At 67.7% G+C, this 66,541-nt stretch overlaps 3 protein-coding genes across 5 annotated transcripts in view; all 3 read left to right on the top strand.

The window, feature by feature from the left end:
* The window catches only part of LOC123357304 (red-sensitive opsin), a 9,262-nt gene extending 1,803 nt beyond the window's left edge, over window positions 1-7,459 (top strand). Inside the window, exons 2-6 of the mRNA XM_045000585.1 lie at window positions 1-243; window positions 1,694-1,862; window positions 3,495-3,660; window positions 4,978-5,217; window positions 6,813-7,459. The exon at window positions 1-243 is cut by the window's left edge and continues 54 nt beyond it. Of these exons, the coding sequence (XP_044856520.1) occupies window positions 1-243; window positions 1,694-1,862; window positions 3,495-3,660; window positions 4,978-5,217; window positions 6,813-6,929 (935 nt within the window). The 3' untranslated portion in view covers window positions 6,930-7,459. The remainder of the gene's footprint in view (window positions 244-1,693; window positions 1,863-3,494; window positions 3,661-4,977; window positions 5,218-6,812) is intronic.
* A 14,766-nt stretch (window positions 7,460-22,225) lies between these two features.
* LOC123357311 (transketolase-like protein 2) lies at window positions 22,226-37,452 on the top strand. 2 transcript variants are annotated; one of them, XR_006575529.1, is made up of 15 exons: window positions 22,226-22,383; window positions 23,527-23,644; window positions 25,190-25,303; window positions 25,463-25,560; window positions 26,986-27,177; window positions 27,255-27,382; window positions 27,962-28,155; window positions 28,236-28,400; window positions 28,478-28,634; window positions 28,736-28,866; window positions 30,653-30,736; window positions 35,666-35,762; window positions 35,832-35,951; window positions 36,579-36,835; window positions 36,875-37,452. XR_006575529.1 is itself a non-coding variant. In XM_045000598.1 (14 exons), exons 1-14 carry the CDS (start codon window positions 22,274-22,276, stop codon window positions 36,749-36,751), a joined length of 1,881 nt encoding a protein of 626 aa, XP_044856533.1. In that variant the 5' UTR covers window positions 22,226-22,273; the 3' UTR covers window positions 36,752-37,451. The 2 variants fall into 2 exon arrangements, 1 of the variants encoding a protein (XP_044856533.1); XM_045000598.1 differs by having other exon boundaries at window positions 36,579-37,451.
* A 2,618-nt stretch (window positions 37,453-40,070) lies between these two features.
* LOC123357312 (protein bicaudal D homolog 2-like) lies at window positions 40,071-58,964 on the top strand. Of its 2 annotated transcripts, XM_045000601.1 has the most exons (9): window positions 40,071-40,168; window positions 42,135-42,377; window positions 46,062-46,274; window positions 51,941-52,093; window positions 52,876-53,286; window positions 55,466-56,116; window positions 57,784-57,935; window positions 58,011-58,182; window positions 58,610-58,964. In XM_045000601.1, exons 2-9 carry the CDS (start codon window positions 42,186-42,188, stop codon window positions 58,613-58,615), a joined length of 1,950 nt encoding a protein of 649 aa, XP_044856536.1. In that variant the 5' UTR covers window positions 40,071-40,168; window positions 42,135-42,185; the 3' UTR covers window positions 58,616-58,964. The 2 variants fall into 2 exon arrangements, with proteins under 2 accessions (XP_044856536.1, XP_044856537.1); XM_045000602.1 differs by lacking the exon at window positions 40,071-40,168 and having other exon boundaries at window positions 42,019-42,377; window positions 52,876-53,256.
* The last annotated feature ends 7,577 nt before the right edge of the window (window positions 58,965-66,541 follow it).

Here is a 66,541-nt window from a genome sequence, read left to right as displayed (position 1 = left end):
TGTCGCTCTGGATGGTCTTCGTGGTCTTCGCCTCCGTCTTCACCAACGGGCTGGTGCTGGTGGCCACCTGGAAGTTCAAGAAGCTGCGGCACCCGCTGAACTGGATCCTGGTGAACCTGGCGATCGCCGACCTGGGCGAGACCGTCATCGCCAGCACCATCAGCGTCATCAACCAGATCTTCGGCTACTTCATCCTGGGCCACCCGCTCTGCGTGCTCGAGGGCTACACCGTGTCCGTCTGCGGTGAGCCCCGCCCGGCTGGGGGACCACGGCCCCGCCCCAGGGAGCCACGGCCCCGCCCGGCTGGGGGACCACGGCCCCGCCCCAGGGAGCCACGGCCCCGCCCCAGGGAGCCACGGCCCCGCCTGCCCACTGGGCGCCACGGCCCCGCCCGGGGGACAAGAGCCCTGCCCCAGGGAGCCACGGCCCCGCCCCACCCACTGGGAGCCACGGCCCCGCCCGAGGGACAAGAGCCCTGCCCCAGGGAGCCACGGCCCCGCCCACCCACTGGGAGCCACGGCCCCGCCCCAGGGAGCCACGGCCCCGCCCGCCCACTGGGCGCCACGGCCCCGCCCGGGGGACAAGAGCCCTGCCCCAGGGAGCCACGGCCCCGCCCCAGGGAGCCACGGCCCCGCCGCAAGGAGTCACGGCCCCGCCCGCCCACTGGGCGCCACGGCCCCGCCCGAGGGACAAGAGCCCTGCCCCAGCGAGCCACGGCCCCACCCTCCTACTGGAAGCCATGGCCCCGTGCCAGGGAGCCACGGCCCTGCCCACCCAGCGGGAGCCACTGCCCCGCCGCAAGGAGTCACGGCCCCGCCCGCCCATTGGGAGCCCAGGGGACAACAGCCCTGCGCAAGGGAGCCACAGCCCCGCCCACCCACCCACCGGGAGCCAAGGCCCTGCCTGCCTGCCTGGAGGACCACAGCCCCACCCACCTGCCAGGAGCCACGGCCCCGCCCCAGAGAGCCATGGCCCTGCCCACCCACCCACCCACCAGGAGCCACCGCCCCGCCCCCAGGGACCCTCGGCCCCGCCCTGCCCTGCCCACAGGAGCCACCGGCAGGGAGCCAGGGCCCCGCCCTGCCCTGCCCGCAGGAGCCGCCCCCAGGGACCCTCGGCCCCGCCCTGCCCTGCCCACAGGAGCCACCGGCAGGGAGCCAGGGCCCCGCCCTGCCCTGCCCGCAGGAGCCGCCCCCAGGGACCCTCGGCCCCACCCAGCCCAGCCCACAGGAGCCACCGGCAGGGAGCCAGGGCCCCGCCCTGCCCTGCCCGCAGGAGCCGCCCCCAGGGACCCTCGGCCCCGCCCTGCCCTGCCCACAGGAGCCACCGGCAGGGAGCCAGGGCCCCGCCTGCCCGCAGGGAGCCATAGTCCCACCCCGCCTGGTGGAACTGCCCACAGAGAGCCCAGCCCCACCCATCCACAGAGAGCCATGGCTCTGCTCATCCATGGGTGCCACAGCCCCACCCGTGCCTGGAGAACCACGGCCCCGCCCATGGAGGCTGGAGGGGGGAATATTGAACCACCCTGATGAATTCAAGCCCTGACTCCACCCAGAGCCCAGAGCCCACTGCCCCTGTCCTCCGGCCGCCCTCACCGGCCATGGCTCCAGAGACACGACTCCTCCCTTTGGCCCCCGGGCCCCCGTGGAGGGCCCAGGCCCAGGCCCCCCAGTGACTCCAGTGCCCCCTGCAGGTATCACGGCCCTGTGGTCGCTGGCTATCATCTCCTGGGAGCGCTGGTTCGTGGTCTGCAAACCCTTTGGCAACATCAAGTTTGACGGGAAGCTGGCCATGGGCGGCATCATCTTCTCCTGGGTCTGGTCCGCCGCCTGGACTGCACCCCCCATCTTCGGCTGGAGCAGGTGGGCGCGGGCAGAATCGCAGCCGCGGGGGTGGTTGAGGGGCAAAAAAAGGGGGGAGAGGGAGGGAGTTATGGGAATAGATAGATAGAGAGATAGAGGGGGTGGGTGGGGTAGATAGATAGATAGAGAGATAGAGGGGGTGGGTGGATAGATAGAGGGGGCGGGTGGGGGTCGATAGATAGATAGATAGATAGAGGGGGTGGATGGGGGTAGATAGATAGAGGGGGTGGATGGATAGATAGATAGAGGGGGCGGGTGGGGTAGATAGATAGATAGAGAGATAGAGGGGGTGGATGGGGGTAGATAGATAGAGGGGGTGGATGGATAGATAGATAGAGGGGGCGGGTGGGGTAGATAGATAGATAGATAGATAGAGGGGGTGGATGGGGGTAGATAGATAGAGGGGGTGGGTGGATAGATAGAGGGGGTGGATGGGGGTAGATAGATAGAGGGGGTGGATGGATAGATAGATAGAGGGAGCGGGTGGGGTAGATAGATAGATAGATAGAGGGGGTGGATGGGGGTAGATAGATAGAGGGGGTGGATGGATAGATAGATAGAGGGGGCGGGTGGGGTAGATAGATAGATAGATAGAGGGGGTGGATGGGGGTAGATAGATAGAGGGGGTGGATGGATAGATAGATAGAGGGGGCGGGTGGGGTAGATAGATAGATAGATAGAGGGGGTGGATGGGGGTAGATAGATAGAGGGGGTGGATGGATAGATAGATAGAGGGGGCGGGTGGGGTAGATAGATAGATAGATAGATAGAGGGGGTGGATGGGGGTAGATAGATAGAGGGGGTGGATGGATAGATAGATAGAGGGGGCGGGTGGGGGTGGATAGATAGAGGGGGTGGATGGATAGATAGATAGAGGGGGCGGGTGGGGTAGATAGATAGATAGATAGATAGAGGGGGTGGATGGGGGTAGATAGATAGAGGGGGTGGATGGATAGATAGATAGAGGGGGCGGGTGGGGGTGGATGGATAGAGGGGCTGGATGGGGGTAGATAGATGGATGGGAGGAGGGAGGGGTGTCTAGGTAGGGAGGGGGTGAACGGAGGGGGACGGGGGGATGGGTGCGAGGGGGGAAGGAAGGAGACTGAGTGGAGGGAGGGAGCGTGGAGGGCAGGGGCGGCTCTAGACCCCAGCGCGCCAAGCAGGCGCGTGGGGCGGCCCTTTCCCGGGGGGGCGGCATTTGGCTCCGGTGGACCTGCCGCAGGCATGACTGCGGCGGGTCCCCTCTTCCCGCGGCTCCGGTTGAGCTCCCACAGGCATGCCTGCGGCAGGTCCACCGGAGCCGCGGGACCACGGCACCCGCCACAGTCATGCCTGCGGCAGGTCCGCTTGTCCCGGGCTCCGGTCGACCTGCCGCAGGAGCTCAACCGGAGCCGCGGGACCGGGGAAGGGCGGCGCGGCGCACCGCGCTGCTTGGGGCAGCCTGATTTCTAGAGCCGCCCCTGGTGGAGGGTCTATAGGGAGGAGTTGTGGGGGGGCGGTGTCTCCGAATTGGGGCTGGGGGGGCTGGGGGGGAGGGGTGTGGGTGTCTAGGTAGGGGGAAGAGTGACTGTAAGTTGGGTTGGGGGGAGGGAACCTGTGCCCCCTCCCCTGACTGCCCCCACCCCTCTCCAGGTACTGGCCCCATGGCTTGAAGACCTCCTGTGGCCCAGATGTGTTCAGTGGCAGCTCAGACCCCGGGGTCCAGTCCTACATGATTGTACTGATGATCACCTGCTGCTTCATCCCACTCAGTGTCATCATCCTCTGCTACCTGCAAGTGTGGATGGCCATCCGCACGGTGAGCCCCCCAGACCCTCCACAGGGGACCCCAACCTCGGCCAAGGGCCTTTCCACGGGCCTAGGAGCCCAGCGTGCCCCTGCTTGGCCAAGAGCCTCCCGTGGCTTCCCTGGGCTGACGTGCCCCAGACAACCCAGCTTGTCAACAGCTCATAGACTCAGAGAATCTCAGGGTTGGGAGGGACCTCAGGAGGTATCTAGGCCACCCCCTGCTCAAAGCAGGACCCACCCCCAACTAATCATCCCAGCCAGGGCTTTGTCAAGCCTGACCTTAAACACCTCTAAGGAAGGAGATTCCACCCCCTCCCATCCCAGTGCTTCACCACCCTCCTAGTGAAATAGTGTTTCCTAATATCCAACCTAGACCTCCCCCTCTGCAACTTGAGCCCATTGCTCCTTGTTCTGTCCTCTGCCACCACTGAGACCAGCCGAGCTCCTTCCTCTCTGGAACCCCCTTTCAGGTAGTTGAAAGCAGCTATCAAATCCCCCCTCATTCTTCCCTTCTGCAGACTAAACAATCCCAGTTCCCTCAGCCTCTCCTCGTAAGTCATGTGCTCCAGCCCCCTGATCATTTTCGTTGCCCTCCGCTGGACTCTCTCCAATTTATCCACATCCTTCTTGTAGTGTGGGGCCCAAAACTGGACACAGTCTCCAGATGAGGCCTCACCAATGCCGAATAGAGGGGAATGATCACGTCCCTCGATCTGCTGGCAATGCCCCTACTTATACAGCCCAAAATGCCGTTAGCCTTCTTGGCAACAAGGGCCACTGCTGACTCCTATCCAGCTTCTCGTCCACCGTAACCCCTAGGTCCTTTTCTGCAGAACTGCTGCCGAGCCAGTTGGTCCCCAGCCTGTAACAGTGCATGGGATTCTTCCGTCCTAAGTGCAGGACTCTGCACTTGTCCTTGTTGAACCTCATCAGGTTTTTTTAGGTCCAATCCTGTAATTTGTCCAGGTCCATCTGGACCCTATCCCCACCCTCCGGCGTATCTACCTCTCCCCTCAGCTTGGTGTCAGTTTAGAGCATTCCACTCACCTAGCCAACCTACCTCAGCCCATGAGGCCCAGTACCGGGCCCAGCTTCCCGTGCTTGGTGGTTGGCTGGCCAAGAACCTTCTCATGAGCCTCGTTGACCTACCCAGCCCCAGGGGTCGGTGGGGAGTTTAACTTGCCCATGTTTGGTGGCTGACGGGCCAAGAGCCTGCCCACTGGTCTGGCTGAGCGACTGCAGCCCGAAGAAGCCCAGCTTGCCATGGTTGGTTGGCAGCTGGCAACCCCCAGGCCATGCTCCAAGCCTGCCCTCCTCTGCCCCGCAGGTGGCAGCCCAGCAGAAGGAATCAGAGTCCACCCAAAAGGCGGAGAAGGAAGTGTCACGCATGGTAGTGGTCATGATCATTGCCTACATCTTCTGCTGGGGCCCCTACACCTTCTTCGCCTGCTTCGCTGCCGCCAACCCCGGCTACGCCTTCCACCCGCTGGCCGCTGCTCTGCCTGCCTACTTCGCCAAGAGCGCCACCATCTACAACCCCATTATCTACGTCTTCATGAACAGGCAGGTGAGTCGCTCACAGCCCATGGCATTCTGGGAAACGGACAGGGCTCCAGTCCCACCACCTGGGCTCTCAGGTCCATAGACAGAGGGGAGGTATGAAGGGGTTGGATGGACGGGTTGGATGGACGGATTGGTAGGTGAGTGGATGGATGGAGGGATGGGTGTATATGGGGAGCAGTGTGTAGGGGCTGGAGGGATGGATGGGTGGATAGATGGAGGGATGGACGGATTGGTAGGTGAGTGGATGGAGGGATGAAGGGAGGGATACTAGAGGGTGAGTGGGTGCATGACAGGGTAGAAGACAGATGGATGGATGAAAGGTTGGTAGATGGATGAAGGGGCGGTAGGTGGATGGGTGGACAGACAGACGGATGAAAGTGCAGGTGGGTGGATGGAGAAATGGGTAGTGGGTGTTTGGATGGATGGAGGGATAGTGGGTAGACGAATGGATGGATGGAGGGATAGTAGACAGGTAGGTGGATGGATGGATGGGTGGATGAATGGAGGGAGAGAGGGAGGGATAGGGGGTAGACGAATGGATGGATGGAGGGTTGACAGACGGATGGAGTAGTAGATGTATGGGTGGACGGACAGACGGGTGAAGGTGCAGATGGGTGGATGGAGGGATAGTGCGTAGATGAAGGGATGGATGGAGCGATGGAGGGATAGTGGGTAGACGAATGGATGGATGGAGGGTTGATAGACGGATGGAGTAGTAGATGTACGGGTGGACGGACAGACGGGTGAAGGTGCAGGTGGGTGGGTGGAGCGATGGAGGGATAGTGCGTAGATGAAGGGATGGAGGGAGCGATGGAGGGATAGTGCGTAGATGAAGGGATGGAGGGAGGGATAGTGTGTAGATGAAGGGAGGGAGGGAGGGAGGGAGGGATAGTGCGTAGATGGAGGGAGGGAGGGAGGGATGGGGGTAGATGGATGGATGGATGGAGGGTTGACAGACGGATGGAGTAGTAGATGTACGGGTGGACGGACAGACGGGTGAAGGTGCAGGTGGGTGGGTGGAGCGATGGAGGGATAGTGCGTAGATGGAGGGAGGGAGGGAGGGAGGGAGGGATGGGGGTAGATGGATGGATGGATGGAGGGTTGACAGACGGATGGAGTAGTAGATGTACGGGTGGACAGACAGACGGGTGACGGTGCAGGTGGGTGGGTGGAGCGATGGAGGGATAGTGCGTAGATGAAGGGATGGATGGAGGGAGGGAGGGATGGGGGTAGATGGATGGATGGATGGAGGGTTGACAGACGGATGGAGTAGTAGATGTACGGGTGGACGGACAGACGGGTGAAGGTGCAGGTGGGTGGGTGGAGCGATGGAGGGATAGTGCGTAGATGAAGGGATGGAGGGAGGGAGGGAGGGATGGGGGTAGATGGATGGATGGATGGAGGGTTGACAGACGGATGGAGTAGTAGATGTACGGGTGGACGGACAGACGGGTGACGGTGCAGGTGGGTGGGTGGAGCGATGGAGGGGGAAGTAGATGGGGAGCCTGGTTACGAGGGGAACAGCTGCCTGCCTGGCCCTCTGGGGGACCCCGCAGCGCCGTGCCCTGCCCCCTCTGACCCCGCCTCTCTCCCCCCCAGTTCCGTAACTGCATAATGCAGCTGTTTGGGAAGAAGGTGGATGACGGCTCGGAGCTCTCCTCCACCTCCCGCACTGAGGTCTCCTCTGTCTCCAACTCCTCTGTGTCGCCGGCATAGGAGGGACCCCCATGGGCCGACAGACAGATGGACGGACGGATGGGACTCTCCCCCACTCCCTGCCTGCCCCCCATGCAGTATGGATCCCTCTTTTCTCCCCACTTGGCCACGCCTTCTCCGGAGACTGGCGCCACCCCCCCCCCCCCCAGGGAACAAGGCCCCTTTCCGTCCAGCAGGGGCCCGGAGAGTTTAGCTTTTGTAAAGCAACAGCCCATCCCCCCCAAGAGCTGCCTGGGCTCCGCCCCATCACGATTCTCTGTCGCTCCCCCCTCGAGCACAAGTCATTGCTCTCCTGGGTCCAGCCCGGAGGTGGCTGCACCCCCGTGGGGCTGGCTGGCTGGGTGGGGACAGGCCGCATGGCAGCAGGGCCAGGCATGTGGGGTGATGCTGCTCTGCCCCAGAGGTGGCTGCACCTGAGCAGAGCGATGGAGAATCTGCCCCTCTCACGTCCCACCCCCAGGCTGGCCGTGCCCCGGCCCTGGCCAGCCCCCCTGTAAATAGTGTTTGATAAGGAGCCTTGCTAGGACCACAGGGACAGAGAGACAGGACAAATGCCCAGCCAGGCGCCAGCCCCTCGGTGCCCCGGGGCTAGCGCCACGGCCGGCCTGTACCGTAGCCAATAAAGGTTTGTAACTTCTGTACCCAGCTCTCCAGCTTTCTCCTCGGAGCCCCCAGGGGTGCCCCGGGGGGCCAGAAATCGGGGGGATCTGTCTGTAGTAGCGGGAGCAGCTGGGATTCTGGGGGTGGATGGAGGGAGGGGTAGACGGTAGATGAATGGAGGGTCCGTGAGGCGGGGGGGGTACCCCGTTCACAACAGATGGGGAGCTAAGATTGCCACGGCCACGGCCAACGGCACCTGCCCCCGCACCGTCCCACGATGCACCCTGCCACGGCTAACGCCCACTGACCCACACCATCCCACAATGCACCCTGCCACGGCTAACGCCCACTGACCCGCACCGTCCCACGATGCACCCTGCCACAGCTAACGCCCACTGACCCGCACCGTCCCACAATGCGCCCTGCCACGGCTAACGCCCACTGACCCGCACCGTCCCACGATGCGCCCTGCCACGGCTAACGCCCACTGACCCGCACCGTCCCACGATGCGCCCTGCCACGGCTAACGCCCACTGACCCGCACCGTCCCACGATGCGCCCTGCCACGGCTAACGCCCACTGACCCGCACCGTCCCACGATGCGCCCTGCCACGGCTATCGCCCACTGACCCGCACCGTCCCACGATGCGCCCTGCCACGGCTAACGCCCACTGACCCGCACCGTCCCACGATGCGCCCTGCCACGGCTAACGCCCACTGACCCGCACCGTCCCACAATGCGCCCTGCCACGGCTAACGCCCACTCCCCCGCACCGTCCCACGATGCGCCCTGCCACGGCTAACGCCCACTAACCCGCACCGTCCCACGATGCACCCTGCCACGGCTAACGCCCACTCCCCCGCACCGTCCCACAATGCACCCTGCCACGGCTAACGCCCACTCCCCCGCACCGTCCCACGATGCGCCCTGCCACGGCTAACGCCCACTGACCCGCACCGTCCCACGATGCACCCTGCCACGGCTAACGCCCACTCCCCCGCACCGTCCCACAATGCGGCCTGCCACGGCTAACACCCACTGACCCGCACTGTCCCACAATGCACCCTGCCACGGCTAACGCCCACTCCCCCGCACCGTCCCACAATGCACCCTGCCACGGCTAACACCCACTGACCCGCACTGTCCCACAATGCACCCTGCCACGGCTAACGCCCACTCCCCCGCACCGTCCCACGATGCGCCCTGCCACGGCTAACGCCCACTGACCCGCACCGTCCCACGATGCACCCTGCCACGGCTAACGCCCACTCCCCCGCACCGTCCCACGATGCGCCCTGCCACGGCTAACGCCCACTCCCCCGCACCGTCCCACGATGCGCCCTGCCACGGCTAACGCCCACTAACCCGCACCGTCCCACAATGCACCCTGCCACGGCTAACGCCCACTCCCCCGCACCGTCCCACGATGCACCCTGCCACGGCTAACGCCCACTCCCCCGCACCGTCCCACAATGCGCCCTACCACGGCTAACGCCCACTCCCCCGCACCGTCCCACAATGCGCCCTGCCACGGCTAATGCCCACTCCCCCGCACCGTCCCACGATGCGCCCTGCCACGGCTAACGCCCACTCCCCTGCACCGTCCCACAATGCGCCCTGCCACGGCTAACACCCCCCACCATCCCACAATGCACCCTGCCTCAGCTAACGCCTGCTTCCCCCCGCCATCCCAGAATGCACCCTGCCTCAGCTAACACCCCCTTTCCCCGCCATCCCACAATGCACCCTGCCATGGCTAACGCCCACTGACCCGCACCGTCCCACGATGCGCCCTGCCATGGCTAACCCCGCCTCCCCCGCACCTTCCCACAATGCACCCTGCTGCGGCTAACACCAGCACCTTTAATAGTCGGACGGCAGCCCGACGGCGTGAGCTTGTGGCTAGGGAGACGGGGGTCTCCAGGTGAGGGGCACGAGCTGGGAGAGCAGCCGGTGCTGCGTGGCCGCTGTCCCTGGCTCCCAGGGCAACCAGCGGAGATGGTCCCAGCAGTGCCAGGCCACGGACAGCAGGGCCAACACGGACAGTGAGGAGAGTGCCCGCCGGCGGCTGCGGAGCAGGGGCAGGCTGCAGGCTGAGACGCACACCAGCAGGATGGTGGCCAAGGCCACAGCCAGGTTCATCAGCTGCCTGTGGAGGTGGCACAGGGTGGCACCGCTCCGGTCCTGTTCCTCCAGCTGGGCTGCCTGCTGCTGGGCTTCCAGCTGGGAGAGGCGGGTGTGGAACGCGTCCAGCACCTCCTGGGGGGGGATGGGGAGCCGAGGTGGGTCCCGGCTGGTGGCCCCACTGCCCTCGGGGGGCAGCCAGGACCCCAAGCCGACGTGGCCTCCATGCCGGGCACTCAGGGGGCAGCCCAGCCACAGCCCATGGACCTTGTGGAGCGGACCCTGGGGAGTCAGACAGCGACCACCCCCTGCCCGCAGGTCCCCGCCCCCCGGGGCCCGGCCCCTGCCCACACGTCCCCGCCCCCCCGGGGCCCGGCCTCTGCCCGCAGGTCCCCGCCCCCGGCGCCCGGCCCCTGCCCGCAGGTCCCCGCCCCCCGGCCCCCCCCCGCACGTCCCCGCCCCCCGGCGCCCGGCCCCCGACCGCAGGTCCCCACCCCCCGGAGCCCGGCCCCTGCCCGCACGTCCCCGCCCCCCGGTGCCCGGCCCCTGCCCGCAGGTCCCCGCCCCCCGGAGCCCGGCCCCTGCCCGCAGGTCCCCGCCCCCCGGAGCCCGGCCCCTGCCCGCACGTCCCCGCCCCCCGGAGCCCGGCCCCTGCCCGCAGGTCCCCGGGGCCCGGCCCCTGCCCGCAGGTCCCCGCCTCCCGGTGCCCGGCCCCTGCCCGCAGGTCCCCGCCCCCCGGTGCCCGGCCCCTGCCCGCACGTCCCCGCCCCCCCGGTCCCGGCCCCAGCCCGCACGTGCCCGCCCCCCGGTGCCCGGCCCCTGCCCGCACGTCCCCGCCCCCCGGCCCCTGCCCGCACGTCCCCGCCCCCCGGGGCCCGGCCCCTGGCCGCACGTCCCCGCCCCCCGGAGCCCGGCCCCTGCCCGCACGTCCCCGCCCCCCGGTGCCCGGCCCCTGCCCGCACGTCCCCGCCCCCCCGGGCCCGGCCCCGGCCCGCACGTCCCCGCCCCCCGGGGCCCGGCCCCTGCCCGCAGGTCCCCGCCCCCCGGTGCCCGGCCCCTGCCCGCAGCCCCCCCCCGGTGCCCGGCCCTTGCCCGCACGTCCCCGCCCCCCGGTGCCCGGCCCCTGCTCGCAGCCCCCCCCCGGTACCCGGCCCCTGCCCGCAGGTCCCCGCCCCCCGGTGCCCGGCCCCTGCCCGCAGGTCCCCGCCCCCCGGTGCCCGGCCCCTGCCCGCACGTTCCTGGCTCTCTCGTGGGTGCTGTAGGCCGTCCTCTCCTCCACGCAGGCCACGTTGTGGTGTAGCATGCCCACCTCTGCCACATTGAGCTGTATCATGGCATTCACCTGCTCCTCCAGGTTGTGGTGTCTGCACGGGGGATGCCCTGGGTCAGTACCTGCCTTGTGGTGCCCTCCTGTGCCCCGGGGCACCAGCTGGCTCATACCATTGATCCCATTAGGGCTGCGGCTCTGCTGATTGGATTGGAGGGGATTTGGCTCCATTCCCTCATCTGACACAGCCATGGGGTGGGGTGGAAGGAGATACACAGGCAGCACAGTGACCAGAAGTGTAACATCGTGGGGCACAGGGCGGTGCCAGGCCCGGGGCACCGGGGGACAGGGCGGTGCCAGGCCCGGGGCACCGGGGGAGAGGGCGGTGCCAGGCCCGGGGAACTGGGGGACAGGACGGTGCCAGGCCCAGGGCACCGGGGGGGAGGGCGGTGCCAGGCCCGGGGCACCGGGGGGGAGGGCGGAGCCAGGCCCGGGGCAACGGGGGACAGGGCGGTGCCAGGCCCGGGGCAACGGGGGACAGGGTGGTGCCAGGCCCGGGGCAACGGGGGACAGGGCGGTGCCAGGCCCGGGGCAACGGGGGACAGGGCGGTGCCAGGCCCGGGGCACCGGGGGACAGGGCAGACCCCAGTTCCCCCCCTCACCTCTCCTTCTCCTCTCGCAGCTGTTCAGCAGCTGGTGCTGTGCCTGGCACCAGCCCGCCTGCAGTGCCAGCCACCGGCCTTCCACTGCCTCCTTGGCTTCTTTCAGCATCGCCAGCTTGCCCTGCAGCCCCTGGCCCTGCCCCAGCCTCTCCCCCGCCTCTCCCCGGCCCGGCTCTGGGAGTGGGACAGGGGAGAGCTGGGTGACCCCCTGGGCCAGCAGTGCCCCCTGCTGCTCACCAGCCAGCTCCGGAGGGGGCGTCTGGGTGGGGCTGGCATCTGCGCGCTCCATGGCTGGTGTGGGGGAGGTGCGGCCCACCTGTGGGTGGGACACAGATAGTGAGGGACAGGCAGGGGGGAGTGAGCAAATCCTCCATATTGTCCACCCCCGCATCCCACAATGCACCCGGCCGCGGCTAACACCCCCCGCCATCCCACAATGCACCCTGCCAGAGCTAACGCCCCCCCGCCATCCCACAATGCACCCTGCCACAGCTAACACCCGCTTCCCCCCGCCGTCCCACAATGCACCCTGCCACAGCTAACGCCCGCTTCCCCCCGCCATCCCACAATGCACCCTGCCACAGCTAACGCCCGCTTCCCCCCGCCATCCCACAATGCATCCTGCCGGAGCTAACGCCCGCTTCCCCCCGCCGTCCCACAATGCACCCTGCCTCAGCTAACGCCCGCTTCCCCCCGCCATCCCACAATGCACCCTGCCACAGCACCCCCCCCGCCAGCCCACAATGCACCCTGCCACAGCTAACGCCCGCTTCCCCCCGCCATCCCACAATGCACCCTGCCGCAACTAACGCCCGCTTTCCCCCGCCATCCCACAATGCACCCTGCCCCGGCTAACGCCCGCTTCCCCCCGCCATCCCACAATGCACCCTGCCGCGGCTAACGCCCGCTTCCCCCCACCGTCCCACAATGCACCCTGCCGTGACTAACGCCCGCTTCCCCCCGCCGTCCCACAATGCACCCTGCCGCGGCTAACGCCCGCTTCCCCCCGCCATCCCACAATGCACCCTGCCACAGCACCCCCCCCGCCATCCCACAATGCGCCCTGCCTCGGCTAACGCCCGCTTCCCCCCGCCATCCCAGAATGCACCCTGCCGCAGCTAACGCCCCCTTCGCCGTCCCACAATGCACCCTGCCTCAGCTAACACCCGCTTCCCCCCGCCGTCCCACAATGCACCCTGCCGCAGCTAACGCCCCACTCGCCGTCCCACAATGCACCCTGCCTCAGCTAACACCCGCTTCCCCCCGCCGTCCCACAATGCACCCTGCCTCAGCTAACGCCCGCTTCCCCCCGCCATCCCAGAATGCACCCTGCCGCAGCTAACGCCCCCCTCGCCGTCCCACAATGCACCCTGCCTCAGCTAACACCCGCTTCCCCCCGCCGTCCCACATTGCACCCTGCCGCGGCTAACGCCCGCTTCCCCCCGCCGTCCCACAATGCACCCTGCCGCGACTAACGCCCGCTTCCCCCCGCCGTCCCACAATGCACCCTGCCGCGGCTAACGCCCGCTTCCCCCCGCCGTCCCACAATGCACCCTGCCGCGGCTAACGCCCGCTTCCCCCCGCCGTCCCACAATGCACCCTGCCGCGGCTAACGCCCGCTTCCCCCCGCCGTCCCACAATGCACCCTGCCGCGGCTAACGCCCGCTTCCCCCCGCCGTCCCACAATGCACCCTGCCGCGGCTAACGCCCGCTTCCCCCCGCCGTCCCACAATGCACCCTGCCGCGTCTAACGCCCGCTTCCCCCCGCCGTCCCACAATGCACCCTGCCGCGACTAACGCCCGCTTCCCCCCGCCTTCCCACAATGCACCCTGCCGTGACTAACGCCCGCTTCCCCCCGCCGTCCCACACTGCACCCTGCCGCTCCTAACGCCCGCTTCCCCCCGCCATCCCACAATGCACCCTGCCGTGGCTAACGCCCGCGTCCCCCCGCCGTCCCACAATGCACCCTGCTGCGGCTAACGCCCGCTTCCCCCCGCCGTCCCACAATGCACCCTGCCGCGGCTAACACCCCCTTCCCCCGCCATCCCACAATGCACCCTGCCACAGCTAACGCCCGCTTCCCCCCGCCATCCCACAATGCATCCTGCCGGAGCTAACGCCCGCTTCCCCACGCCGTCCCACAATGCACCCTGCCGCGGCTAACGCCCGCTTCCCCCCGCCGTCCCACAATGCACCCTGCCGCAGCTAACGCCCCCCTCGCCGTCCCACAATGCACCCTGCCTCAGCTAACACCAGCTTCCCCCCGCCGTCCCACAATGCACCCTGCCGCGGCTAACGCCCGCCTCCCCCCGCTGTCCCACAATGCACCCTGCCGCGACTAACGCCCGCTTCCCCCCGCCATCCAACAATGCACCCTGCCGCGGCTAACGCCGGCTTCCCCCCGCCGTCCCACAATGCACCCTGCCGCGGCTAACGCCCGCTTCCCCCGCCATCCCACAATGCACCCTGCCGTGGCTAACGCCCGCTTCCCCCCGCCATCCCACAATGCACCCTGCCGCGGCTAACGCCGGCTTCCCCCCGCCGTCCCACAATGCACCCTGCCGCGGCTAACGCCCGCTTCCCCCCGCCGTCCCACAATGCACCCTGCCGTGGCTAACGCCCGCTTCCCCCCGCCGTCCCACAATGCACCCTGCCGCGGCTAACGCCCGCTTCCCCCCGCCATCCCACAATGCACCCTGCCGTGGCTAACGCCCGCTTCCCCCCGCCATCCCAGAATGCACCCTGCCGCGACTAACGCCCGCTTCCCCCCGCCGTCCCACAATGCACCCTGCCGCGGCTAACGCCCGCTTCCCCCCACCGTCCCACAATGCACCCTGCTGTGGCTTTCCCTCCCGCCCCCCCGCTGTGACGATGTGGTTCTGGCGGGACCCAACTGAGGTGCCAGTTCAGGACCAATCACTTAACACAGGGCAGTGACGGCCCCGGGCTGGGCTTTCTCCACCTCCACAGCAGCAAACCAGCCAGACCCCGAGGACTCTGGTCTCCCCCCACTGGTAACCACAAGTCCCCCCCGCGATTCCCTCCGACACTCCAGTCTCCCCGTGTCCCCACCTGCGCCACTCGGCAGGGGAGGCTGGTTAGGAAACCCAACACCCCAGTAAAGGACCAAGGTTCTCTCGATCCCAAAGAATCAAGCCCCAGACCCAGGTCAATAGACACATCGGATCTTCCCCCCAAATCCCGCTGGTGCCAACCCTCTAGAAGCTAAAATCGAAAGGGAAAAGATCCAGCCGGGAGCTAGAACTGGTGACATGGGATCAATTCCAGCCAGTGATGGCAACGTCCTTGGCTCAGGCTTGTAGCCGCGATGGCCCCTGCAGGTTCAAATCCCGTCCCTGGAACATCCCCCGCTGGGCCGGGTCGTTCAGCCCTTTGTTCAGAGCTTCAGTTCGGAGCAAAGTCCCCCGAGCCTCGGGGCAGGATTGAGGACCAGGTGGAGACGAGGCCTCGGCCTTTTCTCGGCGTTTCCAGGTGTAAGAACCTCTTTGTCCTTCCTGTGGAAAATTACAGCAACATGGAGCCTGGGGTCACATGGGCCAGGCCCGGCACTTGGCCGAGTCACAAGGCGGATCCGCCTCCTCGCCGTGGGTCAGTTGTAGCTGATGGGCCGTAACGGGCCCCCAAGCCGGCCGGGCCGAGCTGACCCCAACTCGTCTGGGGTGTCACCCCGAGGCACAGCACGAGTGTGAAGCACGGACAGGACAGAGCCGATATTCACAACTTCCACTACAAAATGACACCTGCACCCGGACAGCACAATCCTACCCAGCACCCCACAACCTGGCCTAGACCCCGCAGCTCCCCCCCTGCACGTGCCATTTGGTGCCACTACAGGAACTAGGTTACACCCATTTTCTAGATGGGCCCAGATTATATCAATAACGTCACACCCCCAACGCAAAATTGATACAGGAAGGGGTGACACAAACATCACTGACTGCACCCTAAGAGCTCCCCATCCTTGGGTCCGTCTCACTACAGCGAGTGTTGGGTTAAAGGCCCTACCAGTGTCTAACAGAAATGGTTTTTCAAAGTCATGTTCAGTAACATGATTGAATCTCTTTACAACTCCAGGTAAAACTTAGAACAATAGTGGATTGGATCTGCTCTTGCAGCAGTTCCTGTATGTCTCATGTGATCTTGCCAAGAGCTAAAGAAAACAGCTACTTTATCCATACACACTCTGGCCAATGTTTGGAATCCAATTAACATCAAACCAATGTAGATATTAATGTTGTCCATAGTACAGGAATCTTGGCATTTAGCCATGCAAGCAATATGGTAGTGTGCCTCAGTTTCCCTTTTCCATACAGCACGTCAGGTCTGGAATGTCTTTTCCCCTGTGAAAAGTTCCAATACTGTTTCCAGGCATTAACTGTGAAACATCAGTATAGCAAGGCCCTTTAACATGAGCTGTGTTCTCATGTATCCCTTTCAACGTGGTCAAGGGATTTTCCAGAGGATTAGGCACATTGTACATTCTTACAGTTCTTGGTAATAGCAACACATTAGTTACAAAAATCACCATTAGCAATAACAACAAATTCAGTGCAAGTGTCCATCCACAGTCAGGTTTGTCATGCCACACCCTTGGCTCCATACCATTGGGGTTTGGGCATTTTAGGGTTAACCTGCGGCTTCCCTTTGCAAAATTCAATTTTCTCTTTCCTCCTTGTCCTGCAGAATCAAACCCTGATTTCTCTTGCTTAACAGAAGTCACTGGCTGATGGGGTGGGCTCTGTGCTAACAGCTATTAGCAGGTCTTTCTTCTCCCTGCCAGCCAGGGAATTTGCATCAACACAAACACCAGCTTTTAACTTCTTAGCTGCTACCAATTCCAAGGCTGGACTCCGTCTTACAGAGACCCCACACCCATCCAGAGGGGAGGGGCTGAGGGGGAGAGCTGGCTTGCTGTCCCCTGCCTCCTCAAGCATTCGGCTGTAAAACTCTTTTGCTCTGAAATATCAGTGACCGAATCTGTCCTCAGCCCCTGAAGCACCGACTGCTCCCTCCCAGAATCAGCCTGGAGACAGTCCTGTCCCAACACCATGGTCTTCCCCCCAAGCTGGCCACACACAGCCACGGGGTTATAGGGCTGCTCAACTTTCTTAACAGCTCCTACTCCACCTGAGACCTTCTCCAAGCTGCCCACACTGGATCTCTCAAAAGGAAAGTCAGTGGATGCTTTCACAACAGAACATTTCCGGCTGTTAGGAACTGAAACGTCCTTGATTAAATCACGTTCACACCCTTCAGTTGCAGTAAACCGCTTGCACAGGTTATTAGGAGCTTTTCCCCCCCTAAGCAGCAATTCCCCCCTCTCAGAACTTCTGCCCTTCCCCGCTTCACCCAGGGCTTGCGCTACAGGGACACTGGGGCTCACTTACACCCAGAATCACCTCTGGCCCATCAGGCAGATTCCTACCCAGGTAACCGGTTGGAAGCCTTCTCCTTCCCTTGGCCACACACAGTTCAGGAATCGTTTCCTTCTTGCTACAAGTTGTCAAACTGTCAGTGGGTAACACAATTCACTCACCTTTCTGCTCCCCTTGTGCCCTGGCTGGGGTATCACCCTGAGCAGACAGAGCTGCTGCACCCTTTTCCAACCACACATTAGCAACTGGCAAACTACAAGCACCAGAATTGTCTGGTCTCTGGGATTTTGCTAGGACACTAACTGGATGCACCCTAGTCACAGGGCCATTCTCCCCAGCAGACCCAAACTTAGGACCATTCCCTTCCTGGGCTTTAGCTGAATCCAGAACCAACTCTGAGCCAACTGCTCTATTCTCCACCCTCCCAGGCTGAAAGGCCCCTTCTGGCTGCTCCACAGACACAGAAGAGCCGGAGACACATTCTCCTTCCCCAGACACCCAGCTTGGGATCTCCTTTCCCTGGTCCCAGCACACAGGGCTGTTCACAGACACCTGCTTGGAGACCGAGGTAGCTCCCTCCGTAGGCAAGTCAATACCCCCGACAGACACAGGCACGTTCCCTTCACTGTCACATTTCTCCACCCAGGACACAGGTAAGGGACAGGGACACTCATCTTCCGCTGTCCCTGTCTTCCCACACTGCTGACTAGACAAAGCCACCAGCTCCCCAGGCTGCCCAGGCTCCTCCCAACTTCCCCTACCAGGCACATGGCCACTCCCCACAGACACACTGCCGCTCTTCTCACTCCGCTGAGCTGCTGCCAGCAAATCCCAGTCACCCTTCTCAGGTTCCCTTTCACAAGCCAGCACCCCCTGAAAATCTCCCCCTTCCTTCCTCCGTTAGGGCTTCAACCTGACCATCAACTTTCATCTGCTCCTGAGAAACGTGTTCCTGACCACTGAGATCTTTCTGTGCTCGATCTAACTCCAGCTTCGCTTCTGAGACAGACGTTCAGAAACTCCATTCCCAGCCACACGGCTTTCGGGCACAGACAAACCTTTGGAGCAACCCTCCCCAGGCAAATCAGTGCCCACAATAGACACAGCTCCTGTGACTGGCGACCTGGACTGAACAAAGCTTTAACATCTTCCCCAAGCAAAAGCTCCTTAGGCAATAACTTCCTGATGCCAGCCATCACTTCATGCTGAGCACCGGTCCATTCGAGGTGGATTCTGGCTAAAGGCACACGCACCGTAAACTCCAGGACTACAACATTCACACTCGGATTTGGTAAATAATCTTCCTCTTTGACCAGGTCTGCTTTAACAAGAGTGATGTTAGAAGCAGGGGCAGCTCTAGCCATTTCGCCGCCACAAGCACGGCGGCACGCCGGGGGGCGGGCTCTGCCGGTCGCCGGTCCCGCGGCTCCGGTGGACCTCCCGCAGACGAGCCTGCGGATGCTCCACCGAAGCCGCGGGACCAGCGGACCCTCCACAGGCACGTCTGCGGGAGGTCCACCGGAGCCGCCTGCCGCCCTCCCAGCGACCGGCAGAGCGCCCCCCGCGGCGTCCACCCCAAGCACGCGCTTGGCGTGCTGGGGCCTGGAGCCGCCCCTGGTTAGAAGCCATCATTTGCCCTAAACAGCTTTCACCATTGACCTTTACACACTCTATGAATTTTCCATGACCACTCCCGTACAGAGCACGGGCACAATTTATGGAGCCACCTTCTGCTGAACTCACGGTAACAGCATTGACATTCAAGGTGGCCGTGTTGGGCACGTTTGGTTACCCCCAGACAACTGCTCAGAGTTACACAACATCCCAGCATTGTTAGACACTGGACGTCCAAGAGGATCCGATTTCTGCTGTTCTTCCCTTGCTTCTTTGCCTTGGAGCTGGAGTCTGGCCGTTTCTTGGTGCATCTTGTGAGTCTCCTGTTGCCTCTGTGGAGCTTTCTCCTCAGCAGCCAGCAGCTCCAGATGCCCCTTACGAGCTTTTTCTTCTCTCTCAGCAGCTTCTTTCTCCAGCTGGGCCAAGGCTGCTTCTCTCTCATTCGAATTTCTGCCAGGTTTTGCTCATGTTCAAACTGCATTGCAGTTTCATTGCTTTTGCTGATGCTTTCTGGCTCATGGTCACTGATCTTTAACCAACCAAACTCTCAATCCCAAAATTCAGATTTGGCTAGCGTGGGGTTCTGACCCAAAGCTTAATTGAACTGGTTCTGTGGATCCTGCCGACTATGCCACTGTGACGCTGTGGTTCTGGCGGGACCCAACTGAGGTGCCAATTAAGGACAAATCGCTTAAACAGGGCACCCAGAGGCACAGCACGAGTGTGAAGCATGGACAGGACAGAGCCGATATTCATAACTTCCACTACAAAATGACACCTGCACCCAGACAGCACAGTCCTACCCAGCACCCCACAACCTGGCCTAGACCCCGCAGCCCCCGTGGCACCCTGCCCCCCGTCTCATGGCCCCTCTCCCTCAACCTGGCCTAGACACCTCAGCTCACCCCCTTTACATAAGATTTGGTGCCACTACAGGACCTTGGTTGCAACCATGTTCTATATGGTCCCAGATTATATCAATAACGTCACACCCGCCATCCCACAATGCACCCTGCCATGGCTAACCCCCCGCGCCGTCCCACAATGAACCCTGCCACAGCTAACACCACCCCCCCGCCATCCCACAATGCACCCTGCCGCCAACGCCCCCCCGCCATCCCACAATGCACCCTGCCGCCACTAACGCCCCCCTGCCATCCCACAATGCACCCTGCTGCCAACGCCCCCCCCCTCCATCCCACAATGCACCCTGCCGCCACTAACGCCCCCCTGCCATCCCACAATGCCCCCTGCTGCCAATTCCCCCCCCACCATCCCACAATGCACCCTGCCACAGCTAACACCACCCCCCCGCCATCCCACAATGCCCACGCCATCCCACCATGCACCCTGCTGCAGCTTATCGCCCCCGCCATCTCACAATGCACCCTGCCGCCACTAACGCCCCCCTGCCATCCCACAATGCACCCTGCTGCCAACGCCCCCCGCCATCCCACAATGCACCCTGCCGCCACTAACGCCCCCCTGCCATCCCACAATGCACCCTGCTGCCAATACCCCCCCCACCATCCCACAATGCACCCTGCTGCCACTAACGCCCCCCTGCCATCCCACAATGCACCCTGCTGCCAATGCCCCCCCACCATCCCACAATGCACCCTGCCACAGCTAACACCACCCCCCGCCATCCCACACTGCCCATGCCATCCCTCAATGCACCCTGCTGCGGCTAATGCCCCCCGCCATCCCACAATGCACCCTGCCGCCACTAATGCCCCCCTGCCATCCCACAATGCACCCTGCCGCCAACGCCCCCCCCACCATCCCACAATGCACCCTGCCGCCGCTAACGCCCCCCCGCCATCCCACAATGCACCCTGCTGCGGCTAACGCCCGCTTTCCCTCGCTGAGCTCCTGCAGGGGTCGGTCCGGAGTCACTCCAGATTGAAACGAGGGCAGGGCCGGGTTCTGAGCTGAGCTCCTGCGGGGGTCGGTCAGGAGTCACCCCAGATTGCAACGGGGGCAGGGCCGGGTTCTGAGCTGAGTCCCTGCAGGGTGAATCCAGATTCACTCCAGATTGCAACGAGGGCAGGGCCGGGTTCTGAGCTGAGCCCCTGCAGGGTGAATCCAGAGTCACTCCAGATTGCAAGGAGGGCAGGGCCGGGTTCTGAGCTGAGCTCCTGTGGGGGTCAGTCCGGAGTCACTCCAGATTGCAACGAGGGCAGGGCCAGGTTCTGAGCTGAGCTCCTGCGGGGGTCAGTCCGGAGTCACCCCAGATTGCAACGGGGGCAGGGCCGGGTTCTGAGCTGAGCCCCTGCAGGGTGAATCCAGAGTCACTCCAGATTGCAAGGAGGGCAGGGCCGGGTTCTGAGCTGAGCTCCTGTGGGGGTCAGTCCGGAGTCACTCCAGATTGCAACGAGGGCAGGGCCGGGTTCTGAGCTGAGCTCCTGTGGGGGTCAGTCCGGAGTCACTCCAGATTGCAACGAGGGCAGGGCCGGGTTCTGAGCTGAGCTCCTGCGGGGGTCAGTGCAGAGTCACCCCAAATTGCAATGAGGGCAGGGCCGGGTTCTGAGCTGAGCCCCTGCAGGGTGAATCCAGATTCACTCCAGATTGCAACGAGGGCAGGGCCAGGTTCTGAGCTGAGCTCCTGCGGGGGTCGGTCCGGAGTCACCCCAGATTGCAACGAGGGCAGGGCCAGGTTCTGAGCTGAGCCCCTGCAGGGTGAATCCAGAGTCACTCCAGATTGCAATGAGGGCAGGGCCGGGTTCTGAGCTGAGCTCCTGCGGGGGTCGGTCAGGAGTCACCCCAGATTGCAACGAGGGCAGGGCCGGGTTCTGAGCTGAGCCCCTGCAGGGTGAATCCAGAGTCACCCCAGATTGCAACGAGGGCAGGGCCAGGTTCTGAGCTGAGCCCCTGCAGGGTGAATCCAGAGTCACTCCAGATTGCAAGGAGGGCAGGGCCGGGTTCTGAGCTGAGCTCCTGTGGGGGTCAGTCCGGAGTCACTCCAGATTGCAAGGAGGGCAGGGCCGGGTTCTGAGCTGAGCTCCTGTGGGGGTCAGTCCGGAGTCACTCCAGATTGCAACGAGGGCAGGGCCAGGTTCTGAGCTGAGCTCCTGCGGGGGTCAGTCCGGAGTCACCCCAGATTGCAACGAGGGCAGGGCCGGGTTCTGAGCTGAGCTCCTGCGGGGGTCAGTGCAGAGTCACCCCAAATTGCAATGAGGGCAGGGCCGGGTTCTGAGCTGAGCCCCTGCAGGGTGAATCCAGATTCACTCCAGATTGCAACGAGGGCAGGGCCAGGTTCTGAGCTGAGCTCCTGCGGGGGTCGGTCCGGAGTCACCCCAGATTGCAACGAGGGCAGGGCCAGGTTCTGAGCTGAGCCCCTGCAGGGTGAATCCAGAGTCACTCCAGATTGCAATGAGGGCAGGGCCGGGTTCTGAGCTGAGCTCCTGCGGGGGTCGGTCAGGAGTCACCCCAGATTGCAACGAGGGCAGGGCCGGGTTCTGAGCTGAGCTCCTGCAGGGTCAATCCAGAGTCACTCCAGGCCTGGATGGGGATCGTGTGGACAACTGGCCAGCCAGAGCAGAATAGTGTGTGTGTGGGGCGGGGTTGGGGGGGTCCCGCATCCTTGGGGGGAATCCCCCCCCTCTGATCTCACTTCCTGCCGGGGGGGCGGAGCGCGGCAGCCGCCAGACGCCGCGCGGGTCCCAGCAGCTGCAGCATGGCCAGTGCGGAGCCCCGTCCGGAGCAGCCCCCGCTGCAGGCCCTGCGTGATGCCGCGGACCGCCTGCGGGTGCGGGCGCTGCGGGCCACGAGCGCTGCGGGCTCGGGGTAAGCGGAGCCGGGCCCTGGGGGTGTTCGTCCCCCGGGGGAGCCATTGCAAGGCGGGGGGGGGCTCTGTGCGTGCCCCTCCCCCGGGGGAGCCATTGCAAGGCGGGGGGGGGGCTCTGTGCGCGCCCCTCCCCCGGGGGAGCCATTGCAAGGCGGGGGGGGGCTCTGTGCGCGCCCCTCCCCCGGGGGAGCCATTGCAAGGCGGGGGGGGGGCTCTGGGGGTGTTCCTCCCCCCGGGGGAGCCATTGCAAGGCGGGGGGGCTCTGTGCGTGCCCCTCCCCCGGGGGAGCCATTGCAAGGCGGGGGGGGGGCTCTGTGCGTGCCCCTCCCCTGGGGGAGCCATTGCAAGGCGGGGGGGGGCTCTGGGGGTGTTCCTGCCCCCGGGGGAGCCATTGCAAGGCGGGGGGGCTCGGTGCGTGCCACTCCCCCGGGGAGCCATTGCAAGGCGGGGGGGGCTCTGGGGGTGTTCCTCCCCCCGGGGGAGCCATTGCAAGGCGGGGGGGGCTCTGGGGGTGCCCCACCCCCGGGGGAGCCATTGCAAGGCGGGGGGGGGCTCTGTGCGTGCCCCTCCCCCGGGGGAGCCATTGCAAGGCGGGGGGGGCTCTGGGGGTGTTCCTCCCCCCGGGGGAGCCATTGCAAGGCGGGGGGGCTCTGTGCGTGCCCCTCCCCCGGGGGAGCCATTGCAAGGCGGGGGGGGGCTCTGTGCGTGCCCCTCCCCCGGGGGAGCCATTGCAAGGCGGGGGGGTCTGTGTGGGAAGGCTCGTGCTCCTGTTGCAAAGGAGGATCGGTGCACGGGGGGGTGCATTTACCCTTGGGGGGGAGAGGCGGGCATTGCTGGGGCTGCATTCGCCGGCCGCAGGACGGGGCCGCCTCCCTTCCACGTGCTTGGGGGGTGTGTGAGGAGGGTAAGGCGCTCGCTCTGCTCTGATTGGCAGTGCTGAGCTGTCACTCCATGGGGGGCTGCTCAAGCCTTGTGGCACCGCCCCTGGCCTGGAGGGGCGGGGCTTGGCTGCTGGGGGCGGGGCCTGGGCTGGATGGGACCAGAATAGGGGGTGTTGTGCCCTCTGTGGGGAGAGGGCTTGGCTGGGATCCCACTCGGGCCTGGGGGGGCACCAGCTGACTCTGCCCCACCTCCCCCCACAGCCACCCCACGTCCTGCTGCAGCGCGGCTGAGATCATGGCGGTGCTGTTCTTCCAGGCGATGCGCTACCGGGCCCGTCAGCCGGCACACCCCAGCAATGACCGCTTCGTCCTCTCCAAGGTGGGGCGTGGGGGCCCGGGCTGGGCTGGGTGGGGGTCGGGGGGGTCCCCTGGCTGGGCTGGGGGGGAATTGGTGGGGTGTCGCTGGGGCTGGGCTGGGGCGGGATAGTGGGGGTCCCCTGGCTGGGCTGGGGGGGAATTGGTGGGGTGTCGCTGTGGCTGGGCTAGGGAGGGATCGGGGGGGGTCCCCTGGCTGGGCTATGGGGGGAATGGGTGGGGTGTCGCTGGGGCTGGGCTATGGGGGGGTCGGGGGGGTCCCCTGGCTGGGCTGGGGGGGTAATGGGTGGGGTGTCGCTGTGGCTGGGCTAGGGAGGGATCGGGGGGGGGGGTCCCGTGGCTGGGCTATGGGGGGAATTGGGGTGTCAGTGTGGCTGGGCTAGGGGGGGATCGGGGGGTCCCCTGGCTGGGCTATGGGGGGAATTGGTGGGGTGTCGCTGGGGCTGGGCTAGGGGGGGGTCGGGGGGGTCCCCTGGCTGGGCTGGGGGGGAATTGGTGGGGTGTCCCTGGGGCTGGGCAAGGGGGGGATCGGGGGGGTCCCCTGGCGGGGCTATGGGGGGAATTGGTGGGGTGTCGCTGGGCTGGGCTAGGGGGGGGTCGGGGGGGTCCCCTGGCTGGGCTATGGGGGGAATGGGTGGGGTGTCGCTGTGGCTGGGCTAGGGAGGGAACGGCCGGCGGGTTACCGTGGCTGGGCTATGTGTGGTATTGGGGTGTGAGTGTGGCTGGGCTAGGGGGGGATCGGGGGGTCCCCTGGCTGGGCTATGGGGGGAATTGGTGGGTGTCGCTGGGGCTGGGCTAGGGGGGGGTCGGGGGGGTCCCCTGGCTGGGCTGGGGGGGAATTGGTGGGGTGTCGCTGTGGCGGGGCGATGGGGCGGTGGGGGGGGTCCCCTGGCTGGGCTGGGGGGGAATTGGTGGGGTGTCGCTGGGGCTGGGCTATGGGGCGGTCGGGGGGGTCCCCTGGCTGGGCTATGGGGGGAATTGGTGGGGTGTCGCTGTGGCTGGGCTAGGGAGGGATCGGGAGGGGTCCCCTGGCTGGGCTATGGGGGGAATTGGTGGGGTCTCGCTGGGGCTGGGCTATGGGGGGGTCCCCTGGCTGGGCTATGGGGGGAATTGGTGGGGAGTCGCTGGGGCAGGGCCGCGGGGGGATCGGGGGGGTCCCCTGGCAGGGCTATGGGGGGAATTGGTGGGGTGTCGCTGGGGCTGGGCTAGGGGGGGATCGGGGGGTCCCCTGGCTGGGCTATGGGGGGAATTGGTGGGGTGTCGCTGGGGCTGGGCTATGGGGGGGTCGGGGGGGTCCCCTGGCTGGGCTATGGGGGGAATTGGTGGGGTGTCGCTGTGGCTGGGCTAGGGGGGGATCGGGGGGGTCCCCTGGCTGGGCTATGGGGGGAATTGGTGGGGTGTCGCTGTGGCTGGGCTAGGGAGGGATCGGGGGGGTCCCCTGGCTGGGCTATGGGGAGCGGCTTCCCCTCTCCAATGTCCTCTCTTGTTCCATTTGGGGGATGGTGCCCATGCTGTGCCCCTGGGGTCTAACCCTGCCCCCTGCCCACAGGGCCATGCTGCCCCCTTGCTCTATGCCGCCTGGGCTGAGGCCGGCTTCCTCAAGGAGCCAGAGCTGCTGAATCTGCGCAAGATCGACAGTGACCTGGAGGGACACCCCACCCCGGTGAGTGGGGGGGGCCCTGGGATACCAGCCTGCCACCCCTCTCTGCTCCCTGGGGGTGGAAAGCCACAACTGGGCATGAGGGCAGCTGGGGGCTGCTGACAATGGTGGGGCAGGGGCTGGGAGGGGCTGTGGGGGTCACATGGCCACTCTCTCCACCAGAGGCTGCCCTTTGTGGACGTGGCCACGGGCTCGCTGGGGCAGGGCCTGGGCGCGGCCTGCGGGATGGCCTACGTAGGCAAGTACTTCGACAGGGCCAGGTGAGTGCCCTGGGGGGGCCCCAGCCTGGGGCAGGTGGCTGGGGAGAACTGGGTGACAATGGGGGGGGGCTGGGGTTGGGAAGCTGGGGGAGGCATGGCCTGGTTGTGACCCCCCCCTTTCTGGGGCTGTGTGGGGGTATGGGGAGGCGTGGTCTGGCAGTGACCCCGCCCTCACTGAGCGGGGGGTTGTTGGGGAGGCGTGGTCTGGCAGTGACCCCGCCCTCACTGAGCGGGGGGGTGTTGGGGAGGCGTGTCTGGCAGTGACCCCGCCCCCTCTGAGCAGGGGGGGCTGGGGAGGTGTGGTCTGGCAGTGACCCCGCCCTCTCTGAGCGGGGGGTGCGGGCTCGGGGAGGTGTGGTCTGGCAGTGACCCCGCCCTCTCTGAGCGGGGGGTGGGGGCTCAGGGAGGTGTGGTCTGGCAGTGACCCCGCCCTCTCTGAGCGGGGGGTGCGGGCTCGGGGAGGTGTGGTCTGGCAGTGACCCCGCCCTCTCTGAGCGGGGGGGGGGGGCTCGGGGAGGCGTGGTCTGGCAGTGACCCCGCCCTCACTCAGTGGGGGGGCTCGGGGAGGCGTGGTCTGGCAGTGACCCCACCCTCACTCAGTGGGGGGGCTCGGGGAGGCGGGGTCTGGCAGTGACCCCGCCCTCCCTCAGTGGGGGGGCTCGGGGAGGCGTGGTCTGGCAGTGACCCCACCCTCACTCAGTGGGGGGGCTCGGGGAGGCGTGGTCTGGCAGTGACCCCGCCCTCACTCAGTGGGGGGGCTCGGGGAGGCGTGGTCTGGCAGTGACCCCGCCCTCACTCAGTGGGGGGGCTCGGGGAGGTGTGGTCTGGCAGTGACCCCGCCCTCTGTGAGCTGGGGGGTGGGGGCTTTGGGAGGCGTGGTCTGGCAGTGACCCCGCCCTCACTGAGCGGGGGGGTGTTGGGGAGGCGTGGTCTGGCAGTGACCCCGCCCTCACTGAGTGGGGGGGTGTTGGGGAGGCGTGGTCTGGCAGTGACCCCGCCCCCTCTGTGCAGGGGGGGTTGGGGAGGCGTGGTCTGGCAGTGACCCCGCCCTCTCTGAGCGGGGGGTGGGGGCTCGGGGAGGGGTGGTCTGGCAGTGACCCCGCCCTCTCTGAGCGGGGGGTGGGGGCTGGGGGTGGTGTGGTCTGGCAGTGACCCCGCCCTCTCAGAGCGGGGGGTGGGGGCTCGGGGAGGCGTGGTCTGGCAGTGACCCCGCCCTCACTCAGTGGGGGGGCTCGGGGAGGCGTGGTCTGGCAGTGACCCCGCCCTCACGCACAGGGGGGGCTCGGGGAGGCGTGGTCTGGCAGTGACCCCGCCCTCACTCAGTGGGGGGGCTCGGGGAGGCGTGGTCTGGCAGTGACCCCGCCCTCACTCAGTGGGGGGGCTCGGGGAGGCGTGGTCTGGCAGTGACCCCGCCCCTCTGGCCAGCTACCGGGTGTTCTGCCTGCTGGGTGACGGGGAGGTGTCCGAGGGCTCCGTCTGGGAAGCTCTGGCCTTCGGCTCCCACTACCGGCTCGACAACCTGGTGGCCATCGTGGACGTCAACCGGCTGGGCCAGAGCGAGGCGGCGCCGCTGGGCCACGACATGGACGTGTACCGCCGCCGCTGCGAGGCCTTCGGGTGAGTGCCCTGGCGGGCGGGCGGGGCGGCGCGGGGCGGCCCTGGGGCTGGCTGACCCCTCCCTCCCTCCCCGGCAGGTGGAACACCGACGTGGTGGACGGCCACGCCGTGGAGGAGCTGGACGAGGCCCTGAGGCAGGCGGCCCAGGTGAAGGGGAAGCCCACGGCCATCCTGGCCAAGACCTACAAGGGTCGAGGCGTCCCCGGTGAGTGCCCCCCTCAGCTCTGAGTGCTGGAGGCCTTGCCTGGGGCCCCACGGCTGGCTCCCGGCTAGGGATGCCTGGCGGGACGGAGGGCCATGCTTGTGGAGGGGGGGGTCAGTGGTTCTTTCTACCCTTCTGACAGCTACTGTGGGGTGCGACAGAGTAGGGACCTCAGGAGAGATGAGGTGAGGCCCCCCCTTCCAGAGCCAGGGAGAAAACCCAGGAGTCCTGGCATCCAGCCCCCCCCAACCCCTCCTCCCCTCCCAGAGCTGGGGAGAGAACCCAGGAGTCCTGGCATCCAGCCCCCCCCAACCCCTCCTCCCCTCCCAGAGCTGGGGAGAGAACCCAGGAGTCCTGGCATCCAGCCCCCCCCAACCCCACCACCCCACCCCGCGCTGGGGAGAGAACCCAGGAGTCCTGGCTCCCAGACCCCCCTCCCCACCCAGAGCTTGGGAGAGAACCCAGGAGTCCTGGCTCCCAGCCCCCCTGCTCTAACCACCAGATCCCCCTCCCCAAGCCGGGGAGAGAACCCAGGAGTCCTGTCTCACTTCTGCTCACTCCCTGGGGGTGGTTCTTTGCCAGGTGTGGAGGATGCGGAGAACTGGCACGGCAAGCCCATGCCCAAGGACAAGGTGGAGTCCATCATCGGTGCCATCCAGAGCCGGATCCAGACCCACGAGGTGCTGGTGCCACAGCGGCCCATTGAGGACGTCCCACAGATCAGCATCGCCGGCATCTGCATGCCCTCGCCCCCTGAATACGCCCTTGGGGACAAGGTAGGGGAAGGGGGTCTGGACTGACTGGGTGCCATGGGGTGGCTGTGGGGCCAGGACAGTGACACTCCCCTGCCCTGCAGGTGGCCACGCGGAAGGCCTACGGCGTGGCCCTGGCAAAGCTGGGTGCTGCCAGCGAGCGTGTGGTGGCCTTGGATGGGGACACCAAGAACTCCACCTTCTGCGAGCTGTTCAAGCAGGCGCACCCCGAGCGCTACATCGAGTGCTACATCGCCGAGCAGAACATGGTCAGTGCTGGGGGCGGGGCGGGGCGGGGGGCTTCTCTGGGGCTGTCCCCCCAGTCACGCGCTGTCTGTCCCCCCAGGTCAGCGTGGCTCTGGGCTGCGCCGCCAGGGACCGGGCCGTGGTCTTCGCCAGCACCTTTGCTGCTTTCTTCACGCGGGCCTTCGACCACATCCGCATGGGCGCCATCTCCCGGGCCAACCTCAACCTGTGCGGCTCCCACTGCGGGGTCTCCATCGGTAGGCACGGGGGGGGCGCTGGGCTGCCTGGGGGCTCCTGGCCCCCCGTGCTGCCGAGCGAGCCTGCTCTCTAGCCCGGCACCTCTCCTGGCTCCCCGCAGGAGAGGACGGCCCCTCGCAGATGGCCCTGGAGGACATTGCCATGTTCCGAGCCATTCCCGGCTGCAGCGTCTTCTACCCCAGCGATGCCGTCTCCACGGAACGCGCCGTCTGCCTGGCTGCCAACACCAAGGTAACCGTGCGGGGGCCTCAGGAGTGGGGTCTGGGGGCCGTCCGCAGGGGCCAGCTGTGGGGTCTGGCTCTGGGGCCAGATGGCACCGATGGTGGACTCCACCTCGTCCTTGGGCCTGGCCATGCCAGTTCTCTGCATCCTCCATTCGCCGGCCCCCGAGAGAGAGTGAGGACTCCTGGGTTCTCTCCCCGGCTCTGGGAGGGGAGTGGGGGCTGGTGGTTAGAGCAGTAGGGGCTGGGAGCCAGGACTCCTGGGTTCTCTCCCCGGCTCTGGGAGGGGAGTGGGGGCTGGTGGTTAGAGCAGTAGGGGCTGGGAGCCAGGACTCCTGGGTTCTCTCCCCGGCTCTGGGAGGGGAGTGGGGGCTGGTGGTTAGAGCAGGGGGGGCTGGGAGCCAGGACTCTTGGGTTCTCTCCCGGCTCTGGGAGGGGAGTGGGGGCTGATGGGTTAGAGCAGGGGGGGCGGGGAGCCAGGACTCCTGGGTTCTCTCCCGGCTCTGGGAGGGGAGTGGGGGCTGATGGGTTAGAGCAGGGGGGGTGGGGAGCCAGGACTCCTGGGTTCTCTCCCCGGCTCTGGGAGGGGAGTGGGGGCTGGTGGTTACAGAGGGGGGGGCTGGGAGCCAGGACTCCTGGGTTCTCTCCCAGCTCTGGGAGGGGAGTGGGGGCTGGTGGTTAGAGCAGGGGGGGCTGGGAGCCAGGACTCCTGGGTTCTCTCCCCGGCTCTGGGAGGGGAGTGGGGGCTGATGGGTTAGAGCAGGGGGGGCTGGGAGCCAGGACTCCTGGGTTCTCTCCTGGCTCTGGGAGGGGAGTGGGGGCTGGTGGTTACAGTGGGGGGGGCGGGGAGCCAGGACTCCTGCGTTCTCTCCCCGGCTCTGGGAGGGGAGTGAGGGCTGGTGGGTCCGAGCAGGGGGCGGCGGGGAGCCCGGACTCCTGGGTTCTCTCCCCGGCTCTGGGAGGGGAGTGGGGGCTGGTGGGTTAGAGCAGGGGGGGCCGGGAGCCCGGACTCCTGGGTTCTCTCCCCGGCTCTGGGAGGGGAGTGGGGGCTGATGGGTTAGAGCAGGGGGTCGGGGAGCCAGGACTCCTGGGTTCTCTCCCCGGCTCTGGGAGGGGAGTGGGGGCTGGTGGGTCCGAGCAGGGGGCGGCGGGGAGCCCGGACTCCTGGGTTCTCTCCCCGGCTCTGGGAGGGGAGTGGGGGCTGGTGGTTAGAGCAGGGGGGGCTGGGAGCCAAGACTCCTGGGTTCTCTCCCCGGCTCTGGGAGGGGAGTGGGGGCTGATGGGTTAGAGATGGGGGGGCGGGGAGCCAGGACTCCTGGGTTCTCTCCCGGCTCTGGGAGGGGAGTGGGGGCTGATGGGTTAGAGCAGGGGGGGTTGGGAGCAAGAACTCCTGTGTTCTTTCCCCGGCTCTGGGAGGGGAGTGGGGGCTGGGGGGTCAGAGAAGGGGGGGCTGGGAGCCAGGACTCCTGGGTTCTATCATCGGACCCGTGCGACCTTGGATTTCCTCCCTTGTCGCGTCCCTTTGCCGGTCACTTGACAGCGTGGGGGTAAGCTGGGAATCCGGCAGCTCTCCTGGGTCGGGGGGTGGGGGGAGCTGTCGGTAGCTCGGCCTGGACGCTCTCCTGGTCACCCAGTCCAGGTCGGTTGCCCCCTGCCCTGTAATCTATGGGAGCAGGGTGAGCCCAGGGACCTGGGAGATCTGCCCTGCTGGATGTGGGATCACAGAGCCCCACCCATGGCTGGGGGTCAGCAGGGGGGACCAAGCGCTAAGCCTGCCTGTGACCTGCCTTGCCTAGGGCATCTGCTTCATCCGGACCAGCCGCCCAGAGACCCCGGTCATCTACCCGCCAGAGGAGACCTTTGAGATCGGCCAGGCCAAGGTAAGGGGCTGGGAAGGGGGGGGGGGGTGCAGGGTGGGAGGGGTTGTTGGGTGACTCTGGGCCAATGGTGGCCTCACTCTGTGCCTCAGTTTCTCCTCTGCCCTGTCTGGATTGGAGGCTCTTTGGGGATGGGGCTCACCCAATGCTGGGAGAGGGGGGCAGTGGGGTTTGTGGAGCTCAGGCCCTGGTGTGCCGGGAGCTGCCTGGGGGTGGTGTCTGGGCAGTGCCCAGTCCAGTGGGGGGCGGGATGTGGGGAGCACCTGGTGCAGTGCAGAGTCCCTGCTCTGCCAGCCTCTGGGTGCTTCTCTTACACAATCTTACAGGCGAGGGAAGCGCTGTCTCCCCTCTCTGCCCAGGGCAGTTGTAGGGCGACGCTGCGGAGCCGACTGATCCAGCTCCGTGGCTGTGGGACAGCGCCGCCCACATGCCTCAGGGCAAAGGCTTCCCAGGCCAAGGACTGAGGGAGATCGGCAGGCAAGGGGAGCCACTGAGAGACCCAAAGAGTGGGGTGGGAAACTGAGGCACAAGGTCACCCGGCAGGTCATGGCGGAGAGCCCAGGCATGCTGGATTCCAGTTCGGCCCTGGGCCAGAGCAGAAAGGGACTCCAGACTGTTCCTGAGCGGCTCCTGCGTGGGGCGGGAGCGTGAAGTGGTTAATCTTTAAAGGAGGGGGGGAATGTGCCAGGGGGCGGTGGCATCTGGCAGGACTCTGGAGCCCGGGGGAGTCCCTGCTGGTGTGTTGGGTCTCGGGCAGCGTCTGCAAGATGATTCCTACGCCTGCCTCGGTTTCCTCCTTCGCCCTGCGTAGCGCCCCGCGGGGGGGAGAACTCAGCTGTCCCTCCCCGTGCAATCCGCAGCTGGGCTGCCCCATGCAGACACTGCTGGGTGGCCCGGAGAAGTGACCGCCTCTCGGGCCTGCTGCCGTGGGGTCCGTGTAGACCACGTCCAGGCCTGCCCCGCGGGCAGAACCAGAGCTGGGGGGTGGGGGCATTACAGACCAGGCTGAAAATCAAGGGGGCCTCCAGGCAGCACGTGGGGCCCAGGCTGGAGAGCCGTGGGGGAAGGGCTGCCCTTGGGTGGGATTGGAAGCCCGCCCCTGGGGGGAACGAGGGAGCCAAGGCTGGGAGCAGCCTCAGCTTGGCCAGGTTCCTTGTCCGTACACTGGGGAAGCCAGCTGGCCTCCCGCAGGGGGCTGGCTGGGCTGGGCTGGCTTCACTCCGCAGAGGCACAGGGAGCACTGGTGTCAAAGACCCGTGGGCCTCCCCTGGGGCAACTGTGGGGCCTTGGGGCCCGGTGTGCTAAAGGGGTCACTCCCGGGAGACTGGCTACAGGCTGGGGCATAGACCAGACCCGGGGACTGGGACAGGCCTGGATCTGCCACTAGGTGGCAGGAGACTCCATAAAGTCTCAGCCAGAAATCCCCAGCTCTGGGAGGGGAGGGGGGACTAGTGGGTAGAGCTGGGAGCCAGCGCTCCTGGGTTCTCCCCACAGCTCTGGGAGGGGAGGGGGGTCTGGTGGGTAGAGCTGGACGCCAGCGCTCCTGGGTTCTCCCCCCAGCTCTGGGAGGGGAGGGGGGACTAGTGGGTAGAGCTGGACGCCAGCGCTCCTGGGTTCTCCCCCCCAGCTCGGGGAGGGGAGGGGGGAATGGGGGGTAGAGCTGGGAGCCAGCGCTCCTGGGTTCTCCCCCCAGCTCTGGGAGGGGAGGGGGGACTAGTGGGTAGAGCTGGACGCCAGCGCTCCTGGGTTCTCCCCCCAGCTCTGGGAGGGGAGGGGGGACTGGGGGGTAGAGCTGGGAGCCAGCGCTCCTGGGTTCTCCCCCCAGCTCTGGGAGGGGAGCGGGGACTAGTGGGTAGAGCTGGACGCCAGCGCTCCTGGGTTCTCCCCCCAGCTGTGGGAGGGGAGGGGGATCTGGGGGGTAGAGCTGGGAGCCAGCGCTCCTGGGTTCTCCCCCCCAGCTCTGGGAGGGGAGGGGGGTCTGGGGGGTAGAGCTGGGAGCCAGCGCTCCTGGGTTCTCCCCCCAGCTCTGGGAGGGGAGGGGGGTCTGGGGGGTAGAGCTGGGAGCCAGCGCTCCTGGGTTCTCCCCCCAGCTCTGGGAGGGGAGGGGGGACTAGTGGGTAGAGCTGGGAGCCAGCGCTCCTGGGTTCTCCCCACAGCTCTGGGAGGGGAGGGGGGTCTGGTGGGTAGAGCTGGACGCCAGCGCTCCTGGGTTCTCCCCCCAGCTCTGGGAGGGGAGGGGGGGTCTGGGGGGTAGAGCTGGGAGCCAGCGCTCCTGGGTTCTCCCCCCAGCTCTGGGAGGGGAGGGGGGACTTGTGGGTAGAGCTGGGAGCCAGCGCTCCTGGGTTCTCCCCCCAGCTCTGGGAGGGGAGGGGGGTATGCTGGGTAGAGCTGGGAGCCAGCGCTCCTGGGTTCTCCCCCCAGCTCTGGGAGGGGAGGGGGGACTAGTGGGTAGAGCTGGACGCCAGCGCTCCTGGGTTCTCCCCCAGCTCTGGGAGGGGAGGGGGGACTAGTGGGTAGAGCTGGGAGCCAGCGCTCCTGGGTTCTCCCCCAGCAGCTCTGGGAGGGGAGGGGGGTCTGGGGGGTAGAGCTGGGAGCCAGCGCTCCTGGGTTCTCCCCCCAGCTCGGGGAGGGGAGGGGGGTCTGGGGGGTAGAGCTGGGAGCCAGCGCTCCTGGGTTCTCCCCCCAACTCTGGGAGGGGAGGGGGGACTAGTGGGTAGAGCTGGGAGCCAGCGCTCCTGGGTTCTCCCCACAGCTCTGGGAGGGGAGGGGGGTCTGGGGGGTAGAGCTGGACGCCAGCGCTCCTGGGTTCTCCCCCCACCTCAGGGAGGGGAGGGGGGGTCGGGGGGGTAGAGCTGGGAGCCAGCGCTCCTGGGTTCTCCCCCCAGCTCTGGGAGGGGAGGGGGGACTAGTGGGTAGAGCTGGGAGCCAGCGCTCCTGGGTTCTCCCCCCAGCTCTGGGAGGGGAGGGGGGACTAGTGGGTAGAGCTGGGAGCCAGCGCTCCTGGGTTCTCCCCCCAGCTCTGGGAGGGGAGGGGGGACTAGTGGGTAGAGCTGGGAGCCAAAGCTCCTGGGTTCTCCCCCCAGCTCTGGGAGGGGAGGGGGGTCTGGGGGGTAGAGCTGGGAGCCAGCGCTCCTGGGTTCTCCCCCCAGCTCTGGGAGGGGAGGGGGGACTAGTGGGTAGAGCTGGACGCCAGCGCTCCTGGGTTCTCCCCCCAGCTCTGGGAGGGGAGGGGGGTCTGGGGGGTAGAGCTGGGAGCCAGCGCTCCTGGGTTCTCCCCCCAGCTCTGGGTGGGGAGGTGGGACTCGGGGTTCGAGCTGGGAGCCAGCGCTCCTGGGTTCTCCCCCCAGCTCTGGGAGGGGAGGGGGGTCTGGTGGGTAGAGCTGGGAGCCAGCGCTCCTGGGTTCTCCCCCCAGCTCTGGGAGGGGAGGGGGGTCTGGGGGGTAGAGCTGGGAGCCAGCGCTCCTGGGTTCTCCCCCCAGCTCTGGGAGGGGAGGGGGGACTAGTGGGTAGAGCTGGGAGCCAGCGCTCCTGGGTTCTCCCCACAGCTCTGGGAGGGGAGGGGGGTCTGGGGGGTAGAGCTGGGAGCCAGCGCTCCTGGGTTCTCCCCCCAGCTCTGGGAGGGGAGGGGGGTCTGGGGGGTAGAGCTGGGAGCCAGCGCTCCTGGGTTCTCCCCCCAGCTCTGGGAGGGGAGGGGGGACTAGTGGGTAGAGCTGGGAGCCAGCGCTCCTGGGTTCTCCCCCCAGCTCTGGGAGGGGAGGGGGGACTAGTGGGTAGAGCTGGGAGCCAGTGCTCCTGGTTCTCCCCCCAGCTCTGGGAGGGGAGGGGGGTCTGGGGGGTAGAGCTGGAGCCAGCGCTCCTGGGTTCTCCCCCAGCTCTGGGAGGGAGGGGGGTCTAGTGGGTAGAGCTGGGAGCCAGCGCTCCTGGGTTCTCCCCCACAGCTCTGCGAGGGGAGGGGGGACTAGTGGGTAGAGCTGGGAGCCAGCGCTCCTGAGTTCTCCCCCCAGCTCTGGGAGGGAGGGGGGTCTGGTGGGTAGAGCTGGACGCCGGCGCTCCTGGGTTCTCCCCCCAGCTCTGGGAGGAGAGGGGGACTAGTGGGTAGAGCTGGGAGCCAGCGCTCCTGGGTTCTCCCCCCAGCTCTGGGAGGGAGGGGGGACTAGTGGGTAGAGCTGGGAGCCAGCGCTCCTGGGTTCTCCCCACAGCTCTGGGAGGGGAGGGGGGACTAGTGGGTAGAGCTGTGAGCCAAGGCTCCTGGGTTCTCCCCCCAGCTCTGGGAGGGGAGGGGGGTCTGGGGGGTAGAGCTGGGAGCCAGCGCTCCTGGGTTCTCCCCCCAGCTCTGGGAGGGGAGGGGGGACTAGTGGGTAGAGCTGGACGCCAGCGCTCCTGGGTTCTCCCCCCAGCTCTGGGAGGGGAGGGGGGTCTGGGGGGTAGAGCTGGGAGCCAGCGCTCCTGGGTTCTCCCCCCAGCTCTGGGAGGGGAGGAGGGTCTGGGGGGTAGAGCTGGGAGCCAGCGCTCCTGGGTTCTCCCCCCAGCTCTGGGAGGGGAGGGGGGTCTGGTGGGTAGAGCTGGGAGCCAGCGCTCCTGGGTTCTCCCCCCACAGCTCTGGGAGGGGAGGGGGGTCTGGGGGGTAGAGCTGGGAGCCAGCGCTCCTGGGTTCTCCCCCACAGCTGTGGGAGGGGAGGGGGGTCTGGGGGGTAGAGCTGGGAGCCAGCGCTCCTGGGTTCTCCCCCACAGTTGTGGGAGGGGAGGGGGGTCTGGTGATCAGATCCAAAGGAAGATTTAATGCAAGGAGAGGGAAGGTGCCTGCTAAGCCAGTGGGGTGGGGGAGTGCAGGGACCCGCCTGCCAAGGGAAGGGAAGGGCCGGGAGGCCTGACCCTTGGGTGCAGGAATAGGGCTGGCTGAGTCTGGCCCTCCCCTGCCCTCTCTGTCCCCAGGTTGTGCGCACCAGCGCCGCTGACAGGGTCACAGTGATTGGAGCCGGGGTCACGCTGCATGAGGCTCTGGCTGCTGCTGCTGAGCTCGCCAAGCAAGGTAACCCGCGCTCGGGGGGTGGCCATGAGCTTGCTGCCCCAGGCTCCTCTGACCCTCTGTCCCTTCCAGGCATCCACATCCGGGTCATCGACCCCTTCACCATCAAGCCCTTGGATGCAGCCACCATAGTCACCAGTGCCCGGGCTACTGGCGGGCGCATCCTCACGGTGGAGGATCATTACAGAGAGGGTAGGAGGCTAGCGGCTGGGGGCTCCCAAATGCCTGCGGGGGGGGCGGAGCAATGGCAGGGGGGGCGGAGCAATGGCAGGGGGGGCGGAGCAATGGCAGGGGGGCTGCTCGCTCCCAGCATGGGCCGCTGGCTGGGCAATGCTGAGCAGGAGGCTTGGTTCCCATGTCAGCGCTGGGCCACCCCGGCAGGACTAGGGTGTCGATGGGGCAGAGGGGACCCCCGGTGTGCGTTGTGTAGCCTCAGTCGCACACTGGACAGGTCCGGGGCTTTGCTGGCCACAGCGGAGAAGAGCTGCTGACACCACAGGAGGATGTTGGCCCAAGAACAAAGGGGGGGGTGAATTGGCCTAGAATCGAGTGACGCTGGAAATAAGGTTTCCAGCCATCGGGGGAGGGTCTGGGGTGGGGGAACCTGCCGGGAAGGTGGATTGTGACCGGTTGTCGGGGCTAGGACTAGAAGGGCTCTCCTGGGTCCCAGGGCTGGCTTGTGAAAAGCTGGAATGGAACCCAGGTGTCCTGCCCACGTGACACATCTCAGAGGGGCTGTGACTAGCGCAGCGTAAGCAACCGAGACTCCTCTGGAAAGGAGAGCTAGGGCCGTGTGCTTGAGCCTTCTCTCTATGCTAGGGGGGATTGGGGAAGCCGTGGCCGCGGCCGTGGCCGGGGAGCCTGGCGTGGTACTCCAAAGCCTGGCTGTGTGCGGAGTGCCCCGCAGTGGCAAACCAGCCGAACTCCTGGACCTCTTTGGGATCAGCACCAAGAGCATCGTAGCAGCTGTGAAGAACACCTTTGCCAACTAACACTCCAGCCATGTCCGGGGCGAGGAGCCGGCTGCTTTCCGGTCCTCCAGCCCAGCCCTGTTCTTTCTGCTCACTTCCTGCTCAGTGGGACCGAAAGTGCTGCTAGCCCGGCTCTGGGGCTGGGATTTCCCCCCTCCCCCCAGGGCTGGGACATGACTCAGCCACTTGCCCAAGCCCAGCCGGTTATTTCTCTGCACCACTAGCAGGCTAACGTCCCCTCCAGTGGTTGAGCAACTTCCACCCATTCTCCTGACGAGCTCCTGTGCAGCAGACGTTCCTTGCTAAGCCATGAGGAGCTTAGCAAGCACTGCCTGCCACTGCTCCCATCATCTGCAGGGCAAGGAGAGGCTGCCCCTCCCCCGGGCCAGTGGGGCCTCTGTCCCTGGGGTAGACAGTGGGGGGCAGGTGTTCACAGGCGCTGCTAGGGACCAATCTGTACCAGGCTCACCTAAAGCCAGGGCGGTGCAGGCTTCGTCCAATAGCTGCACTCTCTGCTCCCGGGCGCTCCTGTTCCTGCTCCGCTCCTAGGGGAAGGAGACACATTAATGCAGCAGCACCGTGTGTTAATCTGCTCCCCCGACATTCCTGACGCGATCCCGTCCCCTGGCTTGCTCAGTGTTAGAAACGACCAATCCCAGCTCTCTTACGGGGCCGGCTGCTGCTGCTCCAACCCAAATAAAAGGTTTAAACAGAGTTGGCTTGGTGTGACTCTGTGAGGAGAAGCAGGCAGGGTGGCATGAATAGAGCAGTTTGGGTACAGGCAGGGCAGGCTGCCCTGGCCAAGGGGTATAATGTTCCAGGGTAGCCAGCAGGCCTGGCCCTCAGTGCCTCGCTTCCAGCAGCCTGTGGATGCCATGCTGGTTGCCATGCGCCGGAAGCAGGGAAAGGCTGCCCCTTGGCGTGACTGAAGGCAGGAGGCAGCCATCACTGCTGCAGCTAAGGGCCCTCGCAAGCTGTGCATAAGTGGTTCGGGGGGGGGTATGCCAAGGGGGGGCCATCAGTGCTCCTCTGTCACTCCTATCAGCCCCTGGGGCAGGGGTGGACATGTGGACAAGGGGGATCCAGTGGACATAGTGTACTTAGATTTCCAGAAAGCCTTTGACAAGGTCCCTCACCAAAGGCTCTTATGTAAATTAAGCTGTCATGGGATAAAAGGGAAGGTCCTTTCATGGATTGAGAACTGGTTACAAGACAGGGAACAAAGGGTAGGAATAAATGGTAAATTCTCAGAATGGAGAGGGGTAACTAGTGGTGTTCCCCAAGGGTCAGTCCTAGGACCAATCCTATTCAACATATTCATAAATCATCTGGAGAAAGGGGTAAACAGTGAGGTGGCAAAGTTTGCAGATGATACTAAACTGCTCGAGATAGTTAAGACCAAAGCAGATTGTGAAGAACTTCAAAAAGATCTCACAAAACTAAGTGATTGGGCAACAAAATGGCAAATGAAATTTATTGTGGATAAATGTAAAGTAATGCACATTGGAAAAAATAACCCCAACTGTACATACAACATGATGGGGGCTAATTTAGCTACAACGAGTCAGGAAAAAGATCTTGGAGTCATCGTGGATAGTTCTCTGAAGATGTCCACGCAGTGTGCAGAGGCGGTCAAAAAAGCAAACAGGATGTTAGGAATCATTAGAAAGGGGATAGAAAATAAGACTGAGAATATATTATTGCCCTTATATAAATCCATGGTACGCCCACATCTCGAATACTGTGTACAGATGTGGTCTCCTCACCTCAAAAAAGATATTCTAGCACTAGAAAAGGTTCAGAAAAGGGCAACTAAAATGATTAGGGGTTTGGAGAGGGTCCCATACGAGGAAAGATTAAAGAGGCTAGGACTCTTCAGCTTGGAAAAGAGGAAACTAAGGGGGGATATGATAGAGGTCTATAAAATCATGAGTGATGTTGAGAAAGTGGATAAGGAAAAGTTATTTACTTATTCCCATAATACAAGAACTAGGGGTCACCAGATGAAATTAATAGGCAGCAGGTTTAAAACAAATCAAAGGAAGTTCTTCTTCACGCAGCGCACAGTGGAACTCCTTACCTGAGGAGGTTGTGAAGGCTAGGACTATAACAGTGTTTAAAAGGGAACTGGATACATTCATGGTGGCTAAGTCCATAAATGGCTATTAGCCAGGATGGGTAAGAATGGTGTCCCTAGCCTCTGTTCGTCAGAGGATGGAGATGGATGGCAGGAGAGAGATCACTTGATCATTGTCTGTTAGGTTCACTCCCTCTGGGGCACCTGGCATTGGCCACTGTCGGTAGACAGATACTGGGCTAGATGGACCTTTGGTCTGACCCGGTACGGCCGTTCTTATGTTATGTAGGGGTGTCGGTTGGCATCACTCACCAATGGGAGCCATCATGGCTGTCAGTCAGTGCCCCTCCCATGAGCCCCTGGGGCAGGCCTGTTTGTTAGCGTCACTCACGCCAATGGGAGCCATCATGGCTGTCAGTCAGTGCCCCTCCCATGAGCCCCTGGGGCAGGCCTGTTAGCATCACTCATGCCAATGGGAGCCATCATGGCTGCCAGTCAGTGCCCCTCCCATGAGCCCCTGGGGCAGGCCTGTCTGTTAGCGTCACTCACGCCAATGGGAGCCATCATGGCTGCCAGTCAGTGCCCCTCCCATGAGCCCCTGGGGCAGGCCTGTCTGTTAGCGTCACTCACGCCAATGGGAGCCATCATGGCTGTCAGTCAGTGCCCCTCCCATGAGCCCCTGGGGCAGGCCTGTTAGCGTCACTCACGCCAATGGGAGCCATCACGGGCCGGGGGGGGGTTCTCTGGGGGGCTATTATAGGTGGCACTTCCCCTGCCCCTCACCTCAGAGAGGCGGGACGGAAGGGCAGGCCCCTCTGGTTGGCGATAAACCAATGGGAGAGGGCCAGCCCCAAAGAGGTTCGGTCCCTGCAGCTTTGGCCCTGTCAATCAATGGCTTCCCGCTCTCCACCGACCGTTGGGCGGGTCTCGAGGGGCGGAGGGAAGCGCCAGCCAATCAGGAGACGAAGCCTTGGGGAAGCCTGGCGGGAAGGCTGGGAGACAGCGAGCAATCAGGAGAGAAGCAGGGCGTGGCCAGAGCTCGTCCAATCAGATGAGAAGGCGTTGCAAGGCGGCGGAGCACAGGACAGCGGACGGGACGTGGCGTGGCTGGCTAACAGCTCGGCCTATCGGCGGAGAGAAAAAAGGCAGCGACCAATCGGAAGACGGGGAAGGGGCGGGATGAGGTGCCGCCCGGCCAATCAGAACGGGGGACGGGGCGTGCCCTCCGTGAGGCGCGCGAGGAATTTCAAACGGGGAGGGGCAGGGGGCGTATATAGAAGGGAGGGGCGGGGCCAGAGCCGGGACAGGCCTGGTGGCGGCGGTGACGACAGCGGCAGCGGCGCCCGCGGAGTCGCGGCCGGGTGAGCGCCGCGAGGCGGCCGGGAGCCGCCCGGCCGCGCCGCGCTGGGGAGCCGGGGCGGGAGCGGAGCCGCCGTGAGGGGGGCGCGCGCCCCCGGCCCGCGCGCGGCCCGCAATGAGGCCGGGCGCTGAGGGCTGGCCCCGCCCCCTCGGCCCGGAACGAGGCAGGCCTGGCTGCCATTGGAGGAGGCTGGCCCCGCCCCCCGCTCGGAAGGAGGCGGAGTAGGGGACGCTCCCGGGGGAGGAGCTACCTGGTTCCCCGCCCCTGAGGGAGCATCCTCTGCCCCGCCCCCTGTCCTGCCCCCCTCCCCCCCCCGCTCCCGGGGGCCTCTGCCCCCCTCCCCCCCCGCTCCCGGGGGCCTCTGCGGCCCCCCCCACCTCTGCCCCCTCCCCCCCCCGCTCCCGGGGGCCTCTGCGGCCCCCCCCACCTCGGCCCCCTCCCCCCCCCGCTCCCGGGGGCCTCTGCGGCCCCCCCCCCCTCGGCCCCCCGCCCCCCCCGCTCCCGGGGGCCTCTGCCCCCCCCCACCTCTGCCCCCTCCCCCCCCGCCGCCGGGGGCCTCCCCGGCCCCCCCCTCGACTGCCCCCTCCCCCCCCCCCGCCCGGGGGCCTCTGCGGCCCCCCCCACCTCTGCCCCCCGCCGCCCCCCGCTCCCGGGGGCCTCTGCGCCCCCCCCACCTCTGCCCCCTCCCCCCCCGCTCCCGGGGGCCTCTGCGGCCCCCCCACCTCTGCCCCCCACCCCCCCCCGCTCCCGGGGGCCACTGCGGCCCCCCCCACCTCTGCCCCCCTCCCCCCCCCGCTCCCGGGGGCCTCTGCGGCCCCCCCCACCTCTGCCCCCCCCCCCCCCCCGCTCCCGGGGGCCTCTGCGCCCCCCCCACCTCTGCCCCCTCCCCCACCCTGCTCCCGGGGGCCTCTGCGCCCCCCCCACCTCTGCCCTCCTCCCCCCCCGCTCCCGGGGGCCTCTGCGGCCCCCCCACCTCTGCCCCCCTCCCCCACCCTGCTCCCGGGGGCCTCTGCGCCCCCCCCACCTCTGCCCTCCTCCCCCCCCTCCCGGGGGCCGCTGCCGCCCCCCCCCCCCCCCTGCCCCCCCCCCCCCCCGCGCCCGGGGGCCTCTGCGCCCCCCCCCCCTCTGCCCCCCTCCCCCCCCGCGCCCGGGGGCCTCTGCGCCCCCCCCACCTCTGCCCCCCTCCCCCCCCGCTCCCGGGGGCCTCTGCGCCCCCCCCCCCTCTGCCCCCCGCCCCCCCGCTCCCGGGGGCCTCTGCGGCCCTCCCCACCTCTGTCCCCCTCCCCCCCCCCGCTCCCGGGGGCCTCTGCCCCCCTCCCCCACCTCTGCCCTCCTCCTCCCCCGCTCCCGGGGGCCTCTGCCCCCCTCCCCCACCTCTGCCCTCCTCCTCCCCCGCTCCCGGGGGCCTCTGCCCCCCTCCCCCACCTCTGCCCTCCTCCTCCCCCGCCCCCGGGGGCCTCCGCGGCCCCCCCCACCTCTGCCCCCCTCCCCCCCCCGCTCCCGGGGGCCTCTGCAGCCCCCCCACCTCTGCCCCCTCCACCCCCCCGCTCCCGGGGGCCTCTGCGGCCCCCCCACCTCTGCACCCGAGACCCCCCCGCTCCCGGGGGCCTCTGCGGCCCCCCCACCTCTGCCCCCTCCACCCCCCCGCTCCCGGGGGCCTCTGCGGCCCCCCCACCACGGCCCCCTCCACCCCCCGCTCCCGGGGGCCGCTGCGGCCCCCCCCATATGCCCCCCTCCCCCCCCCCCACTCCCGGGGGCCTCTGCGGCCCCCCCCTTCGGCCCCCCCCCCCCCCGCTCCCGGGGGCCTCTGCGGCCCCCCACTTCTGCCCCCTCCCCCCCCGCTCCCTTTCTCCCCCTGCATCTCCCCCATCCTTTCCCTCCCCCACTTCAGGTGCACCCCTGGGGGGAGGGTACAGGTGCGTCGGGCTGCAGGAGGTTATAGCTTTTACTCCTTCTCCCTGCCGCAGGCATCGCCGCTGCCCCCCGCCGGGCCCCAGACCTGCCCCCCGGTGCCCACCATGGAGCTGGCCCAGCTGCAGGCGGAGGTGGGGCGCCTGGCGGCCGAGCTGCAGGAGGCGACGCAGGAGAAGGTCCAGGCCGCCCAGTACGGACTGGCGGTGCTGGAGGAGAACGGGGAGCTCAAGCAGCGCTGCGGGGAGCTGGAGGGGCAGTTAGACAGGCTGAGCTCGGAGCTGACCCAAATGAAGGAGGTGAGGGGGGGCAGGCACAGATCGGGGTCAGCCTGGGCACTGCCGGGGGAGCCCCCCACATCCCCTGCCCCAGCGCCCTGTGTGTGTGCCCAGATCGGGGTCAGCCTGGGCACTGCCGGGGGAGCCCCCCACATCCCCTGCCCCAGCGCCCTGTGTGTGTGCCCAGATCGGGGTCAGCCTGGGCACTGCCGGGGGAGCCCCCCACATCCCCTGCCCCAGCGCCCTGTGTGTGTGCCCAGATCGGGGTTAGCCTGGCACTGCCATGGGGAGCCCCCCACATCCCCTGCCCCAGCGCCCTGTGTGTGTGCCCAGATCGGGGTCAGCCTGGCACTGCCATGGGGAGCCCCCCACATCCCCTGCCCCAGCGCCCTGTGTGTGTGCCCAGATCGGTGTCAGCCTGGCACTGCCATGGGGAGCCCCCCACATCCCCTGCCCCAGCGCCCTGTGTGTGTGCCCAGATCGGGGTCAGCCTGGGCACTGCCGGGGGAGCCCCCCACATCCCCTGCCCCAGCGCCCTGTGTGTGTGCCCAGATCAGGGGTCAGCCTGGCACTGCCGGGGGAGCCCCCCACATCCCCTGCCCCAGCGCCCGGGGTGTGTGCCCAGATCGGGGTCAGCCTGGGCACTGCCGGGGGAGCCCCCCACATCCCCTGCCCCAGTGCCCTGTGTGTGTGCCCAGATCGGGGTCAGCCTGGCACTGCCATGGGGAGCCTCCCACATCCCCTGCCCCAGCGCCCTGTGTGTGTGCCCAGATCGGGGTCAGCCTGGGCACTGCCGGGGGAGCCTCCCACATCCCCTGCCCCAGCGCCCTGTGTGTGTGCCCAGATCAGGGGTCAGCCTGGCACTGCCGGGGGAGCCCCCCACATCCCCTGCCCCAGCGCCCTGTGTGTGTGCCCAGATCGGGGTCAGCCTGGGCACTGCCGGGGGAGCCCCCCACATCCCCTGCCCCAGCGCCCTGTGTGTGTGCCCAGATCGGGGTCAGCCTGGGCACTGCTGGGGGAGCCCCCCACATCCCCTGCCCCAGCGCCCTGTGTGTGCCCAGATCGGGGTCAGCCTGGGCACTGCCATGGGGAGCCCCCCACATCCCCTGCCTCAGCGCCCTGTGTGTGTGCCCAGATCGGGGTCAGCCTGGCACTGCCATGGGGAGCCCCCCACATCCCCTGCCTCAGCGCCCTGTGTGTGTGCCCAGATCGGGGTCAGCCTGGGCACTGCCGGGGCAGCCCCCCACATCCCCTGCCCCAGTGCCCTGTGTGTGCCCAGATCGGGGTCAGCCTGGCACTGCCATGGGGAGCCCCCCACATCCCCTGCCCCAGCGCACTGTGCGTGTGCCCAGATCGGGGTCAGCCTGGGCACTGCCATGGAGAGCCCCCCACATCCCGTGCCCCAGCGCCCTGTGTGTGTGCCCAGATCAGGGGTCAGCCTGGCACTGCCGGGGGAGCCCCCCACATCCCCTGCCCCAGCGCCCTGTGTGTGTGCCCAGACCGGGGTCAGCCTGGGCACTGCCGGGGGAGCCCCCCACATCCCCTGCCCCAGCGCCCTGTGTGTGTGCCCAGATCAGGGTCAGCCTGGCACTGCCATGGGGAGCCCCCCACATCCCCTGCCCCAGCGCCCTGTGTGTGTGCCCAGATCGGGGTCAGCCTGGGCACTGCCGGGGGAGCCCCCCACATCCCCTGCCCCAGCGCCCTGTGTGTGTGCCCAGATCGGGGTCAGCCTGGCACTGCCGGGGGAGCCTCCCACATCCCCTGCCCCAGTGCCCTGTGTGTGTGCCCAGATCGGGGTCAGCCTGGGCACTGCCATGGGGAGCCCCCCACATCCCCTGCCCCAGCGCCCTGTGTGTGTGCCCAGATCGGGGTCAGCCTGGCACTGCCGGGGGAGCCTCCCACATCCCCTGCCCCAGCGCCCTGTGTGTGTGCCCAGATCGGGGTCAGCCTGGGCACTGCCGGGGGAGCCCCCCACATCCCCTGCCCCAGTGCCCTGTGTGTGTGCCCAGATCGGGGTCAGCCTGGGCACTGCCATGGGGAGCCCCCCACATCCCCTGCCCCAGTGCCCTGTGTGTGTGCCCAGATCGGGGTCAGCCTGGGCACTGCCATGGGGAGCCCCCCACATCCCCTGCCCCAGTGCCCTGTGTGTGTGCCCAGATCGGGGTCAGCCTGGGCACTGCCATGGGGAGCCCCCCACATCCCCTGCCCCAGTGCCCTGTGTGTGTGCTCAGATCGGGGTCAGCCTGGCACTGCCATGGGGAGCCCCCCACATCCCCTGCCCCAGTGCCCTGTGTGTGTGCTCAGATCGGGGTCAGCCTGGCACTGCCATGGGGAGCCCCCCACATCCCCTGCCTCAGCGCCCTGTGTGTGTGCCCAGATCGGGGTCAGCCTGGCACTGCCATGGGGAGCCCCCCACATCCCCTGCCTCAGCGCCCTGTGTGTGTGCCCAGATCGGGGTCAGCCTGGGCACTGCCATGGGGAGCCCCCCACATCCCCTGCCCCAGCGCCCTGTGTGTGTGCCCAGATCGGGGTCAGCCTGTGCACTGCCGGGGGAGCCCCCCACATCCCCTGCCCCAGTGCCCTGTGTGTGTGCCCAGATCGGGGTCAGCCTGGGCACTGCTGGGGGAGCCCCCCACATCCCCTGCCCCAGCGCCCTGTGTGTGTGCGCCCAGATCGGGGTCAGCCTGGCACTGCCATGGGGAGCCCCCCACATCCCCTGCCCCAGCGCCCTGTGTGTGTGCGCCCAGATCGGGGTCAGCCTGGCACTGCCATGGGGAGCCCCACACATCCCCTGCCCCCGCGCCCTGTGTGTGTGCCCAGATCGGGGTCAGCCTGGGCACTGCCATGGGGAGCCCCCCACATCCCCTGCCCCAGCGCCCTGTGTGTGTGCCCAGATCGGGGTCAGCCTGGGCACTGCCGGGGGAGCCCCCCACATCCCCTGCCCCAGCGCCCTGTGTGTGTGCCCAGATCGGGGTCAGCCTGGGCACTGCCGGGGGAGCCCCCCACATCCCCTGCCCCAGCGCCCTGTGTGTGTGCCCAGATCGGGGTCAGCCTGGGCACTGCCGGGGGAGCCCCCCACATCCCCTGCCCCAGCGCCCTGTGTGTGTGCCCAGATCGGGGTCAGCCTGGGCACTGCCATGGGGAGCCCCCCACATCCCCTGCCCCAGCGCCCTGTGTGTGTGCCCAGATCGGGGTCAGCCTGGGCACTGCCATGGGGAGCCCCCCACATCCCCTGCCCCAGCGCCCTGTGTGTGTGCCCAGATCGGGGTCAGCCTGGGCACTGCCGGGGGAGCCCCCCACATCCCCTGCCCCAGCGCCCTGTGTGTGTGCCCAGATCGGGGTCAGCCTGGCACTGCCATGGGGAGCCCCCCACATCCCCTGCCCCAGCGCCCTGTGTGTGTGCCCAGATCGGGGTCAGCCTGGGCACTGCCGGGGGAGCCCCCCACATCCCCTGCCCCAGCGCCCTGTGTGTGTGCCCAGATCGGGGTCAGCCTGGGCACTGCCGGGGGAGCCCCCCACATCCCCTGCCCCAGCGCCCTGTGTGTGTGCCCAGATCGGGGTCAGCCTGGCACTGCCATGGGGAGCCCCCCACATCCCCTGCCCCAGCGCCCTGTGTGTGTGCCCTTTGCACCAGGCATTCTGCCGAACACGTAGCCTGGGTGACCCCTCCTCACCAATTCTCTCTCTCTGCCCTCCGGCTGGCAGGCCCTGGCTGACTGTCACAGCAGCCACAAGCGGGCAGCGGTGGCTGGGGAGAACCGGGAGGAGAGCCTGGTGCGCGAGGCTGCGGCCAAGGAGGCCCAGCTGGCAGCCCGCCTTGAGGAGCAGCAGGGAGACCTGAGGCAGCTGCGATGCCAGCTGAGCAACGCGGGTGCCGAGAGCGAGCGGCTGAGCGCTGCCCTGCAGGAGCTGCGCCAGGTGAGTGCCCTGCGGTCCCCTCTTCCTGGCACCCCCTCCAGGCCAGGGCCAAGCACTCCCCTCCCCACGCAGCCTGGCTCAGAGCAAGGAGCCACAGGTCCCATGCTCCACAGGAGTCCTGGGAGGACCCCTTCAGTGGGCTGGACCCCTTGGGGTCTCCCTCTTTCCCCGACCTCCTGGGACTGCCCCTCGGAGCCTGCAGCCCCCCTGCGTCAGGCCGGACGTTCCCTGCCGCGAGCCCACCTGAACGGGACACCTGCGGGAGGGGGAGAGAGAACTGCCCCCGGGTGTCTGGAAGTTACAACCTGGCCCAGCCAAAGGGTGTCCCCTGGGCTCCCACCTTGTCCCTCTCTCCTGTCCCATCTCCCCTGCCCCCCCAGCTCTTGGTGGTTCTTCGAGTGATTGCTCCTATGCATTCCATGTAGGTGTGCGCGCCTCTTCGGAAGACTTTTACCCTAGCAACACTCGGTGGGTCGGCTGGGCACCCCCTGGAGTGGCGCCGCCATAGCGCAGGATATATACCCCAGCCGGCCCGTCCGCTCCTCAGTTCCTTCTTTCCGCCCGTGACGGCCGTTAGAACAGTGGAGCACAGCTTAGCTGACCTCCACCTCCCTAGCTACTCGTAGTTTTCTCTCGTTTAGTGTATAGTTTATAGTTGTAGTTGACTTTATTTGTTTGTAGTATAGGATTTATTTTCAGGGGTTCGGGGTTTATCCCCTTCCCCTCACCCGGTGCCGGGTCCGATGCCCGGTCCACAGGGTTTTACACTGCTCGGCCGGCCACAAGCCGTTGCCGGCAAGAGATCCTCTCCTAAGTGCCTGGAGGATTCTCAACTGACAGATAAGTGCCGCATTCGCGGGGCCTTTGATCCTAGAACAAAGGGGAGTGGGACTTTCGTCTCAAACAGCTCCTGAGGGAGGCAGCTCTTGCTCCTTCGCTCTCGGCGCCGAGCGCTGGTTAGTCTTCAAGGAGCGCTCCCTCGGCACCGGTTCCCCGGTGCCGCCAAGGCCTCCCAGCACTGGCCCTCGCTGACTCCGACGTCCGCTCGGCATGGTTCCCTCTCCTGGAGGAGGAAGAGGCACAATATACTTGCTGCGTCCGAGCCGCCTGCTCCGCAGCCGAGCACTATGCTCAGTCGGATTGCCCGGCACCGAGGTCTGCCGCGGCACCGACAATATCCGCACCCTTAACTCCGGCCAGGCAAGAGCCGTCGAGTCCGGTGCCGGAAAGCTCCCCGGTACGGACCGTGGTCGAGCTCGCTATGACGCTGCGTCTGAGCTGCCTGCTCCGCAGCCGAGCGCTATGCTCAGTCGGATCGCCCGGCACCGGTGTCTGCCGCGGCACCGACAGTATCCGCACCGTTAACTCCGGCCAGACAAGAGCCGTCGAGTCCGGTGCCGGAAAGCTCCCCGGTACGGACCGTGGTCGAGCTCGCTAAGACGCTGCGTCTGAGCCGTCTGCTCCGCAGCCGAGTGCTATGCACTGTCGGATCGCCCGGCACCGAGGTCGGCTGCGGCACCGACAGTATCCGCACCATTAACTCCGGCCAGGCAAGAGCCGTCGAGTCCGGTGCTGGAGATCTCCCCGGTACGGACCGTGGTCGAGCTCGTTATGAAGCTGCGTCCGAGCCGCCTGCTCCGCAGCCGAGCGCTATGCTCAGTCGGATCGCCCGGCACCGGTGTCTGCCGCGGCACTGACAGTATCCGCACCGTTAACTCCGGCCAGGCAAGAGCTGTTGAGTCCGGTGCTGGAAAGCTCCCCGGTACAGACCGTGGTCGAGCTCGCTTTTCAGCGGCGTCCGAGAGGCCCGCTCCGCAGCCCGAGCGCTCTACTACGTTGGGCTGCCCGGCACCGGTGACTGCTACGGCACCGACAGTATCAGCACCGTAGACTACGGCCTCGCAAGAGCCGTCGAGTCCAACACCTGAATGCTCCCCGGCGCGAGCTGTGGTCGAGCTCACTATTCCCTCCACGCTGGGAACATTTCCACAGCGAGGGAGTTGATGGCAAGGGCAGAGCCTGCGCTGCTTAACCCCCGACATCCCCGGTGCGGGTTATATTGTCTATCGGCGAGCCTGTCTTGCTCACGCCACCCTGCGTCGGCACCGCAGAGCGGCACCGTCCCCGATCGCGGTTCCGCAGACGTTCTCGGTCCCGTCACCGATCGAGGTCCCGACGCCGCTCGTGGTCTCGGCACCGTTCTCCATTGCGGTACCTTTAGTACTCGCGGCACCGGCCAGTGTCACGTTCGCTGGCCCGGTACATTCGGCACCGATCCCGCTCCTGGCACCGCCCCAGGCACCGAGACTCCCGTACCCACTCCTGAACGTCGAGCCTCGCGCTCTCGGTCGACCGCCCAGCACAGCTCCGGTGGCAGGTCTTGCTCTCGGTACCGGTATGTCTCCCGGTACCGATCCCCGGTGCCGAGTCGAGCGACGTCAGTTAGAGAAGGAGACTCTACCAAAGGGCACTCTTGGCAGCCATCTCTCCCTTCCACCCAGCGGGGAGTGGCCGCTCCGTATTCTTACGCCTTGTGGTTTCTAGATTCCTCAAGGACTTGGAGCGTTATACCCCCCCCGGTTGGCCCCCGCCACAACCTGGGTCTTCAACCTGGTTCTCGCCAGTTTTATGATTGCCCATTCGGGACACGGACGCCATGCTCGCTGGCATACCTGTCCTGGAAGACAGTCTTCTTTGTAGCCTTTCCATCGGCCAGGCGAGTCTCCGAGCTTCAGGCGCTCGCGATGGACCCACGGTATACTGTGTCTCTCAAGGACAAGTGCAGTTGTGACCGTGTCCGGCCTTCCTCCCTAAAGGTGGTGTCAGCCTCTCGTATCATCCAGGATAGCTTCCTTCCGGTCTTCTTTCCGACACTCATCGCAAGGAGAGCAACAATTGCCCTCCCTAGACGTCCGTAGGGCGTCCGCAATCTATATCGAGCGGACAAAGCCCTTGCGTAACGCCCCCGAATCTTCATCGTACTGGCATACCGGACGAGGGACATACCTGTCTCCTCCTAGAGGATTTCATCTTCGATGACTGGTGCATCTGCGCCTCCTGTGTTTAGCCCATGTTCCATGGAGCCACCTTACTGCACATTCCGCCAGGGCTCAGGCTTCCCTGCTGCCTTCTTGGCCCACATACCCTTTCAGGGGATGTGTCGTGCAGCTAGTCCACACCTTTGCCTCATTGGCCCAAGTGTCCAGAGATGATGCAGCCTTTGGCACAGAAGTTTGCATTCTGCAGCATCTAACTCCGACCCCACCGCCTAGGTAAGGCTTGGGAATCACCTAACTGGAATGCATAGGAGCAATCACTCGAAGAAGAAAAGACGGTTACTCACCTGTAGTAACTGTTGTTCTTCGAGATGTTGCTCCTATCCATTCCAGACCCGCCCTCCTTCCCCTCTGTCGGAGTAGCCGGCAAGAAGGAACTGAGGAGCGGATGGGTCGGCAGGGGTATATATCCTGCGCCATAGCGGCGCCACTCCAGGGGGTGCCCAGCCGACCCACCGAGTGTTGCTAGGGTAAAAGTTCCGAAGAGCCGTGCACGCGGCGCGCACACCTAACTGGAATGGATTGGAGCAACACATCTCGAAGAACACCAGTTACTACAGGTGAGTAACCGTCTTTTCCCGCTGCTCGCGGTGGCTGGGGGTGTGTGGTCCCTGCACATTGAGCTGGGCCCCGAACCTGGGACAGCCGGGCGCCATTCGCCTCCTCCCCCCGCCTGGTTACCGTCCGGGGAGCCGTCGGTCTGGGTCTGCAAGCGCGGCAGAGCCCTGCGGCACCGGACGGACCCACAGCCGGACTGGAGCAGGAGCTTTCGCGGCCGACCGGGTGGCTGTGCACCCACGAACGCTCACGCGCCAGCACGTCTGTTAGTCTCTCCGGTGCCACAGGACTCTGCTGCACATGGGGAAAGTGAGGCTCACGCACCAAGTGTTACAGCCGGTTCCTACCCTGACACGGACTCCCAGATGCTGCCCACTCTTGGCCCCGTGCGGTCCGTGGGGGGAACTCCCTTCAGGGCGACAGCCCTTCTTGGGGGTCCACTCCTCCTCCTGGCGCTGCACCTCTCTGAGCCTTAGCACGTCTGTCTCTGCCGTGGGGCCCTGGGCCGAAGTGGGGGCTTTTCTTGGGTTCTCTGTGTTTCCCAGTGGGTTGCATGCAGGGGGGTGGGACTCAGTGTCCCCGGGAGTTACGGGTTTAACGAGGGGAGGGGAGAGGGAGTTTGTTGGGACACAGGACTGGAGAGGGAACTCGGGACCCCGGCCGATGGCCTGGAGGATGGAGACCCCAGCGACTGGTGACCCGGATTCCCAGCTCAGGAGTCGCAGCCGCTTCTGGCCAGTGGGGGACAATGGGCTGCGAAGAGAGGACCCCGGTGACCTGACCAGCCGGTTCCAGCCAGAGGGGGCTGAGAGGAGAGGAGAGGGGGCCCAGGCCTTCTGGTTTTACGAGCTTGTTTACCTGAAGAGAAGACAATGGACAGAGGGGGCTTGGGGCCGGCGATATCAGATGCCCAGCTGGGAAGCAGGGGGCTCGGGGCTGGAGAGGGGGAGCAGGCAGAGCCCCCCTGGCTGCAGGGGGCTGGGACGTGCTGGGCTGAGGGAGGCCAGGCCTGAGGCCCTGAGAGTTTCCTGTGCTGGGGTCAGACACTCAATAAACCTTCTTGTTTTATGCTGGCTGAGAGTCGCTCCGGGCTAGGGGGGGGGGGGGGCCAGAGCAAGGGGACTCCCTGGGGGGCCCACGACAGAGACAGACGTGCTGAGGCTCAGAGAGGTGCAGCTGCAGGAGGTGGAGGGGCCTGACCCCGAAGGAGAGCGGCCCCCCGAGAAGGGCTGTCGCACTGAAAGGGGCACCCCCCACGGGGCCACGAGTGGGCACCATCTGTGAGTCCGTCCCCTTGCACTGGGCCCCCGGGGCCTCCACCCCCTGAAGGGGATAATCCCCCCCCGCCCACACACACACCCATTCCCTAGCCCGGAGCGACTCTCCGCCAGCGTCACCCAGGAGGTTTATCCAGCGTCTGACCCCGGCACAGGAATCTCCCCTGCCTGCTCCCCCTCTCCAGCCCCGAGCCCCCTGCTTCCCAGCTGGGCATCTGCTGCCCCCGGCCCCAAGCCCGCCTCTGTCCATTGGCTTCTCTCCGGGCTCCTCTCCCCTCCTCTGTCCTCTGGCCCCTCGGGCTGGAGCCGGCTGGGCAGGTCCCCGGGCCCCTCTCCCCACAGCCCATTGTCCCCCACTGGCCAGAACCGGCTGCGACTCCTGAGCTGGGCCTCTGGGTCACCAGGTCACCAGTGACTGGGGTCTCCATCCTCCAGGCCATCAGCCGGGGTCCCAACTTCCCTCCCCTCCCCCCGTTAAACCAGCAACCCCCAGGGACACTGAGTCCCACCCCCTCTGCATGTAACCCAGTGGAAAAACAAGGAAAAAACCAGACAATCCCCCACGTTGTCACATACCCCCAAACTCACCCCTTGTGCTAGTGAGCAGCCGGAAAGCCAGGAGCGGTCGGCGCCTGGTGGAGCGCCCAGAGTCCACGATTCCCCTGTGGTGGGCTGTGCCATAGCTTGGGTCCCCAGGCTCGCTCCTTTCCCCCAGGGATCCTGGGTGGGCCCCCTCCTGCCCCACCGGGGCACTAATGGTGCCCCTTTGCGCCAGGAGTGCCAGGCCCTGGATGCAGAGAAGGCCCAGCTGCGGGAGGAGCTGAAGCAGCACAAGAGCCGGGAGCTGCGGCAGCTGCAGGACTGCGCCGAGCTGGAGGAGGAGAACATCTCCCTGCAGAAGCAGGTGTCGGTGCTCAAGGGCAACCAGGTACCTCGCCCCCAGCCCCTCATGCTGCGGCTCGGGGACGCTGTGAGCCGCCTCTCGGGATGGCGGGAAGATCTCCTGGGGTCCCTGTGCTGGAGGGGCTGATTGTGCCTCACTTGGGACAAGGGGTGGCCCACGGGACAAGAGAGGGCAAGGAAACCGCTTGTGTGGCCAGGGCCGACTCTTGCTCCCCCTCCTCAACCCTCTGAGGGTGTCTGGGGAGAGAACCCAGGAGTCCTGGCTCCCAGCCCCCCCTGCTCTACCCCACTAGCCCCCACTCCCCTCCCAGAGCCAGGGAGAGAACCCAGGAGTCCTGGCTCCCAGCCCCCCCTGCTCTACCCCACTAGCCCCCACTCCCCTCCCAGAGCCGGGAGAGAACCCAGGAGTCCTGGCTCCCAGCCCCCCCGCTCTAACCACCAGCCCCCACTCCCCTCCCAGAGCTGGGAGAGAACCCAGGAGTCCTGGCTCCCAGCCCCCCCGCTCTAACCCACCAGCCCCCACTCCCCTCCCAGAGCCGGGGAGAGAACCCAGGAGTCCTGGCTCCCAGCCCCCCCGCTCTAACCCACTAGCTCCCACTCCCCTCCCAGAGCCGGGAGAGAACCCAGGAGTCCTGGCTCCCAGCCCCCCCGCTCTAACCACCAGCCCCCACTCCCCTCCCAGAGCCGGGGAGAGAATCCAGGAGTCCTGGCTCCCAGCCCCCCCTGCTCTACCCCACTAGCTCCCACTCCCCTCCCAGAGCCGGGAGAGAACCCAGGAGTCCTGACAGCCCCCTCCCTCCCTGGCAGGTGGAGTTTGAGGCCTTGAAGCATGAGCTGCGGCGCCGGGAGGAGGAGGCGGTGCTGGCCGGAGTCCAGCTGGAGGAGCTGGGGCGGCTGCGGGAGCTGGCGGAGCGGCAGCTGGAGGAGGCGCTGGAGACACTGGCGGTGGAGCGTGAGCAGCAGCGGGAGCTGCGGCGGGAGCTGGTGGCCTGCACCGGGGGCCGTCCTGGCTCGCTGGGCAGCCTGCAGGCCGGCCTGGAGGAGCTAAGCCAGGATGAGGAGCTGGACAGCGGCTTCGCCAATGGCAGCACCAGCGTGGGGGACTTTGGGGAGCGGGTGTCCACCCCCTGCACCCGCCCTGCGCCTGGCCTCGTCGCCGACCTCTTCAGTGAGCTCAGCCTGGCAGAGGTGCACAAGCTGCGGCAGCAGCTGTTCCAGGTCGGGGCGGGGCCAGGGGATTCCAGCTGCTCTGGGGCGGGGCGGGGGCGGGGCCTGGGGACTCAGGGGCGGGGCCAGGGGATTCCAGCTGCTTTGGGGCGGGGCCTGGGGTCTCAGGGGTGGGGCCGGGGGATTCCAGCTGCTCGGGGGTGGGGCCTCGGGACTCAGGGGCGGGGCCAGGGCATTCCAGCTGCTATTGGGCGGGGCCTGGGGACTCAGGGGCGGGGCTGGGGGATTCCAGCTGCTCTGGGATGGGGGCGGGGCCTGGGGACTCAGGGGTGGGGCCATGGGATTCCAGCTGCTCAAGGGGAGGGCCTGGGGACTCAGGGGCGGGGCTGGGGGATTCCAGCTGCTCTGGGATGGGGGCGGGGCCTGGGGTCTCAGGGGTGGGGCTGGGGGATTCCAGCTGCTTTGGGGCGGGGCCTGGGGTCTCAGGGGCGGGGCTAGGGGATTCCAGCTGCTCCAGGGCAGGGCCTGGGGACTCAGGGGCAGGGCTGGGGGATTCCAGCTGCTTTGGGGCGGGGCCTGGGGTCTCAGGGGCGGGGCTAGGGGAGTCCAGCTGCTCTGGGGTGGGGCCTGGGGACTCGGGGGCGGGGCCGGGGGCATGCAGCTCCTGGGGGGGGGAGGGGCCTGGGGACTCAGGGGCGAGGCCGGGGGGATTCCAGCTGCTCTGGGGCAGGGCTTGGGGCCTCGGGGGCGGGGCCGGGGGATTCCAGCTGCTCTGGGGCAGGGCTTGGGGCCTCGGGGGCGGGGCCGGGGGATTCCAGCTGCTCTGGGGTGGGGGCGGGGCCTGGGGACTCAGGGGCGGGGCCGGGGGACTCAGGGGTGGGGCCGGGGGGATTCCAGCTGCTCTGGGGCGGGGCCTGGGGACTCAGGGGCGAGGCCGGGGGGAGTCCAGCTGCTCTGGGGCAGGGCTTGGGGCCTCGGGGGCGGGGCAGGGGGATTCCAGCTGCTCCAGGGTGGGGGCGGGGCCGGGGGACTCAGGGGCGGGGCCTGGGGACTCAGGGGCGGGGCCGGGGGGATTCCAGCTGCTCTGGGGCAGGGCTTGGGGCCTCGGGGGCGGGGCCGGGGGATTCCAGCTGCTCCAGGGTGGGGGCGGGGCCGGGGGACTCAGGGGCGGGGCCGGGGGACTCAGGGGCGGGGCCGGGGGGATTCCAGCTGCTCTGGGGCAGGGCTTGGGGCCTCGGGGGCGGGGCTGGGGGATTCCAGCTGCTCTGGGGCGGGGCCTGGGGACGGGGGCGAGGCCGGGGGGAGTCCAGGTTGGGGGGCGGGGCCGGGGGAGTCCAGCTGCCCCAGGTCAGGGCAGACCCCAGCGCATCTCGTGTTAGGGGTTGGGGCCTGGAGGCTTCGGGCAGGGTGGGGGGGGGCAGATCCCCGCGGGGTGGGGGTCTTGTGCCAGGGGCTCCCCGGGGCGGGAAGCCTGGGGAACTCCCAGCGCGGGGGGGGGGCAGTGTCTGCCTTGGGGGCCTGCTGCCCTGCACCCAAGCCCGGTTCACATCCAGGAGCGGCTGGAGGGCTGAGCCCGTTAGGTGGGTAAAGAGGGGCCCGGCCATTATCAATGGGGAGCCTGATTGGCAGGAGCAGCTTGGGGGGGGGGGTGTCATCAATTAACCCCTTCATTGCTGACCCCCCCTGCACATCAATGGGGCCCTTAACACTTCTGTGACCAGGAAGCAGCCTTCCCTGCCCCCACCCATTTTGCCCCTGGAGTGGCACAGCAGGTCCGTGGGGCTGGCTTCCAGCTGGTATGAAGCGGGAGTCCCTCGTGCTGGCGCCGCGGCGCCCTCGCTGAGGGGGTGGCGCATGGCAGGAAGCCACTGATGCACCCCACATCCTGCAGCAGCAGGCCCCCGCCGAGCGCCTCGTGTCTCGCTTGGCGGCTGCACCGGGGCCGTGCCAGCTCCGCGCCCAGCGAGCAGGTGCCCGAACCATCCAGCCTCCTGGGGCTTTCCGCAAAGCACTGGGAGACATGGTGTGAGAGCCGTATGCCCCCTTCCCACCACCATGGAGACGGGCACCGGGCGCTGCACAGACCCCACAAGAGCAGGTCCCTGAACAAACAACGGGGGGAGGGAACCCAGGAGTCCTGGCTCCCAAGCCCCTCTTCCCCCGCCCAGGGCGCGGCTAGAACCCAGGCGTCCTGCCCCCATGCTCACAGGCTGCTGTCTCTGCCCCGCAGGCGGACCGGGAGAGAGCCTCCCTGGCGGCTGATGTGCAGGAGGCCCAGCGGCAGCTGGACAGCGCCAGGGAGGCCTTGTCGGAGCAGCAGCAGCGCAATGGCCTCCTCCTGGAGCAGCTCAAGGCCAGGCCGGCGTCCCCGGAGCCCCAGCCCTGGCAGGACCTGGTGGCGCAGCTAGAGGGGCAGCTGCGGGCCGCCCGCAAGCTGGCAGGGGAGCTGCAGGCCCGGCTGGCCCAGGCCCAGGAGGAGCTGCTGGGGCTGACGGAGGAACTGGCCACCCTCTACCACCAGGTCTGCGCCTGGCGCGGCCTGACGCCGCAGCGCGTGGTGCTGGATTATTACCGGGACGGGCGCGGCGCCAGGAGGCCGCCGGCGGGCAAGCCCCGTCTGCAGCTGGAGCCAGGGGTAGGGCCACCCGGGGAGCCCCTCAATGTCTCCAACCTGGCGGCGGTGCTGCGGGAGCAGCTGGGGCACCTGCAGGGGGCGCTGGTGCTGTGGCGGCAGCAGCCCCCCAGGCAGGGCCCGCCAGCCGCCGAGCTCGAGCGGGACAAGGAGGCGCTGGCCGAGGAGGGGGTGAAGCTCCGCTCCCTGCTCAGCACCAAGCGGGAGCAGATCGCCACGCTGCGCACCGTGCTCAAGGCCAACAAGCAGGTGGGCGCGCCAGGCCCCGGGACCCCTCCTGGCGTGGGGGGAGGGGGGGTCGGGGGGCGCGCCAGGCCCCGGAACCCCTCCTGGCGTGGGGGGAGGGGGGCGCGCCAGGCCCCGGGAACCCTCCTGGCGGGGGGGAGGGGGGGTCGGGGGGCGCGCCAGGCCCCGGAACCCCTCCTGGCGTGGGGGGAGGGGGGCGCGGCTGCAGGTGGGAGCTGTGGGGTCGGGGGGCTCGCCAGGCCCCGGAACCCCTCCTGTCGTGGGGGGAGGTGGGGGCGCGGCTGCAGGTGGGAGCTGTGGGGTTGGGGGGCTCGCCAGGCCCCGGAACCCCTCCTGTCGTGGGGGGAGGAGGGGGCGTGGCTCCAGGTGTGGGGTGTGCAGGCCCAGCCGTCTCCCCCCGATGTGCAGGCTGTGGGGGACGTGGGGGCCATGGGCCCACCCGGCTTTCACCCCCGGCTCCCCCCGATGCGCAGGCTGGGGGGGCCGTGGGGCCGTGGGCCCACCCGGCTTTCACCCCCGGCTCCCCCCGATGCGCAGGCTGGGGGGGACGTGGGGCCATGGGCCCACCCCGCTCTCACCCCCGGCTCCCCCCGATGCGCAGGCTGGGGGGGCCGTGGGGCCATGGGCCTACCCCGCTCTCTCCCCCGGCTCCCCCCGATGCGCAGGCTCGTGGGGCCGTGGGCCCACCCCGCTCTCCCCCCCGGCTCCCCCCGATGCGCAGGCTGCGGGGGCCGTGGGGCCATGGGCCCACCCCGCTCTCCCCCCTGGCTCCCCCTGATGCGCAGGCTGGGGGGGCCGTGGGGCCATGGGCCCACCCCGCTCTCCCCCGTCTCCCCCCGATGCGCAGGCTGGGGGGGCCGTGGGGCCATGGGCCTACCCCGCTCTCCCCCGTCTCCCCCCGATGCGCAGGCTGGGGGGCCGTGGGGCCGTGGGCCCACCCCGCTCTCACCCCGGCTCCCCCCGATGCGCAGGCTGGGGGGACCGTGGGGCCATGGCCCCACCCCGCTCTCACCCCGGCTCCCCCCGATGCGCAGGCTGGGGGGGACGTGGGGCCATGGCCCCACCCCGCTCTCACCCCGGCTCCTCCCGATGCGCAGGCTGCGGGGGACGTGGGGCCATGGGCCCACCCCGCTCTTCCCCCTGGCTCCCCCCGATGCGCAGGCTGGGGGGGCCGTGGGCCCAGGGCCCCACCCCGCTCTCTCCCCCGGCTCCCCCCGATGCGCAGGCTGGGGGGGCCGTGGGCCCATGGCCCCACCCCGCTCTCTCCCCCGGCTCCCCCCGATGCGCAGGCTGGGGGGCCGTGGGCCCACCCCGCTCTCACCCCCGGCTCCCCCCGATGCGCAGGCTGGGGGGGCCGTGGGGCCGTGGCGCCACCCCGCTCTCCCCCCGGCTCCCCCCGATGCGCAGGCTGGGGGGGCCGTGGGGCCATGGGCCCACCCCGCTCTCACCCCGTCTCCCCCCGATGCGCAGGCTGGGGGGCCATGGGCCTACCCCGCTCTCTCCCCGGCTCCCCCCGATGCGCAGGCTGGGGGGGATGTGGGGCCATAGGCCCACCCCGCTCTCCCCCCGGCTCCCCCGATGCGCAGGCCGTGGCCCCACCCCGCTCTCCCCCCGGCTCCCCCCGATGCGCAGGCCGTGGCCCCACCCGCTCTCACCCCGGCTCCCCGCAGGCGGCGGAGGCGGCGCTCTCCAGCCTGAAGGCGCAGTACGAGGGGGAGAAGGCCCTGGTGGCAGGCACCATGCTCAAGCTGCGCCGCGAGCTGAAGGCCCTGACGGAGGACGCCACCACCTTCTCCTCCCTGCGCGCCATGTTTGCCAGCAGGTGAGGGGAGCTGCGGGGCGGGGCGGGGGCGGGGCTGCCCCCTGGCGTGGGGCCTGACCCCCTGCGTCCCCCCAGGTGTGAGCAGTACGTGTCCCAGCTGGAGGAGATGCAGCGGCAGCTGGCGGTGGCGGAGGACGAGAAGAGGACGCTGAGCTCCCTGCTGCGCATGGCCATTCAGCAGAAGCTGGCGCTCAGCCAGCGCCTGGAGGGCCCCAGGGGCAGAGCCCGCAGCCCCAGGAGCACCGCGGTACGGCAGCCAGGGGCACCCCCGGGTGACACACAGCCAGGCCGGGGCTCTGTACCACACGGCCACGGGCCAGAGGGCTCACTCCTCTCCTGCCCCCGGGGTGGCAGCCTGGCTCCCCAGCAGTTGGGGGGCCACGGGTGCTGTGCTCCTGACCCCCCACAATGACCTTTGCTGGGCTGGGAGTTGAGGTGCCTGGAGGTGGCTTTCTCCTGCTCTGAGTGAAGGGTTCAGGCTCTTTGCAGACTCAGGCACGTCTCCCTGGCTGGTCTCTGCCCCCCAGGCAGGGAGAGGGCAGTGGGGCGGAGCTGTGAGGCAGCCAGGCCGGCTCCCCTTGAGATGAGTCCCTGCCTGGGGGTGGGGAGCGGTGCCATGGGGTGGCGATGTCCCCTTCGCTGTGCTCCGAAGGTAACTGCCTCTTCCCACACAGCACTGACACCGTGGGGCAGCCTTCCAGAGAAAGCCGTGGGAGCGGTGCCAACCAGAGCCAGCGCCGGGACCAGCACCGCCCGCGCCTTCAGTGCTGCAAAAGCCGCCAGCCCCCCGACCTCTGCCAGCGGCAGCCGCTGTGCCTTAACCGCTCCGGGCTAGGTAGGGTGGAGTCTGCCTGGCCGAGTGAAACCTCCTCCTTCTGCCTTCATCCCCCCACGTATGGGGCAGGGGCCTGGCCTCGTGCTCAGAGGAGCCCCCCCCCCCACACACACACACTGGGTGGGGGCGTCTCGGTGCGGGGCCAGGCCTGGTGCTCAGACCCCCCCCCCCCCACACACACACACACACTGGGTGGGGGCATCTCGGTGTGGGGCCAGGCCTGGTGCTCAGAGGAGCCCCCCCCCCCCCCACACACACACACACTGGGCAGGGGTGTCTCGGTGTGGGGCCAGGCCTGGTGCTCAGAACTCCCCCCCCCCACACACACACACACAGGGTGGGGGCGTCTCAGTGCGGGGCCAGGCCTGGTGCTCAGAACTCCCCCCCCACACACACACACAGGGTGGGGGCGTCTCGGTGCGGGGCCAGGCCTGGTGTTCAGAGCCCCCCCCCCCCCACACACACACAGGGTGGGGGCATCTCAGTGTGGGGCCAGGCCTGGTGTTCAGAAACCCCCCCCCACACACACAGACAGGGTGGGGGCATCTCGGTGTGGGGCCAGGCCTGGTGCTCAGAACTCCCCCCCCCCACACACACACACACACAGGGCAGGGGTGTCTCGGTGCGGGGCCAGGCCTGGTGTTCAGAGCCCCCCCCACACACACACACACAGGGTGGGGGCGTCTCAGTGCTTCTCTCCCCTCCCCCTTACAGGGCGGGGGCGTCTCGCTGTGGGGCCAGGCCTGGTGTTCAGAGCCCCCCCCCACACACACTGGGCAGGGGTGTCTCGGTGCGGGGCCAGGCCTGGTGTTCAGAGCCCCCCCCACACACACTGGGCGGGGGCGTCTCGCTGTGGGGCCAGGCCTGGCGCTCCGAGGCCCCCAGCCCTGCACTTTTGAGGCACTATCCCCTTTTCTCCCTGCCCCGCTTTGCACTCGGAGCTGGCGATCTCAGGGGTGTGGTTGGGGGGCCGGGGGCTGTGCTGTATGAGCTGCTGTGTGTATCCCCCGGGCTCCGGCAAGTGACCGGGGCCTGGTTACTTTGCCTCCAATTAAAGGGCTTTGGTCTCCTCTCGGGCGTGGAGCTCGGTCTGTGCCCTTGCCGCGTGGCCCGGGCCTGGCACCGCCCGGCAGCAGGATGGGGGTGGATCCAAGGGGCTGGTGTCACGGACTCCCTGTGGGGGGAACCCCCTTCAGTGCAACAGCCCTTCTCGGGGGTCCAGCCCCTCCACCTCTCTGAGCCTCAGCACCTCTGTCTCTGCCGTGGGCCCCCCAGGGAGCCCCCTCGCTCTGGGCCCGGGGGCCTCCCCCCCAAAGGGGATAATCCCCCCCCCCCCCCGTTCTCTAGCCCGGAGCGACTCTCCGCCAGCGTCACCCAGGAGGTTTATCCAGCGTCTGACCCCGGCACAGGAATCTCCCCAGCCCCCGGCCTGACCTCCCTCAGCCCAGCACGTCCCAGCCCCCTGCAGCCAGGGGGGCTCTGCCTGCTCCCCCCTCCAGCCCCGACCCCCCCTTGCTGCCAGCCAGTCGGGGTCCCAACTTCCCTCCCCCCCTCGTTAAACCAGCACCCCCCAGGGACACTGAGTCCCCCCCCGCCTGCAACCCAGTGACTGAACCCAGAGCCCCCCCACTTCCTCACAGGCTGACTGAGGCCGGGACAGGCTGGCTTTTGCGGGGTCGGGGGGGGTCTTTGCTTCAGGCTCTGACCTGGCTTCACAGAGCCCCTGCCCAGAATGAGGGGCTCCTCCACTGCACTGAGCACCCCCCTCCCATGCCCCTGCTGGGTCAGGGCCCCCGTTGTGTGGGGTGCTGCACACACACCCCTCCCCCCTTGCGGCACAGCTGCTCTGCCTGCAGCAGCTCCTGGCCTGGATTAGACGGGGGAAACTGAGGCCAAAGCACGGGCGTCCTTGCCCCTCGCTCCTAGAGCAGGTCTGGGGCAGAGGTGGGGATAGAACCCAGGCGTCCTGGCTCCCCCCGCCTGTGCCCCTGGTTTACCGGAGAGGAAATGAAAATCTGAGCCGCCTGGGGCTGGCTCGGTCTAGACGGGCCCTTGGCAGGGGCAGCAGTGACTCAACCCTGGCTGGGAATATGAATGAGGGGAGGGGGGGTCGGGCTGGCTGCTGCGCAGATCCCAACTGGGAGGGGGGACTATGGGGCGGGTGCTGTGCAGCCCCCCTTGAACTGGCCCCCTGCAGCCCATCATCGGGCTCATAAGGGTAAGCAGGGAAACCGAGGCACCGGAGGGGGCTGACTTCCCCCAAGGTTACACAGCAGCTCTGACCCTGAATGCAGGAGTCCTGCCTCCCAGCCCCCTTTCTGCTCTGGCTCCCTAGACCCCATTCCTCTCCCAGAGCCGGAACCCAGGCGTCCTGTGTGCACCCCTCCCCCCGCTCTAACCACCAACCCTGGGCGGAGCGGAGATCCCCGTTCAGCTGGGACTGAGTCTGCACTTCCTGTCTTACAGAAACCTGCTCACCAGCTGGCCTGCCCCAGCGTGGGGCAAGGGCCCCTAGACCCAGCCCCTGTCCCGGTGCCAGGCGAGGGGCCCCTAGACCCAGCCCCTCTCCCGGTGCCAGGCGAGGGGCCCCTAGACCCAGCCCCTGTCCCGGTGCCAGGCGAGGGCCCCTAGACCCAGCCCCTGTCCCGGTGCCAGGCGAGGGGCCCCTAGACCCAGCCCCTGTCCCGGTGCCAGGCGAGGGGCCCCTAGACCCAGCCCCTGTCCCGGTGCCAGGCGAGGGCCCCTAGACCCAGCCCCTGTCCCGGTGCCAGGCGTGGGGCCCCTAGACCCAGCCCCTGTCCCGGTGCCAGGCGAGGGGCCCCTAGACCCAGCCCCTGTCCCGGTGCCAGGCGAGGGGCCCTAGACCCAGCCCCTGTCCCGGTGCCAGGCGAGGGCCCCTAGACCCAGCCCCAGTCCCGGTGCCAGGCGAGGGGCCCCTAGACCCAGCCCCAGTCCCGGTGCCAGGCGAGGGCCCCTAGACCCAGCCCCTGTCCCGGTGCCAGGCGAGGGCCCCTAGACCCAGCCCCTGTCCCGGTGCCAGGCGAGGGGCCCCTAGACCCAGCCCCTGTCCCGGTGCCAGGCGAGGGCCCCTAGACCCAGCCCCAGTCCCGGTGCCAGGCGAGGGGCCCCTAGACCCAGCCCCTGTCCCGGTGCCAGGCGAGGGGCCCCTAGACCCAGCCCCTGTCCCGGTGCCAGGCGAGGGCCCCTAGACCCAGCCCCTGTCCCGGTGCCAGGCGAGGGCCCCTAGACCCAGCCCCTGTCCCGGTGCCAGGCGAGGGGCCCCTAGACCCAGCCCCAGTCCCGGTGCCGGGCGAGGGCCCCTAGACCCAGCCCCTGTCCCGGTGCCGGGCGAGGGCCCCTAGACCCAGCCCCTGTCCCGGTGCCAGGCGAGGGGCCCTAGACCCAGCCCCTGTCCCGGTGCCAGGCGAGGGCCCCTAGACCCAGCCCCTGTCCCGGTGCCGGGCGAGGGGCCCCTAGACCCAGCCCCTGTCCTGGTGCCAGGCGAGGGCCCCTAGACCCAGTCCCGGTGCCAGGCGAGGGCCCCTAGACCCAGCCCCTGTCCTGGTGCCAGGCGAGGGCCCCTAGACCCAGCCCCTGTCCCGGTGCCAGGCGAGGGGCCCTAGACCCAACCCCGGTGCCAGGCGAGGGGCCCTAGACCCAGCCCCTATCCCGGTGCCGGGCGAGGGGCCCCTAGACCCAGCCCCTGTCCCGGTGCCAGGCGAGGGCCCCTAGACCCAGCCCCAGTCCCGGTGCCAGGCGAGGGCCCCTAGACCCAGCCCCAGTCCCGGTGGCAGGCGCGGGGCCCCTAGACCCAGCCCCTGTCCCGGTGCCGGGCGAGGGGCCCCTAGACCCAGCCCCTGTCCCGGTGCCGGGCGAGGGGCCCCTAGACCCAGCCCCTGTCCTGGTGCCAGGCGAGGGCCCCTAGACCCAGTCCCGGTGCCAGGCGAGGGCCCCTAGACCCAGCCCCTGTCCCGGTGCCAGGCGAGGGGCCCTAGACCCAACCCCGGTGCCAGGCGAGGGGCCCTAGACCCAGCCCCTATCCCGGTGCCGGGCGAGGGGCCCCTAGACCCAGCCCCTGTCCCGGTGCCAGGCGAGAGGCCCCTAGACCCTGTCCCGGTGCCAGGCGAGGGCCCCTAGACCCAGCCCCTGTCCCGGTGCCAGGCGAGGGGCCCTGTCACGGAGTGTGGGGGACCCAGGGCCTTCACCCCCGGGCTCCCTACGATTCACCAGGACTCTCAGCCATCCAGTAAAGCAGAAGGTTTATTTAGACGACAGGAACACAGTCCAACACAGGTCTTGCAGGCACAGATAACCGGATCCCCCGGATAGGTCCATCTTGGGGGGCCCCACAGCCCCCCCCCCCAGGGATCAGAGCTCGGTCTCCCTGCTCCTCTCTCTTCTCCAGCCCACTCTCGTCTCCCAGTCCTCTCCGGCCCCTCCTCTCTCCTCCGCCTCCTTCCTTTGTCTCCCCTGGCCAGAGGTGTCACCTCCCCTCCCCCAGGCCAAGCTCAGCTCACAGTTTGAATTCCTGACACTCACCTAAACCTCTGGCTCTCCCCTCCCCCGCACAGACAGTCTGTGCTTCCTACTCCATTACAGCCCCTAGACCCAGCCCCGGTGCCAGGCGAGGGGCCCTAGACCCAGCCCCAGTCCCGGTGCCAGGCGAGGGGCCCTAGACCCAGCCCCAGTCCCGGTGCCAGGCGAGGGGCCCTAGACCCAGCCCCGGTGCCAGGCGAGGGGCCCTACAACCAGTCTCGGGCAAGGGGATGTGACGAGCTGGGACTGTTCTGAATGTTGGCTCTGAATCCGGTGCTGGTGCCTCAGTGTCCCCTCTGCAGCTCTTAATATCCAGGTGGTGGGGTCAGGGGGGGCGATTGCTGCAGAGGAAGGGGCCAGTGCACCTGAATGCCTGGGACTGTCTCCTAGCAACTGCTGGCCTGGGCCCCTCCTCTGCAAAGGTGCCGGCTGAAGGTGCTGGAGACAGAGGGGTCAGGAGACCCCTGGCCCGGGGAAGGGGCTGAGCAGAGGAGGGGCTGGGGGGGTCAGTCTGGGGACGAGGAGTGAGGGCAGACGTGGGGGTCTGGCTCGCTGCCCCCCAGAATGGACCCGGCCGAGGGGTCCGGCTCGCGGTACCTACAAGCTCTGTGTTAGACCCTGTTCCTGCCATCGAATCAACCTCTGTGTCCCCGGCTGGCTGAGAGTCACGTCTGACTGCGCCGTGGGGGGGCAGGACCCTGTGGCCCCCCAGGACCCCGCTGGGGGGACTCGCTGGGGGAAGCGCACGGAGGGGCAGAGGAGGCTGAATGCTCCAAGGAGAGACCCAGGAGGTGAAGCCGTGGGAGCTTCTTGCCCTGCAGACAGGCTGCTCCAAGGGAGAGGAGGCTCCCCAGGGTCCTGCCTGGCTTGTGGGGAGCAGCTCCAGAGCAGCGCCCAGGGACCCCGGGACAGGGGTCAGAGAAGAGGGGGCTGGGAGCCCGGACTCCTGGGTTCTCTCCCCAGCCCTGGGAGGGGAGTGGGGGCTGGGGGGTCAGAGAAGGGGGGGCTGGGAGCCCGGACTCCTGGGTTCTCTCCCCAGCCCTGGGAGGGGAGTGGGGGCTGGGGGGTCAGAGAAGGGGGGGCTGGGAGCCCGGACTCCTGGGTTCTCTCCCCAGCCCTGGGAGGGGAGTGGGGGCTGGGGGGTCAGAGAAGGGGTGGCTGGAAGCCCGGACTCCTGGGTTCTCTCCCCAGCCCTGGGAGGGGAGTGGGGGCTGGGGGGGTCAGAGAAGGGGGTGGTCTGTAACCAAGTGGGGGCCTCTGGCTGTCACTTTCCCACCTTGGTGTGGGGCCAATGCCGGCTTACCCCAGTCAGGGATCTGTTCCTGGCCTGGCGGCGAGGGGGCCAGGGTGTACTGGGGGCTCCCTCCGGCCCAGCCCCCCCCCCCCCCCGTTCCCTGGCAGTAGCTGGCTGCGTGCGGACAGACGGGCCCATTCATCCCAATTCCCCAGCATCTGGACCTGGCCAGGGCTAGCGGGTCCTGGACAAAAGGGCCCTGTCTCTCCGCGGCCGGATCCCTGGCAGCCTGCAGCGCCCATGGCGGCTGGGCCTGGGGCGCGGGGGGATCCGGCTTGGGGGGGTGCGGCCATGGGGGGGCTGCCAGACACGGGGCCCCTGGGCTGGGCCATCCGGCAGTCAGCTGCTGGCAGGGGAGTTGGCCGGCTGCAGCCATGAAACTGGTGCTGTTGCTGGCCCTCTTCCTGTGGGATCAGGCCGGGGGGGCTAGCAGGGGGGCCCCCAAGATGCCCTCCAAGGGGCTGAGCCCCCCATCTGCTCTGGGTCCCAAGAACCACAGCTCCCCTCCCCGAGGCCACAGCCCTCACAGGTGGCCCCCCAGAGGAGCTGAGCACCCAGGATCCAGACCCACAACTGCGCCCCATGGAGGGTGAGTCTGGGGGGGGGATGGGGAGATGGGGGGTTAGGGAGGCAGAGAGAAGGGGTAGGGGCAGATGGAGGGATAGAAGGGTGTGTGTGGCGGTGAAGGGGTGGGGATGGGGGAGGCGGGTGGGGAGGGGGGCAGGGGGTGGGGAGAGGCGGATGGGGAGGGGGGCAGGGGGTGGGGAGAGGCGGGTGGGCAGGGGGGCGGGGGTGGGGAGACGCGGGTGGGGAGGGGGGCAGGGGGTGGGGAGAGGCGGATGGGGAGGGGGGCAGGGGGTGGGGAGAGGCGGGTGGGGAGGGGGGCAGGGGGAGGGGGGCAGGGGGTGGGGAGGGACGGAGGGGGGCAGGGGGTGGGGAGAAGCGGATGGGGAGGGGGGCAGGGGGGGGGGAGAGGCGGGTGGGGAGGGACGGGGGGGCAGGGGGTGGGGAGAAGCGGATGGGCAGGGGGGCAGGGGGTGGGGAGGGACGGGGGGCAGGGGGGCAGGGGGTGGGGAGAGGCGGGTGGGGAGGGGGGCAGGGGGTGGGGAGGGACGGAGGGGGGCAGGGGGTGGGGAGAAGCGGCTGGGCAGGGGGGCAGGGGGTGGGGAGTCACGGGGGCGAAGTGGGGGGGGAGAGGCGGGAGGGGTGGGGGGGTGGGGGTGGGGCGAGGCGGGTGGGGAGGGGGGCAGGGGTGGGGAGGGATGGGGGGCAGGGGGGCAGGGGGTGGGGAGAGGCGGGTGGGGAGGGGGGCAGGGGGTGGGGAGAGGCGGGTGGGGGTGGGGAGGGATGGAGGGGGGCAGGGGGTGGGGAGTGGCGGGTGGGGAGAGGCGGGTGGGGAGGGGGTTAGGGGGAGGGGGGCAGGGGGTGGGGAGGGACGGGGGGGCAGGGGGTGGGGGGGACGCTCGGCTGTCCCTGCCCTACTCTGTGTCTCACCCCTTGGCGCGGGGGGAGGGCTGAGGGGCTTGACCCCCCCCCCAGCCCCCTCTGTCCCTCCCCTCCCCTCCCCTCCGTGGGGCGCCTGGGGACCCAGGGGGGTGCCTGCCTGGCAAGGAGACGGGCCCCCCAGAGCTGCCGGGAAGGCGCCGGGTGCCAGTTCATCACACCCCCCTCTCGGGGGTCCCATCCCCCAGGGTGCCCCCTATGCGGGAGCCGGGGCTGTCGGGGGGGGGGAGCCGGGGAGGGACAGGACCTGGGCCTGTAACCTGAGCTAGGCGGGGGGAGGGGAGGTCGAAGGCAGGGAGCCGAGTGGGGGGGGGTCAGTGTCGGTTTGGGGCTGGGGGGGGTTTCAGGGGATCCTAGGCTGGATCCAGGCCCCCTGAACTCCCAGAAGGGCCAGAGTGAGGGGTCCTGGCCCTGCCCACGCGCTCTGCTGTAGCCTGT

The sequence above is a fragment of the Mauremys mutica genome, unplaced genomic scaffold (genome assembly GCF_020497125.1).
Source record: "Mauremys mutica isolate MM-2020 ecotype Southern unplaced genomic scaffold, ASM2049712v1 000503F_np12_obj, whole genome shotgun sequence".
Taxonomy (NCBI): domain Eukaryota; kingdom Metazoa; phylum Chordata; order Testudines; family Geoemydidae; genus Mauremys; species Mauremys mutica.
The sequence above is the reverse complement of the archived record's forward strand: the minus strand, read 5'-3'. Positions and strand labels throughout refer to the sequence as shown.

What these genes read in the sequence shown, in the direction of transcription:
- LOC123357312 (XM_045000601.1), top strand. Translation starts at nt 42,186, where the DNA reads ATGGAGCTGGCCCAGCTGCAGGCGGAGGTGGGGCGCCTGGCGGCCGAG. An exon ending in TGCTCAAGGCCAACAAGCAG is followed by an intron (nt 56,117 to 57,783) that starts GTGGGCGCGCCA and finishes GGCTCCCCGCAG; the next exon opens with GCGGCGGAGGCGGCGCTCTC. An exon ending in CGCGCCATGTTTGCCAGCAG is followed by an intron (nt 57,936 to 58,010) that starts GTGAGGGGAGCT and finishes GCGTCCCCCCAG; the next exon opens with GTGTGAGCAGTACGTGTCCC.
- LOC123357311 (XM_045000598.1), top strand. Translation starts at nt 22,274, where the DNA reads ATGGCCAGTGCGGAGCCCCGTCCGGAGCAGCCCCCGCTGCAGGCCCTG. An exon ending in CGCCGCTGCGAGGCCTTCGG is followed by an intron (nt 27,178 to 27,254) that starts GTGAGTGCCCTG and finishes CCTCCCCGGCAG; the next exon opens with GTGGAACACCGACGTGGTGG. An exon ending in CAAGGGTCGAGGCGTCCCCG is followed by an intron (nt 27,383 to 27,961) that starts GTGAGTGCCCCC and finishes GTTCTTTGCCAG; the next exon opens with GTGTGGAGGATGCGGAGAAC.